Source organism: Scyliorhinus canicula, chromosome 9 (assembly GCF_902713615.1).
Source record: "Scyliorhinus canicula chromosome 9, sScyCan1.1, whole genome shotgun sequence".
Classification (NCBI taxonomy): domain Eukaryota; kingdom Metazoa; phylum Chordata; class Chondrichthyes; order Carcharhiniformes; family Scyliorhinidae; genus Scyliorhinus; species Scyliorhinus canicula.
Window position 1 is genome coordinate 157250928 of NC_052154.1, and position 72089 is coordinate 157323016.

General features: G+C 53.4%; 1 long non-coding RNA gene across 1 annotated transcript; it reads right to left on the reverse strand.

The window, feature by feature from the left end:
• Window positions 1–20498: 20498 nt before the first annotated feature.
• LOC119971015 lies at window positions 20499–34946 on the reverse strand. The gene is made up of 3 exons (XR_005461720.1): window positions 34609–34946; window positions 23759–23939; window positions 20499–20750 (listed from the first exon to the last, which is right to left on the reverse strand). It is a non-coding gene; the product is annotated as an uncharacterized LOC119971015 (long non-coding RNA).
• Between the last annotated feature and the right edge of the window lie 37143 nt (window positions 34947–72089).

The following is a 72089-nucleotide window of genomic DNA, read 5'->3' on the forward strand; positions in this document are numbered from 1 at the left end:
ACTGTCTGGAACTCCTGTCTCTCTCAGACTGTCTGGAACTCCTGTCTCTCTCAGACTGTCTGGAACTCCTGTCTCTCTCAGACTGTCTGGAACTCCTGTCTCTCCCAGACTGTCTGGAACTCCTGTCTCCCAGACTGTCTAGAACTCCTGTCTCCCAGACTGTCTAGAACTCCTGTCTCCCAGACTGTCTGGAACTCCTGTCTCTCTCAGACTGTCTGGAACTCCTGTCTCTCCCAGACTCCAAAATCTATCAATGTCAGGTTTAACATTGTCAGTTAATTATTCATCATTTGCTGCTTGTGGAAGAGAGGCCCAAACCTCCTTCATCCTTTGTGTGTTGACGTCTTTCTTAATCTCCCTCCTGATTGGTTTGCTTCTAACCTTTATGACCTGTTCCCTAGTCCCAGACTCCTCAACAATAAGAAATAGTTTCTCACTTGTCTAGCTTGAAAACTTTGACAAATTCATCCCTAAATCTTTGAAATCAGGGAAGTTTTTGTAATGTTCCCTTCTACTCCAGTTCACTCCAGCCTTGGACTCCAGTAACATGCTGATAAATCTATGTGGCATCTCTTCCAAGGCCAATATACCCTTCCTAAGGTGTGGTTGTCCGAGCTGCTCAAAGTTCTGCAGATGTGCCCCAATCAAGGCTTTGTATTCCTGAAGCAGGATCCCTTCCCACCTCCAATCCAGGCTTTTGGATATAAAGGGCGGCATTTCATTAGTGTTTTTGATTATCTTCTGTACGTGTTCATTACAATGCAAATATCTACATGTGCCTGGATCCCCAAGTGTCTTGGAACCTCTACTGTGGTCAGCAGCTTAATTCCAGCCTCGAGTGTCTGTCTGTGTGGAGTTTGCAGCTTCTCCCCGTGCCTGCGTGGGATCCCTCTGGGAGCTCTGGTTTCCTCCCACACATGTGCACAGTAGGTGGATTGGCCATGCTAAATTGCCCCTGAGTGCCCAAAGATGTGCAGATTGGGCAGGGTTATGGGGATAGAGGGGGGGAGTGGGCTGAATTAGGGTGCTCTTTCGGAGGGCCGGTGCAGATTCAATGGACCAAATGACCTCACTCTAGGGATTCCACATATCCAGCTTTTCACCATTTAAAAAAGCATTCTGTTTTATCCTTTTTAGGTCCTAAGGGGATGACTCATATTTGCCAACATTGAAATCAAATTGCTACAATTTTGCACATTCACATAATATTATCAGTTTGATGCAGAACGGAGGAAAGGTTTCTTCACTTAGAAGCTTGTGAATCTTTGGCATTCCCTATCCAGAGAGCTATGGATTCTCGGTCATTCAGTATATTCACGACAGAGGTCGATACATTTTGGGGCACTAAAGGAATGACGGAACATAGCGATGAGGCACTAAAGATGGATCGAGGTAGAAGATCAACCATGATCTTATTGAATGGCACAGCCACCTTGAAAGGGTGTGGAGCCTCCACGTCCTCCTGTTGCCTATGTTCTTAAATGCTACTGCACTCTCCAAACGTCAATGCATCCGACAAATCCAATATTGAGGAGGAGGCGTGCTTTCTGTCTGCTGTTGTAAGGATCCTTCTGTTCATGCCTTGCTTTGCCTGTGTATTCCCTTTATTTTCTGTTATTTTGGCTTTTATAAGTTTAGTACCTGGACAAAAATTCACCTATGCCTTTAAGATGGCCTTTCCCTTTAATTAAAAAAAAAGGAATCTGATGACATCGGTGATGACTTATCTTGGTGGACTTGTCTGTCGGCCGATGAGCTGTTTACTTTGCCGGATCTCAGCTAATTATCTATGCTGATAGGACACATGATCGGTGCAGGCTTTGAGGGCCGAAGGGCTTGTTCCTGAGCTGTATTCTAGAATATAGAACAGTACCGTACAGTACAGGCCCTTCGGCCCACGATTTTATGCCAACCATTTATCCTAATCTAAGATCAACCTAACCTACACCCCCTCAATTACTGCTATCGATGTGCCTGTCCAAGAGTCGCTTAAATGTCCCTAATGACTCTGACTCCAGCACCTCTGCTGGCAGTACATTCCACGCACCCACCACTCTCTGTGTAAAGAACCAACCTCTGACATCTATCTTATACCGTCCTCCAATCACCTTAAAATTATGTCCCCTCATGACAGCCATTTACTCCCTGGGGAAAAGTCTGTGGCTATCCACTCTGTCCATGCCTCTCATCACCTTGTACACCTCTCTTCCTTCTTCACTCCAGTGAGAAAAGCCTTAGCTCCCTCAACCTTTCTTCATGAGACATGCCCTCCAGTCCTGGCAGCATCCTGGTAAATCTCCTCGATACCCTCTCCACACACACACACAGGGGTAAGGGGATATGGAGCTGGTTTAGCTCACTCGGCTAAATCCAGTCCAGGCAGCATCCTGGTAAACCTCCTCGATACCCTCTCCACACACACACACACACACACAGGGGTAAGGGGATAAGCGGCTGGTTTAGCTCACTCGGCTAAATCGCTGGCTTTTAAAGCAGGCCAGCAGCACGGTTCCATTACCGTACCAGCCTCCCCGGACAGGCGCCGGAATGTGGCGACCAGGGGCTTTTCACAGTAACTTCATTGAAGCCTACTCGTGACAATAAGCGATTTTCATTTTTCATTTCATTTCCAAAGCATCCACATCCTTCCTATAATGAGGCGACCAGAACTGGACACAATATTTCAAATGTGGTCTCACCAGGGTTTATAAAGCTGCAGAAAAATCTTGCGGCGCTTAAACTCAATCCCTCTGTTCATGAAAGCCAACACACCAAATGCCATCTTAACAACCCTATCAACCTGGGTGGCAACTTTGACGGATTTATGTACATGGACATCAAAATCCCTCCGTTCCTCCATACTTCCAAGAATCCTGCTTTAACCCTGTATTCAGCATTGAAATTCGACATTCCAAAATGAATCACTTCACATTTATCTAGGTTGAACTCCATCTGCCACTTCTCAGCCCAGCTCTGCATCCTGTCTACACTATCTACAACACCACCAACCTTCGTATCATCGGCAAACTTACTAACCCATCCTTCCACTTCCTCATCCAAGTCATTTATAAAAACCACAAAGAGCAGAGGTCTTTATTGTTCTTTGTTCTTTAATTGGTAGTGACTGTTCTGGAACACTCCCTTTTCTCTGTGAGACTGGTTCCAAGTTAGTTTTGGTTTGACCAAAAGCTGGGGGCGAAAAGCCCTGATCTCTCTCTGGTCTGATGGACACAGTCTAAAGGTTCAAAGTAAAGACCTTTCTCTCTCTTAAGTCAAATTGACCTGCAAGGAAGTTCAGTCCAGCAGCAGCTCCAGGCAGGGCCAATGGTTTAAAAAAACCCTCTTTAAAATCTCATGAGGGGAACTCTGTTTTCCTCTGTAAGGCTACAGGACATTCTGGTGGAATAAGAATTACACAGGCCTAAGGCTGAGGTTAATAAAAGTGAAAGTGATTCCCCAGTGTGGAACCCAAAGCCTGAGAGTTCTGCCTGAATGTTCCAGCCAGATAACCTCATCAGTAATCCACTGGTGCTTCCAACACTCTTGGGAAGATAGCCGACTACAAATTCAATATCAGTAATAAGGACACTCATCTCACTTTCTTCCATTTAATCCCAATTATTTTACTCCTTCCCCTTACCCCATGTGTGTGTCTGTCTTGTGTGTGTTTGGGTAGAATCATAGAATTTCAAAGGGCACCGGCCCTTGGAAAGAGCAGCCCACCCAAGCCTATGCCTCCACCCCATCCCCTTAACCCAGCAACCCCACCTAACATTTTTGGTGACTAAAAGCAATTTAGCATGGCCAATCCACCTAACCTGCACATCTTTAGACTGTGGGAGGGAAACGGAGCACCCAGAGGAAACACTCAATATCACTGACCCACAGTTGAAGAAAGAAGACGGACCTCCTGAAAATCAAGATGGATCACTGGAGAACTTTGAGACTGGAAGATGGGCTTCCAGAGAAAAAAAGTTAGCTCTCCGAGGATCATTCTGAGGCTGGAAGATGGACTCCCTCCAGAACACCGAATCAGGAAGCTCCACCTGCAGATGCTTCCTGAGCGACTGCTGCGGAGTTCCAGGGGCTGGGTTTGCCATTTACCTCCATCCTGAATTCAGGAGGACACCCCAGGAATTGTTCAGGTGATTCGCGACATCTAAACGCCACATTTCTGCAAACGTGTTTCGCGTGGGCGTGTTTTCCCGCCTGTGTCGTGGAAAATCGGGCATGGGTGGGAGTTTCCAGTGGTTAGCACTGCTACCTCATGGCGCCGAGGACCTGTGTTTGATCCCTGCCCTGGGTCACTGTCCATGTGGAGTTTGCACATTCTCCCCGTGACTGTGTGGGTCTCACCCCCACAACCCAAGGGTGTGCAGCTTAGGTGGATTGGCCACGCTAAATTGCCCCTTGATTGGAAAAAAAATTCTATGCCCTCAATTTTTAAGAAAATGGGTGGGCAATTGCAGGTGAGCCTCCATCTGCATTCTATTAACAGGTTGCAAATTAATTTCACACTGGCCGCCGGCAGGATTGCCAGCCAACTATGGCGGGCACTGGTGACAGATCCTGGTGTGAAACCAATTTCTGGGTCTCCAGCCTTACACTTCCCCCAGGCCTGCCATTAAACCTGCTAATGGGGGCTTGGGAGAATTCTGCCTCGTAACTCTGATATTCCTTCACATCATCGATACACACCACCTTTAGGAGAGTCTGCCAGTGCAGGTGGAGCAAAACCCCAGAGGGGGTCAGTGGTTTCAAATGGTATAGGCAGCCCTTTGGGTGCAAACCCAGAATTCACTGGCCAGCATAGTCTGGAGGCCCAGTCTACCTGGACAGTCTGGAGCCCCATTCGCTATTGGTTGACTTGAGGCCGCATATCCCCAAGACTGTCTGGAAATCCTGTCTCCCTGAAACTGTCTGGAAATCCTGTCTCTCTCAGACTGTCTGGAACTCCTGTCTCTCCCAGACTGTCTGGAACTCCTGTCTCTCTCAGACTGTCTGGAACTCCTGTCTCTCTCAGACTGTCTGGAACTCCTGTCTCTCTCAGACTGTCTGGAACTCCTGTCTCTCTCAGACTGTATGGAACTCCTGTCTCTCCCAGACTGTCTGGAACTCCTGTCTCTCCCAGACTGTCTGGACCCCTGTCTCCCAGACTGTCTGGAACTCCTGTCTCTCCGAGACTGTCTGGAACTCCTGTCTCTCCCAGACTGTCTGGAACTCCTGTCTCTCCCAGACTGTCTGGAACTCCTGTCTCTCTCAGACTGTCTGGACTCTTGTCTCCCAGACTGTCTGGAACTCCTGTCTCTCCGAGACTGTCTGGAACTCCTGTCTCTCTCAGACTGTCTGGAACTCCTGTCTCTCTCAGACTGTCTGGAACTCCTGTCTCTCTCAGACTGTCTGGAACTCCTGTCTCTCCCAGACTGTCTGGAACTCCTGTCTCCCAGACTGTCTAGAACTCCTGTCTCCCAGACTGTCTAGAACTCCTGTCTCCCAGACTGTCTGGAACTCCTGTCTCTCTCAGACTGTCTGGAACTCCTGTCTCTCCCAGACTCCAAAATCTATCAATGTCAGGTTTAACATTGTCAGTTAATTATTCATCATTTGCTGCTTGTGGAAGAGAGGCCCAAACCTCCTTCATCCTTTGTGTGTTGACGTCTTTCTTAATCTCCCTCCTGATTGGTTTGCTTCTAACCTTTATGACCTGTTCCCTAGTCCCAGACTCCTCAACAATAAGAAATAGTTTCTCACTTGTCTAGCTTGAAAACTTTGACAAATTCATCCCTAAATCTTTGAAATCAGGGAAGTTTTTGTAATGTTCCCTTCTACTCCAGTTCACTCCAGCCTTGGACTCCAGTAACATGCTGATAAATCTATGTGGCATCTCTTCCAAGGCCAATATACCCTTCCTAAGGTGTGGTTGTCCGAGCTGCTCAAAGTTCTGCAGATGTGCCCCAATCAAGGCTTTGTATTCCTGAAGCAGGATCCCTTCCCACCTCCAATCCAGGCTTTTGGATATAAAGGGCGGCATTTCATTAGTGTTTTTGATTATCTTCTGTACGTGTTCATTACAATGCAAATATCTACATGTGCCTGGATCCCCAAGTGTCTTGGAACCTCTACTGTGGTCAGCAGCTTAATTCCAGCCTCGAGTGTCTGTCTGTGTGGAGTTTGCAGCTTCTCCCCGTGCCTGCGTGGGATCCCTCTGGGAGCTCTGGTTTCCTCCCACACATGTGCACAGTAGGTGGATTGGCCATGCTAAATTGCCCCTGAGTGCCCAAAGATGTGCAGATTGGGCAGGGTTATGGGGATAGAGGGGGGGAGTGGGCTGAATTAGGGTGCTCTTTCGGAGGGCCGGTGCAGATTCAATGGACCAAATGACCTCACTCTAGGGATTCCACATATCCAGCTTTTCACCATTTAAAAAAGCATTCTGTTTTATCCTTTTTAGGTCCTAAGGGGATGACTCATATTTGCCAACATTGAAATCAAATTGCTACAATTTTGCACATTCACATAATATTATCAGTTTGATGCAGAACGGAGGAAAGGTTTCTTCACTTAGAAGCTTGTGAATCTTTGGCATTCCCTATCCAGAGAGCTATGGATTCTCGGTCATTCAGTATATTCACGACAGAGGTCGATACATTTTGGGGCACTAAAGGAATGACGGAACATAGCGATGAGGCACTAAAGATGGATCGAGGTAGAAGATCAACCATGATCTTATTGAATGGCACAGCCACCTTGAAAGGGTGTGGAGCCTCCACGTCCTCCTGTTGCCTATGTTCTTAAATGCTACTGCACTCTCCAAACGTCAATGCATCCGACAAATCCAATATTGAGGAGGAGGCGTGCTTTCTGTCTGCTGTTGTAAGGATCCTTCTGTTCATGCCTTGCTTTGCCTGTGTATTCCCTTTATTTTCTGTTATTTTGGCTTTTATAAGTTTAGTACCTGGACAAAAATTCACCTATGCCTTTAAGATGGCCTTTCCCTTTAATTAAAAAAAAAGGAATCTGATGACATCGGTGATGACTTATCTTGGTGGACTTGTCTGTCGGCCGATGAGCTGTTTACTTTGCCGGATCTCAGCTAATTATCTATGCTGATAGGACACATGATCGGTGCAGGCTTTGAGGGCCGAAGGGCTTGTTCCTGAGCTGTATTCTAGAATATAGAACAGTACCGTACAGTACAGGCCCTTCGGCCCACGATTTTATGCCAACCATTTATCCTAATCTAAGATCAACCTAACCTACACCCCCTCAATTACTGCTATCGATGTGCCTGTCCAAGAGTCGCTTAAATGTCCCTAATGACTCTGACTCCAGCACCTCTGCTGGCAGTACATTCCACGCACCCACCACTCTCTGTGTAAAGAACCAACCTCTGACATCTATCTTATACCGTCCTCCAATCACCTTAAAATTATGTCCCCTCATGACAGCCATTTACTCCCTGGGGAAAAGTCTGTGGCTATCCACTCTGTCCATGCCTCTCATCACCTTGTACACCTCTCTTCCTTCTTCACTCCAGTGAGAAAAGCCTTAGCTCCCTCAACCTTTCTTCATGAGACATGCCCTCCAGTCCTGGCAGCATCCTGGTAAATCTCCTCGATACCCTCTCCACACACACACACACAGGGGTAAGGGGATATGGAGCTGGTTTAGCTCACTCGGCTAAATCCAGTCCAGGCAGCATCCTGGTAAACCTCCTCGATACCCTCTCCACACACACACACACACACACAGGGGTAAGGGGATAAGCGGCTGGTTTAGCTCACTCGGCTAAATCGCTGGCTTTTAAAGCAGGCCAGCAGCACGGTTCCATTACCGTACCAGCCTCCCCGGACAGGCGCCGGAATGTGGCGACCAGGGGCTTTTCACAGTAACTTCATTGAAGCCTACTCGTGACAATAAGCGATTTTCATTTTTCATTTCATTTCCAAAGCATCCACATCCTTCCTATAATGAGGCGACCAGAACTGGACACAATATTTCAAATGTGGTCTCACCAGGGTTTATAAAGCTGCAGAAAAATCTTGCGGCGCTTAAACTCAATCCCTCTGTTCATGAAAGCCAACACACCAAATGCCATCTTAACAACCCTATCAACCTGGGTGGCAACTTTGACGGATTTATGTACATGGACATCAAAATCCCTCCGTTCCTCCATACTTCCAAGAATCCTGCTTTAACCCTGTATTCAGCATTGAAATTCGACATTCCAAAATGAATCACTTCACATTTATCTAGGTTGAACTCCATCTGCCACTTCTCAGCCCAGCTCTGCATCCTGTCTACACTATCTACAACACCACCAACCTTCGTATCATCGGCAAACTTACTAACCCATCCTTCCACTTCCTCATCCAAGTCATTTATAAAAACCACAAAGAGCAGAGGTCTTTATTGTTCTTTGTTCTTTAATTGGTAGTGACTGTTCTGGAACACTCCCTTTTCTCTGTGAGACTGGTTCCAAGTTAGTTTTGGTTTGACCAAAAGCTGGGGGCGAAAAGCCCTGATCTCTCTCTGGTCTGATGGACACAGTCTAAAGGTTCAAAGTAAAGACCTTTCTCTCTCTTAAGTCAAATTGACCTGCAAGGAAGTTCAGTCCAGCAGCAGCTCCAGGCAGGGCCAATGGTTTAAAAAAACCCTCTTTAAAATCTCATGAGGGGAACTCTGTTTTCCTCTGTAAGGCTACAGGACATTCTGGTGGAATAAGAATTACACAGGCCTAAGGCTGAGGTTAATAAAAGTGAAAGTGATTCCCCAGTGTGGAACCCAAAGCCTGAGAGTTCTGCCTGAATGTTCCAGCCAGATAACCTCATCAGTAATCCACTGGTGCTTCCAACACTCTTGGGAAGATAGCCGACTACAAATTCAATATCAGTAATAAGGACACTCATCTCACTTTCTTCCATTTAATCCCAATTATTTTACTCCTTCCCCTTACCCCATGTGTGTGTCTGTCTTGTGTGTGTTTGGGTAGAATCATAGAATTTCAAAGGGCACCGGCCCTTGGAAAGAGCAGCCCACCCAAGCCTATGCCTCCACCCCATCCCCTTAACCCAGCAACCCCACCTAACATTTTTGGTGACTAAAAGCAATTTAGCATGGCCAATCCACCTAACCTGCACATCTTTAGACTGTGGGAGGGAAACGGAGCACCCAGAGGAAACACTCAATATCACTGACCCACAGTTGAAGAAAGAAGACGGACCTCCTGAAAATCAAGATGGATCACTGGAGAACTTTGAGACTGGAAGATGGGCTTCCAGAGAAAAAAAGTTAGCTCTCCGAGGATCATTCTGAGGCTGGAAGATGGACTCCCTCCAGAACACCGAATCAGGAAGCTCCACCTGCAGATGCTTCCTGAGCGACTGCTGCGGAGTTCCAGGGGCTGGGTTTGCCATTTACCTCCATCCTGAATTCAGGAGGACACCCCAGGAATTGTTCAGGTGATTCGCGACATCTAAACGCCACATTTCTGCAAACGTGTTTCGCGTGGGCGTGTTTTCCCGCCTGTGTCGTGGAAAATCGGGCATGGGTGGGAGTTTCCAGTGGTTAGCACTGCTACCTCATGGCGCCGAGGACCTGTGTTTGATCCCTGCCCTGGGTCACTGTCCATGTGGAGTTTGCACATTCTCCCCGTGACTGTGTGGGTCTCACCCCCACAACCCAAGGGTGTGCAGCTTAGGTGGATTGGCCACGCTAAATTGCCCCTTGATTGGAAAAAAAATTCTATGCCCTCAATTTTTAAGAAAATGGGTGGGCAATTGCAGGTGAGCCGCCATCTGCATTCTATTAACAGGTTGCAAATTAATTTCACACTGGCCGCCGGCAGGATTGCCAGCCAACTATGGCGGGCACTGGTGACAGATCCTGGTGTGAAACCAATTTCTGGGTCTCCAGCCTTACACTTCCCCCAGGCCTGCCATTAAACCTGCTAATGGGGGCTTGGGAGAATTCTGCCTCGTAACTCTGATATTCCTTCACATCATCGATACACACCACCTTTAGGAGAGTCTGCCAGTGCAGGTGGAGCAAAACCCCAGAGGGGGTCAGTGGTTTCAAATGGTATAGGCAGCCCTTTGGGTGCAAACCCAGAATTCACTGGCCAGCATAGTCTGGAGGCCCAGTCTACCTGGACAGTCTGGAGCCCCATTCGCTATTGGTTGACTTGAGGCCGCATATCCCCAAGACTGTCTGGAAATCCTGTCTCCCTGAAACTGTCTGGAAATCCTGTCTCTCTCAGACTGTCTGGAACTCCTGTCTCCCTGAAACTGTCTGGTACTCCTGTCTCCCTGAAACTGTCTGGTACTCCTGTCTCTCTCAGACTGTCTGGAACTCCTGTCTCTCTCAGACTGTCTGGATCTCCTGTCTCTCTCAGACTGTCTGGAACTCCTGTCTCTCTCAGACTGTCTGGAACTCCTGTCTCTCTCAGACTGTCTGGAACTCCTGTCTCTCTCAGACTGTCTGGAACTCCTGTCCCTCCGAGACTGTCTGGAACTCCTGTCTCTCCCTCAGACTGTCTGGAACTCCTGTCTCTCCCAGACTGTCTGGAATTCCTGTCTCTCCCAGACTGTCTGGAACTCCTGTCTCTCTCAGACTGTCTGGAACTCCTGTCTCTCCCAGACTGTCTGGAACTCCTGTCTCTCCGAGACTGTCTGGAACTCCTGTCTCTCCCAGACTGTCTGGAACTCCTGTCTCTCTCAGACAGTCTGGAACTCCTGTCTCTCTCAGACTGTCTGGAACTCCTGTCTCTCCCAGACTGTCTGGAACTCCTGTCTCTCCGAGACTGTCTGGAACTCCTGTCTCTCCCAGACTGTCTGGAACTCCTGTCTCTCTCAGACTGTCTGGAACTCCTGTCTCTCTCAGACTGTCTGGAACTCCTGTCTCTCTCAGACTGTCTGGAACTCCTGTCTCTCTCAGACTGTATGGAACTCCTGTCTCTCCCAGACTGTCTGGAACTCCTGTCTCTCCCAGACTGTCTGGAACTCCTGTCTCTCTCAGACTGTCTGGACTCTTGTCTCCCAGACTGTCTGGAACTCCTGTCTCTCCGAGACTGTCTGGAACTCCTGTCTCTCTCAGACTGTCTGGAACTCCTGTCTCTCTCAGACTGTCTGGAACTCCTGTCTCTCTCAGACTGTCTGGAACTCCTGTCTCTCCCAGACTGTCTGGAACTCCTGTCTCCCAGACTGTCTAGAACTCCTGTCTCCCAGACTGTCTAGAACTCCTGTCTCCCAGACTGTCTGGAACTCCTGTCTCTCTCAGACTGTCTGGAACTCCTGTCTCTCCCAGACTGTCTGGAACTCCTGTCTCCCAGACTGTCTAGAACTCCTGTCTCCCAGACTGTCTGGAACTCCTGTCTCTCTCAGACTGTCTGGAACTCCTGTCTCTCTCAGACTGTCTGGAACTCCTGTCTCTCTCAAACTGTCTGGAACTCCTGTTTCTCTCTCAGACTGTCTGGAACTCCTGTCTCATTCAGACTGTCTGGAACTCCTGTCTCATTCAGACTGTCTGGAATTTCCGTCTCTCTCAGACTGTCCAGAACTCATGTCTCTCTCAGACTGTCTGGAACTCCCGTCTCTCTCAGACTGTCTGGAACTCCAGCCTGGCACTCCGGTCTCCATGAGACTGTCTGGAACTCCTTCCTCTCTCAGACTGTCTGGTCCCCTGGTTCTCTGTGACTGTGTGGAGTTTTTGTCTGTTAGGGTTGTCTGGATTGGGGTTCAAGCTCTGCATCGTCTTATTCAGCGGCAAGAATGGTTCCGACAAAACAAATGGCTTTTCACTGTCAGATAATTACCTCATAATCAATTCATTTTGTGAGCCGCAAAGTGTCTCCGACTACAGCAACGTCTGTTACATTAGCTGGATTCGATATTTGAACAGGATTCTCAGTTATGTTTATAGTACTGACTATAAGGTCCACTCGATTATTCTCATCCACGCGTACATGTTTTTCTGGAACACAACAAGCTAAAGAAAGAGAGAAATAACCGTTTTAGTACAAATAACTTACAAACGAAACAGTTGGTCGCACGTTATGTGAAAAGTGCATCTTACCTCCACCGTAGCAGCATACCTCTGCAGCACTATTCAGTTGAAGGGCTGCCAACAAAATGACCAGCACGTTGTGAGGAACAGACAACATGAGGCTTGAATCCATTGTTTCACCAGCGCCAAAACGTCTATCCTCAACTCCGTAAGTAAAGAGTCAACAGTCCCAGTCACTGAACCCAAACCCACCCTGCCTCAACTGCTTGTTATTGTTCATGCCTTGGAAACAAATGTTCGGAGGGAAGCGGGTATTGGTGCTAATCGCCTTGTTGTCCCAACCTTTGCTTCATGTACTTATCACTTTATTACTCTCAACCTCTTATCCAGTCACAGTCAAATCCCCACCTTGGAAAGTCATAAAAGCTGATTACGTGTTCTGCATTCCTGTTTAACACAACACTGTCTGCCGGTTAAAGTGTAATCAGATTCAGCCTCGCTTCCAGAGTGAAACACTTCTCGAACAGTTGCCTAATCTGAAAGCCACGTTTCCTGATATATTCCCGACATATTCCTCTGGTCAAAGTAACGAATATCTCACCAAAAGTGGGATCTTCTCCCTTGATTGACCTCAAACTTGTGCAGTGTATACTGTTTCCATGAGGAGAATTTTTACCCCAACCCTTCCCTGGGAGAGGGTTGGCAGGCAACCCATAGTTAGCCACTTAGGGACCAACTCCCACTGCCTGTGATATTTACCAAGAGCAAGGATGCCTTTGCCACATGTTTTGGGAACAGCAGTCGCCTTTTTGCAGGCTGGAGGATTTGCAGAGCCTCACAAAAGGGCACCTTTCCACTTTCGCCTGCCCAAGAACTCCATCTGGAGGGCTGGTGCAGCCTCATGGAGGGTACTGGACATGCCATGATGAATCACAATGACTTGTTCTGGCATTCGCCTCTAGTTCAGCCAACGCTGTGAATGTTAGAGGGTAGTATAGAGTTAGAGTGGAACGTAGAGAGTCACTCGGCAGCAGCAGGCTGTCGCCAGGCCTACAGGAAACAATGGGTCATATGTAACTTCATCAGAGGTTGAGAGCAGAGCAAATCCTGCTGCAAGGGGGTCTTAGATGAAGACTTGCATGAGGAGTTGTAAAGGAAAAGGCACGCACCCCGGGATGCTGGGTATACTGGCAGGCCTGTCACGGAGCCAGTTGTCACTGTTAAAGAGCATAGAAGACAGCATCTTCCTCACCCTTAGCCGCTCCCATTTTGACTTGAAAATGTCACTGTCATTGTCACTGAATGTATCCTGGAATTCTTCCTGAAGAGCACAGTGAGTCTGCCTATACCACACAGGCTACAGCGCTTCGAGTAATCGGCTCATCATCACCTTCTTGAGAGCAAAATGCTGACCTTGCCAGGATGTCCTGATCCCATGAATTAATTTCTAAAAACTGACCCCAATCTGGCACAGGTCTTCTTTGTTCCTTCTCCACTTCTTCCAAATCGGGTAGGTAGAAATAAACTATTTCTGCTGATTGAGGAGTCCAGGACTAGGGTTCTTGTCTAAAAATTAGCGCCAGATGTTTCAGGTATGAACTTAGACACCAAGTTTGGAACTGTGCTTGAAGCCTATCCTTTCCAACAAGGAAGTGCCATCAACTCCATTACAGCACTTGAGGACCCAACCATGAAGTAGTCTTTATGGTCACTGCCTTGGCTTCCACTGCAGAACAAGTGGAAGTCGCCTGGTGTCACAGTTACGAGAGTCATGCTTGTTTTGATGCAAGCTAAACTTGTTGCTATGCAGGCTCAGACTGCTGCCATTGTGGCTGGGGATACCTATGTTTAAAGGGGCTTTCAAAGCCTGAAAACAGCCCAGCAATGTGTCTTTCAATCGATTGCTCGGATTGTTGAGGTGTCACCTCTTCCAAATTGGTTAGATAAAGAGAAACTATTTCTGCTGTCTAGGTACCCAGGACTAGGCTTCTGGTCTAAGAATTAGAAGCAGACCTATCAGGAGTGAAATTAGAAATGTTGTTTTATTCATTCAAGGGATGTGGGCTTTACTGACTGGGCCAGCATTTATTACCAATCCCGAATACCCAGGAAGGCGTGGTGAGCTGTCTTTGTCCTTCTAGATGGTAGTGGTCATGGGGTTGGAGGGTGCTGCCTAAAGAGTCTTGGTGAGGTCCTGTGGTGCCTCTTGTAGATGATGCACACGGCTGCCACTGTGCGTCGGTGGTGGAGGAAATGAATGTTTGTGGTAGGGGTGCTAATAAAGAAGGCTACTTTGTCCTAGATGGTGTTGAGCTTCTTGAGTGTTGGAGCTGCACTCGTCCAGGCAAGTGGAGAGTATTCCATTTCATTCCTGACTTGTGCCTTGTGGAGGTTGGACAGGCTTTGGGGAGTCAGGAGGTGAGTTGCTCACTGCAGGATTCCCAGCCTCTGACCTGCTCTTGTAGCCACAGTATTTATATGACTGGTCCAGTTCAGTTTCTGGTCATTGGTAACCTCCAGGATGTTGGTAGTGCGGATTCATTGGTGCCACTGGACACCAAAGGCGAGATTCTCTGCTGCCTCCTTGCAGCATCTTTCTTGTTGGTGGCGTCTTTTGGTGGGATTTTCCACTAATTCCACCCCATGCTGCCGGGAATTCTTAGTTTGATTGATTTTTGTTCTTCAAAGGTATGTAGTGACGTAGGCCAAAGGCTAGGATATGGAGATGTGTTGTAGATCAGCCATGATCTCACTGAATGGTGCAATAGGCTCAGTGGGCTAAATGACCTTCTTGTCCTCGTTCAGTCTTCCACAGTTCTCCAACCTCTTCTTCTCCTTTCTGCCTGTGCTGCATCTGCAAGTCAGTCTGTAACACAAAGAGGACTAAAACCTTTTACTAAAGGAAGATTTCTCCTGACAAGCTCCCTAACTCTTCTGATCTACATATCAAAAGGCACCACGCGCTTGAAATCTCAAAATGTGGATTTTGCCCAGTCCATGGGCTCCGTATTCTGCCTAACGTTTGCTGACACAACATATCCCACAGGCAGCAGGAAGCTCTTTTCACGCACGTGTTGGATCAGATAAACTACCATCGAAGTACGCAGGTAATGGGAACCCTCATTCCCGCAGGATCTAGAAGCGGAATTCTCCCATTCTGAGATGAAGTGCACCGGCGGGCGGCTCCAGTGAAGTTTTTCCCGCTGGCCAGAAATACGGGATCCTTTGCGGGATTCTCCGACCCACCACCGGGCTAGAGATTTGCCGGGGAGTGGTGTAAATCCCGCCCCGACGCCGGCTGCCGGGGGCAGGAATTGCGCCGCGCTGACCGGGGGCTGTTGGCAGTGGGTCCCGGAGATTCTCCGCTCCGCGATGGGCCAAGTGGGGGGGGTAATCTGACCCGCGAGGGAGGGGGGGGCTCCCACGGTGCCCTGGCCCACAATCAGGGTCCATCGATCTGTGGGCGGGCCTGTGCCATGGGGGCTCTCTTTCCCTCCGCGCCGGCTGCTGTAACGGTCCGCCATGGCCGGTGCGGAGAAGAACCACCCTGCGCATGTGCTGGGATCACGTCAGAACACGCTGGCGCTCTCGCGCATGCGCAAACTCGTGCCAACCGCCGGAAACCCTTCGGTGCCGGTTGAAGCGGCGCCAACCCCACCGGCGCCGGCCAAGCCCCTGAAGGTGCGGAGGATTCTGCACCTTCCAGGCGCCCGACGCCGGAGTGGTTCACGCCACACTTTGCCGCCGGTACGGCCCGCCCGCCGGATTCCGGAGAATCCCGCCCCCTTCTCCAGACTCTGCACTTGGAACCTTGTTAATTATTTACTGGTGACTTCCCCTCCGACTCTCCTGCTGATTCGTCCGCCTGGCTTCAGCTGACAGGTTCAAAGCGCCCGGCCCCATATTTAAATACCAGTCCAGCACACTCTTCTCACTCTCTGCTGTCTTTATTAGACTGTGCAGGACGTCAGCAACCCAGAGGGAAAGGATAGCAGCCTCAAGAAGAAGCCTGTTGCCCCAACTCCATCATCTGCAAGGTGCCCATGCCCCACGTGGACACCTAGCTACTACATCTGGAGGCCTCATCCATCTCCTTTCAGTCCATTTGACACTTTTGTGAGTTTTTCATGCAGCCTTGTCAGGGTCCAGCTCCCCTCGCCTTCATTCCGCCTTACATTGTTTATCTCCTTCATCCGCCTCCTTGCCCCTCTACCTGACAGCATGAGCCCCCATTCTTCCCCCACCCCTGCTTTTACAGTTTTTACGAAACCCTCCTTCCACTTTAACCCCACCGTCCCCCTTTTCATTGTCAGGCCACCTCCCCGCATCCCCCTTCCCATTTCTTGACCAGCGCTGTTACATTTGTTCAGTTCAAATCCATTAAGGATTCCCCAATCCAGTGAATTTTGGAAAGTTACAACCATTGCATCTCTCTGCAGCCAACTCTATTAGAAGCCAAGGATGCAAGCCATTAAATCCTTGGGTGGGATTTTCCGGCCCTTCCCATCTGCAGCACCCTCCAGTCCCGCCTGGAGGCAATCCCCCCCCCCCCCCAATCTCATCTCACAGTTCACCCCCGATTAAACGTCAGCAGCGGAATTCTCCGTTGGCGGATCCTCCAGCATGCCGGCAGTGCACCCACGCCCGTGGGTTTCCCAACGGTGTGAGGTGGCTATAATGGGAAATCCCATTGGCCGGCTGCGGGAACGGGGAACCCCTCTGTCGTCAGGGGTGCGCATCGCTGGAAAACCTGACCGGCAGATCAAAGAATCCCGCCCCAGGCCTTTGTTACTGCATGAACCCTGCAGCGCAGCCCTATCCAGATTGAAACTGGTGTATGGCACCTGGGGGAAGATCCCGGTACTCCGGAACCTTAGGCACAATACTGAACGAAGACACATGAGTGTTCATGGGTCCGGCAGCACGGTGCTGTCCATGAAGATCAGCTCGACATGGAAATGTGGAGCAGGAAGCAATCTGCCCCGGCCGGGTGGTCTACATCACATCAGGAGTAATGCAGCACCATGGCCGCGAGCTTTATTACCCTGAACCCAAAGGGCCCGATTCTCCCAAAATATTTCTCAGTTAATTCATGGCGGGTTTTTCAGGGAGCTTCCCACTGGCCGAGCCAGCGAGCTCCCCTCCGCTAGTCAATGACACTTATGTTATTTGTTTGGGCCCTGGAGAGTTTTTCACCGGTTTAGCCTACACTGGGGAGCTGAACGCAGAGATCGGACCACCATGTTCAAAAGGGTTCCATGATCTCTAAGTTGAGTTTCACCCCCCCCCCCCCCCCCCCCCCCCCCCCACCTATGGCAATGTCACCCCCCACACACGTGGACACTACCCCCAAGTGCCCTTCCTGCACCCTCTTCCTTCTAGGACCTCCACCCATCACCCACCCAACCTCCCAGAGGCCGCTATCCCCTGCGCTGCCCTCCCCCATCCTTCAAAACCCCTCGTCCTCCCTCATTTCATGGGCATGGCCCCCCTTGCGCTCTGACCCTTGGCAGTGCCACCCTGGCACTCAGACACCTTTGCACTGCCACCTTGGCACCCAGGCAGTGCTCCTGCTGACTTGGCAGTGCCATCCAGTCACCTTGGTAGTGTCAAGGTACTAGTGTCAAGGTGCCAGTGCCAAGGTGCCCACATTCCAAGGGGAGGGCCAGGGAGCCCAAGTGTTTACCCTGACCACCCTGGGGTCTCCGGTGGCCCGGGGGACCCCATGGATGCCGTTCCGCCTGGTCTGATATGTTATCTGAGTTGGTCTAACATCGACTGCAACTGGATGCAGTGAGACTCGAATCAGGCTTCCGACACAGGAGATGGTCCAACACTGTTCTATTCAACTTGCTTGTTGCTGTACATAATCTGCTGTGGGTTGACACTCTTAACCTAACTGATAACCTAAGACTGGCTTGACCAGACTAGCTCTCTGTCACATGGAGAAGGTGCTCATGGCCTTGTGCACTCTAACTATCTCTGTAGCTGTATCCGATGAGAAGCGGCAGAGTCTAATGCCTCGTGTGTTTTATAGTGGTAGTGTCCTGTCTGGTGATTGGTTGTTCTGTGACATGTGTGTTCATTGGTTATGCTGTGTGTCAATCACTGTCTGTCTGCATCTCATTATATCCATGAGTGGATATTATGACATGGTCCATGTTTGTGTGGACCAGCACTGATCGGCGCTCGACTGCAGCCTCACAGGGGAGGCCGCAGAATCATGAGAGGACGCTGGGACCCGCCATCGTCCATACAGTGGGACAAAACAGTGCCAATGTCGTATGGCGAGGTGTCACATGTAACTATGAGGTAGGGTCGTAACGCTTGAGCAATCCTGATGGAATGAATGGCTTTTTGACTTTAGCAAACGCTGCTTCCACGCTCATTCTGGTTTTTTTCGTAAGAGGTGTCGGGGGAGCCAACATAATTGCAGGACTGGGGATGACCTTCCCATAGTAGTTCACTAACCCCAGGAAGGAATGCAGTTCAGTATTGTTCTGTGGTGTGGGAGCTTGTTGGATAACCCTCACTTTCTCTGCTACAAGGTGCCGTACCTCCCGGCCGACACGGTAGCCGAGGTAAACTACCTCCTTTGCGTAGAATACACATTTTTCCCTTTTTAGAATGCCCATCTCAAAGAAGCGGCGGAGAACCTTGTCCAAATTGCTTAATTGTTCTTGTTCTGATGCCCCAGTGACCAAGACATTGTCGAGATAAACTGCCACACATGGCAATCCTCTCAATATATTCTCCACGACCCTCTGGAAAATTGCACAAGCTGACGATACTCCAAAGAGCAGCTGGGTATATTCATCAGGGCCCTTCTGGGTATTGATAGTGACATATTGCCGCTATGCAGGGTTCAGAGAATCGCTTAATAAAGAGACTCCCCGACAGAGACCCCACTGAAACTTCTAAATTAAGAGACCTGCTAAATAAGGAGACCCCCTCACAGACCCATCCTGCTGTAGGTGCAAATCAGGCACAATTCAGCTGCGGTGACAGAACACAGGGCAGGATTCCCTTATTTTGAGGCTATGTTCTGAGGAAGTGTCTAGATTTACATTGAAAAAGTCAGTGGCGCCCCCGCACCAGTGCTCCGCCCAGTGGAGTGCCAGCAGCTGCGCCACATAAAACCCTTGCGTTCCCGACATAATGCGCCACATAAAACCCTTGCGTTCCCGACATAAACGGCTGAAGAATTGCCGGGTCCGTGGCTGCGCATGCGCACGGTGACGACCTGCAGCGGTCGCGCCGTACAACATGGCACCGGCCACGCGCGGACCCAGCCTGCCAGCTAGTACCCCCCTGTTCCCCCCCGTCGCCACCCTCGGACCACCTCCCACTAGTACCTCAGCCTCCACCGAAGCCCCGGAATGGCTTCCTCCCCCGACTGTGGTGGTGCTGGACAGTCTGCAGACACCATTTGTGAGATTGCTAAAAACTCTGAGCATGCGCGTCCTGCACCATCAGAAACCCGGCCCATGGGGGACGGAGCATCGGGGAAGGGCCTTCAGGGGATGTCCTGAGGTCGCCCCAATGGTGTGCGGCTTACTCCCCAATGACGCCATTTTGGAGGGGGCGGAGCATCCGAAAACAGGTGCTGCCCCCGATTTCGGCACCAAAAGGGATTCTCCGCCCGATTGCCGATTATGATATCGGCGTCGGACAACAGAGAATCCCGCCAATAATCTCCCAAACGGAGAATCCCAGCCATTACATTTGAGCTTAAGCAAGTAAATCATGGGATTTGAGTGAAATGGGGATGATGTAATTAATGGGAGGAGCCAGGGCTGTAGCTAGCAGTCAGTTTTGGTTGTGAACTGAACAGCAGCTTCTGCTGAAGGCTGTCAGATTCAGCGTTAATCTGACAGGATCTCTCTCTCTCTTTAAGCAATCTCTCAACAGATCTCTTCATCCAGAGGCTAGCAAGTAATCCTGTATTTTCTAACTTTATTTAAAAGTGGATTTTGACCTGTGATGGGTTTTGCTTGATTAGAAATACACAAGATATCAGTTAGAAGTTTAAATATTAAGCATTGCGGTTTCTGATTGCAATACATCTGACTAATTTGAAGCTTATTTTATATTTTCCCTTTATAAATTCTTCAACAATCAGTGATAGGGAGATGTAATTACAGTGTTACATACTGGGCAGTAGTCATTACAATTGTGGGCATTAGAACATGTACTGGGAAAGTTAATTGGGAATGTTCAGAGGCATCAGGAATAATAATTGGTGTGTGTTTGGTTAAGTGGAAAACAGGCGCAGATTGCTGGGTGTGTGCATGTTCTAGGCGACCAGAAAGGTCCTCAATGATTTGAGGAATCTCTGTTGATGTTAAATCAAGTGGAATCTGAAAATAAGTGTTCCTTCTGCAAAATATATGAAAAATACTCCCAGACATGAACCTCGACTAGTTACCATCCCATGGTCACTATTATAATGTTCTAAATTCGGTGCTTGCTGCAAATCAGAAACAGAATAAATATTGCGAGGAATAGTTCCATTTTTATTTTGTTGCTTGAATTCAGTAAGAAGAAAAAAATTCCTGGTGTACAGAAGTTTCCATCTAAATCGAAGAGAATTAGCAATCCTGAACAAGATTTCCGGAGTGATTGGCGATTGATAGATTGGGAGGTAGTGGGACAGCATTCGGTTTCATATCTTCAATCATCATGTGCAAAAGTGGTCGAGAAATGCACCAGTCAGACAATCAATTTCTCTCAGTTGCATCTCTGATCTGTGTAGAAATGAAGAAAATGTTTTTCGAGTTATCCCCTCAGTGACAGCAATGAATATAGAAGCAGACGTAGCCCAGCGATATCAGTGTTCATTCACGCAGACATGGGGAGAACATGCAGATTCCGCACGGACAGTGACCCAGCAGGGAATTGAACCTGGGACCCTGGAGCTGTGAATCCACAGTGCTATCCACTTGTGCTACCGTGCTGCCCTGTGAGGCCTCGGGGAGCGGAGAATCCAGCCCAATATTTTTGATACATATAAGGTTCTTAGGGGGTTAGACAGGGTAAATGTTAGGAGGATGTTTCCACTCATGGGAGAGTGTAGGATTAGTGGGCATAGTTGCAGAATTAGGAGGTGCTCATTTCGGACAGGTTTGAGGGAGAATCTCTTTTCTCAAAAAGTGGTGAATCTTTGAAATTCTTCACCGCAAGAACTGAGGAGGACGAATTCTTGAACATTTTCAAGGCTGAGATCAACAGATTTTCAATCAGTAGGGGAATTATGGGTACGGAGATAAGGCAGGAAAGTGAACTTAGTGAGTGTTTTATCAGTCATGATCTTATTCAATGGCGGAGCAGGACTGAAGGGCTGAATGGCCCACTCCTGGTATTATTTGTTATGATCTTATGGGAGGTAATTTCTGGGTTTGAGACCTCTGGGAATGGCGCATGAGGAGAGTGTAAGTTGGAAGAGGGTTGGAAGATGTGGGAATAGCAGTGGTGATTGAGTGTTGGAACCAGTGGGAGGTGAATGGTGGGTTTTAGCAGTGGCTGGATTAGGGAGCATTGCACAAGAGACTGTGTGCATGTCTTGACTGTCAAAAGGGGACAATGATACATGGGGCAATTGGTACATATATCTGAGATTACGGAACTGAGGGCACAACATTTTACAATTTATTTAAATGTGTTGGATAAAGGGACTCAAGGTACGGTGGCTAAATCTGCTGATGACATAAAGATGGGAGGGCAACTGAATGGTGAAGAGGATATAAAGGAGGCTACAAAGGGATGTAAATAGGTTACGTGAGTGGGCAAAGATCTGGCAAATGAAGAATAATGTGGAAAAATACAGAATTTTCCATTTTGGAAGGAAGAATAAAAAAAAGCAGCATATTATCTAAATGATAAGAGATTGCAGAGTTCAGAGGTGCTGAGGGACCTGGATCTCCAAGTACATGAGCTGCAAAGGTTAGTTTGCAGGTCCTGCAAGTAATTTGGAAATCTAATAGAATGATATTGCTTATTGCAAAGGGAGTTGAACACAAAAGGTTTGAATACGAAATCTTCAGTTATACACGACATTAGTGAGACCACATCTGGACTACCACGTACTTCATAACCATGGGCGAATGTAAACGAGATGGAGACAGTTTCCCAGACTAATACCTTGAATGGGAGGACTGTTGTATGAGGAAACGTTAACAGGTTAGATTTGTAGAGGCTGGATTTTAGAGGAGTAAGAAGCAACTGGATTGAAACATATAGACCGGGATTCTCTGGCCCCGCGCCCGGTCGGGGAATCCCCGGGGGATGCAGAAAGCGTAACCCGTCGCCCCGACGCCAGCTTCCCGATTCTCCCCTGCCGATTCTCGGGCGCCCCCGGGATTCCCGCCGCGCTGGTCGAGGGCTGTTCAAAGCAGCCCCCCCACCCCCCCCCCCCCCCCAGCGATTCTCCGGGCCCCCAATGGGCCGGGTGGCCAATGTGTTGGGCCTAGTCCCGCCGACGTGGGTTACTCAGGTCGCATACGGCGGAACCTGGAAGGTGAGTACACGGGGGCCATCCTGTGAGGGGGGGGGGGGGAGAAACGACCCCAGGCGGGGACCTCACGGTGGCCTGGCCCATGATCGAGACCTACCGATTGGCGGGCGGGCTGATTCTGTGGGGGCCTACTTCGCGCCAGGCCCCTGTAGGGCGCCGCGATATTGCCCAGGGACCAGCACGGAAAATGGAACCCCCACGCATTTGCGGAAATATGCTAGCTGTTCCGCGCACGCGCGCAGGCCACTCCTCGCTGGCTAGAGGTGCAGGGACCGCTCCGGCGCCAATCTAGCCCCCTAGGAAGGGGAACATTCCCCATTAACGGGGATCATTGACGCCAGAGTGGTTGGCACCGCTTTTCACGCTGGCGTGGGGACATAGCCCCATTATTAGAGAATCCAGCCCATAATATCCTGAGGGTGGATGTGGAGAGGATGTTTCCTCTAAATTCCCCAAAAACTGAGAGTCACAGGGTGCGATTTAACCAAACTGAATTGAAGAGCTTGTCGTATGTGGAACGGTTGAGGACTCTGGGCCTATACTCGTTGGAGTTTAGAAGGATGAGGGGGGGATCTTATTGAAACTTACAGGATACTGCGAGGCCTGGATAGAGTGGATGTGAAGAGGATGTTTCCACTTGCAGGAAAAACTAGAAGCAGAAGACACAATCTCAGACAAAAGGGACGATCCTTTAAAACAGAGATGAGGAGGAATTTCTTCAGCCAGAGGGTGGTTAATCGGTGGAACACATTGCCGCAGAAGGCTGTGGAGGCCAGATCACTGAGTGTCTTTAAGACCGAGATGGATGGGTTCTTGATCAATAAGGGGATCAGGGGTTATGGGGAGAAGGCAGGAGAATGGGGATGAAAAAATATCAGCCATGATTGAATGGCGGAACAGACTCGATAGGTCGAGTGGCCTAATTCTGCTCCTATGTCTTATGGTCTTATATGCTTATCTAGTTTCCCCTTAAATAATTCCAAACTATTAGCTTTCATCACTCCCTGTGGTGGTGAGTTCCACATGTGATTGCTATTTGCACAAGAAGAAAGTATACAGTGGGGTTCCCCAGGAGATAATGTTCGGGCCCTCGATATATATAAATGACTTTGGTGTGCAGGATACAATTTCAAAATTTGCAGAAGACACAAAACTTGTAACTGTGAACTCAGTGGAGGATAGTGAGAGGGACGACCTGTGATGGAAGGAACTGCTTCTTTCAGTACTTTCCACTTCACTTACCCGCAGTGTGAAACCTGCATCCAAATGGGCTCAAGTCCCCGCATTGGGTGCAGAACTGGTAGGTCCCCTCGATCGACTTTCGATCTGGTCAATGCGGTCATTTATAACCGCCCTGGCAGCTGCTATCCGTCGTAGCTTGCTCAGTTCACTGGTGATGAGTGAATCGCTATGTTTCTTGTCCCTGCCAGGAAAAGAAAAGTTAGTTCAGTAACCAGCGCCACAATCCGTTTATTGCATTTCCGCCTGTCGTCGATGGAACAGATGACGAGGTGATAAATAATTGGGTGGGATTTTCAGGCCATTGGCTGGGGGTGGCATCTTGCGTTCCCACCAATGCGACCCTCCCCCATCTGCCACCCCCCCCCCCCCCCCCCCCCCCACCACCACCGCTGCAGGTTTCCCGGTGGCGCATGATGGATTCAATGGGAAATCCCATTAACAGCGGAGGGACCAGGTGTGGAATTCTCGTCGCATTCTTGTCGAGAGGGCTAGACTACAAGACCAGGAATGTACTTCTGAGGCTGTATAAGGCTCTGGTCAGACCCCATTTGGAGTATCGTGAGCAGTTTTGGGCCCCGTATCTGAGGAGGGATGTGCTGGCCTTGGAAAGTGTCCAGAGAAGGTTCACAAGAATGATCCCTGGAAGGAAGAGCTTGTCGTATGAGGAACGGTTGATGACTGTACTCGGAGTTTAGAAGAATGAGGGGTATTTTATAAAAACTTACAGGACACTGCATGGCCTGGATAGAGTGGATGTGGAAATCCACTCTATCCAGAAATGGCAGATGGAGTTCAATCCAGGAAAATGCGAGGTGATGTATTTTGGAAGATCAAATTCAAGAGCGGACTATATGGTCAATGGAACGGTCTTGGGGATAATTGATGTGCAGAGAGATCTGGGAGTTCAGGTCCATTGTACCCTGAAAGTGGCAACGCAGGTTGATAGAGTGGTCAAGAAGGCATACAGCATGCTTGCCTTCATCGGACGGGGTATTGAGTACAAGAGTTGGCAGGTCATGTTACAGTTGTATAGGACTTTGGTTCGGCCACATTTGGAATACTGCGTGCAGTTCTGGTCGCCACATTACCAGAAGGATGTGGATGCTTTGGAGAGGGTGCAGAGGAGGTTCACCGGGATGTTGCCTGGTATGGAGGGTGCTAGCTGTGAAGAAAGGTTGAGTAGATTAGGATTGTTTCGTTGGAAAGACGGAGGTTGAGGGGGGACCTGATTGAGGTCTACAAAATTATGTGAGGTATGGACAGAGTGGATAGCAACAAGCTTTTCCCATGAGTGGGGGTGTCAGTTACAAGGGGTCACGATTTCAAGGTGAGAGGGGGAAAGTTTAAGGGAGATGTGCGTGGAAAGTTTTTATGCAGAGGGTGTTGGGTGCCTGGAACGCTTTACCAGCGGAGGTGGTAGAGGCGGGCACGATAGCTTCATTTAAGAGGCATCTAGACAGGTATATGAACGGGCGGGAACAGAGGGAAGTAGACCGTGGAAAATAGGAGACAGGTTTAGATAAAGGATCTGGATCGGCGCAGGCTGGGAGGGCCGAAGGGTCTGTTCCTGTGCTGTAATTTTCTTTGTTCTTGATATTTCCACTTGTTGGAAAAACTATCTCAGACTTGTAGGAGGACACAATCTCAGATTAAAGGGTCAAATATTTAAAACAGAGATGAGGAGGAATTTCTTCAGAGGGAGGTGAATCTGTGGAACACTTTGCCGCTGAAGGCCGTGGAGGTCAATTCACGGAGTGTCTTCAAGACAGAGATAGATGGGTTCTTGATCAATAAGGGGGTTGGGGGTTATGGGGAGAAGGCAGGAGAATTGGGATGAGAAACATGATTGAATGGCGGGGCAGACACAATGGCCGAATGGCCAATTTCTGTCTTTATGTCATACGAGGGGAGACTAAGTCGGTTCGGATTATATTAATTGGAGTTCAGAAGAGTGAGAGGGGATCTCATAGACACTTGCAAAATTCTAACAGGATAGATTCAGAAAGAGTGTTCCCGATGGTGGGGGAATCCAGGACTAGGGGTCATAGTTTGAGGACTGAAGCCTCTTAGGACTGAGGTGGGGAAAACTTTCTTCACCCAGAGAGTGGTGAATCTGTGGAATTCACTACCACAGAAAGTACTTCAGGCCAAAACATTGTGTAATTCCAAGAAGGAATTAGATATAGCTCTTGGGACTAAAGGGATCAAGGGATATGGGGGAAGGTGGGATTAGGGTATTGAACTTGATAATCAGCCATGATCATAATGAATGGTGGAGCAGGTTCGAAGGGCCGAATGGCCCCCTCCTGCTTCTATTTTCTATGTTTCCATAGTCTTATGGTCTAAATCCTCTGGTCCCGGCCATCATGGATACTATGATTAAACAATTAGAAAAGACAAAGTTAGAAGTTGCTGAATCAATAGGTTTTTATGCAATTCAGGAAGAGCGTGGAAACAATCACCCAGACCAGGAGTTTCACAAACATCCGCTGTTGTCAAAAACATTATTGCCAATGAGCACTGATGGAGGTTTAGAGTGACTCATGTGAGATTGATGGTTACCATAGAAACATATCCTCACCCTTTAATCTTTGCTTCCAGTAAAACAATAAAGCAAACAAAGAGATTTTATGCAGGAGTTATGACAATGGGGAGTATAACAGGTGGAAACAAAGTTAGAGTGTCCGGTGCAGACACAGCAAAATTAATTCTGACAAATCTTGTGCCCCCCAATAGAGGGAGCTGGAGCTTCACACAAACACATGATCCAGCTCACTCTCCCAGCCAGGCATTGCCAATCTTCAAAGATTAACCTCTCGATTGATGGTGGGAAATAAAAGAAAGGCTTGGAATTATATGGAGCCTCTCACAGCCTCAGTGCACTTTACAGACAGCTTATCATTGGTGGGGCGGGATTATCCGACCCCCCGCTGGGTCGGAGAATCGCCGTCGGGTGGCGTAAATCCCGCCCCGCCGCTGCCCGCGATATTCTCCGCCCCCCCCCCCCAAAAAAAGTCCCCTCGACGTGAATCGTGCCGCGCGCCTCGCAGAATGGCAAGGACCGACGCAATGGGCCCCGGGGCCGCCCCAATACTCCGGGCCGGATGGGCCGACGTCCCACCGACGTGACCACGGGTCACGACGGCGTAAATCAAACCACCTATTTAACGCCGTCAACGAGTCGTGCTGGTTGACGCTGGCCGGCGCAGAGGTGGGGTCGGTGTGGGGCGTCCGCCGGAGAGGGGACGGGGTGGGGGGGGGGTGGGGGGCGCTGGGCAGGGGGGGTCTGGGGACGGGGAAGAGCTGAGGAGGGCAGAGGGGTTGGGGAACGGTTGGGGAGGTTGCTTGCCGGGGAGGAGAGGGGAGGGGGGGAGGCTGTGGCCGGGGAGGAGAGGGGAGGGGAGGAGAGGGGAGGGGGGGAGGCTGAGGGGAGGGGGGGGAAGGCTGCGGCCGGGGAGGAGAGGGGAGGGGAGGGGAGGGAGGCTGCGTGCCGGGGAGGGGAGGGGGAGGCTGCGTGCCGGGGAGGAGGGGGGGGGGTGTTGGGGAGGAGAGGGGAGGGGAGGGGGAGGCTGAGGGGAGGGGGAGGCTCCGTGCTGGGGAGGAGAGGGGAGGGAGGCTGCGTGCCGGGGAGGGGAGGGGGAGGCTGCGTGCCGGGGAGGAGGGGGGGGGGGTGTAGGGGAGGGGAGGGGGAGGCTGCGTGCCGGGGAGGGGAGGGGGAGGCTCCGTGCTGGGGAGGAGAGGGGAGGGAGGCTGCGTGCCGGGGAGGAGAGGGGAGGGGAGGGGAGGGGGAGGCTGCGTGCCGGGGAGGAGGGGAGGGGGGTTGGGGAGGAGAGGGGAGGGTGATGGGGAGGTCGTGTGTCGGAGAGGGGTGTTGGTTTGGGGACGGTGCTTGCCGGGGAGGGGGGGTGTTCACCTGGCCAGGTGCCAGCTGGCAACAGCCACGACCATGCAGCCCATGGCACCTGGCCACGGGAGGGGGAGGGGGGGGGGGGGTGGGGGAGGCTATGGGCAATGATGACATGTCATATATCCCCCCTCACCCCCACCCCTGTAGGCCGTTATGTTTGGTCATCACCCAGCAAGCCGCACTTCTACATGTTGCCCTGGGGGAGCTGGGGCAGGATGCCGCAGGGAGGCAGGTGGCAGCCGCCCAGGCTGAAGGGCCGCCCCTCACAACAGGACGAGGAGGAGAAGGAGGTGTGGTGGTGCCACGGCAACGGAGACGTGTGTACTGGCCCCGCTCGTCCTACCAGGACATCACGGACCGGGCTTGCGGGAGGAGACTCTGAATGAGCCAGGAAACTGTCGCCCATATTTGCCATCTCATGGCACATCTGGCACCGCGTGGCACTGGGAGAGGACACCCAGCCAGTGCGGAGGTGGGGGTCGACGTGGGGCGTCCGTTGGAGAGGGGACGGATGGGCCACAGTTTGGTGGGGGGCGGGGGGAGGGTCGCAGGAGCCATTGGAGTGTGCGTCAAGGTTATGGTGGCCCTGAACTTTTATGCCACGGGGTCATTCCAGTCGCCAAGTGGGGACCTGTCCAGCATCTCACAGGCGTCAGTGCGATGGTGCATCCAGGCAATGACTGACTCCCTGTGTGCCATTGTGGACCGCAATATTCAGTTCCCTCTGGACCGTGCCCACCAGGATGCCCGGGCAGCGGGATTCGTTGCCGTGACCAGGATGCCCATGGTCCAGGGGGCGATCGATGGGATGTACGTCACCGTGTGGCCACCTGCAGACAACAGGGCAATGTTCACCAATAGGAAGGGGACGTATTCCATGAACGTGCAGGTGGTCTGTGACCACCGCATGAGGATCCTGCACGTCTGCACCCGATACCCGGGCAGTGTACATCACTCATTCATATTGGCACAATCTTTCATCCCCACCATGTTCGAGGAACCCCCCCCCCCCCCCGGCGACCGGGGTTACCCATTGCGGTTGTGGCTGATGACGCCTATACGGAGGCCACAGACTGACGTGGAGAACCGCTACAACAATGCCCATTCAGCGACCAGGGGTGTGTCAGACAGGCGCTTGGGCTGCTGAAGATGCACGTCAGGTGCCTGGCCTGCTCTGGATGGGGACTCCAGTACCCGTCAGATAGGGTCGGCCGCATTGTTGTGGTCTGCTAGGTCCTGCACAACATAGTCCAGCAGAGGGGCGATGTGCTGCAGGGAGTGGAGGGGGAAGTGGAAGGGCACAGTTCACACATGTGCCCTAGCCCCTATAACTAATCTGTGCCCTGCATCCGTGACAACTTACTCAGTGTCTAACTTTCTGACCTTACGGGCCCGATGACTACATCTAGGTGGTTCCCCAGACGGTACAGCAGAACTGGAGGAGGACTCCTGTGATTCCTGCCCTGTGACTAGGGACCCCTTTGGCGCCGTTTCCTGGGGCAGCCCGGTCTAGATGGGCCAGGCTGCAGCTCGGGTGACTGGGATGGCAAGCTGCCAGCCTGACCTGCCCGTTACCTACCAGATGTACCTGGGACAGAAGGGGAGGAGTCCGAGGTGTTGCGGTGTTCCTGGACCGCCCCTGCAGGGGGACCTCCTCCTCCCTTGGGGTGCCCAACGGCCCCTGAGCCTCTATGTGGGTCAGGGAATCAAACGGACTGAGCATCCGATGCCCCCCCCCCCCCCCCCAAGGCCTGCCCTGGTATCAACAAGGGTCTGAGCTCAGGGAGTTGACCATCCCTGTCTGTGTCTGGGCGACGCTGGCCAGCACCTGGGCAATGGCGCCAATACCCTCAGCGATGGTCTGCTGGGACTGGGCGATGGCCTGCTGGGACTGGGCCATTGCCTGCTGGGACTGGGCCATGGCCTGCTGAGACTGGGCCATGGCCTGCTGGGACTGGGCCATGGCCTCCTGAGACTGGGCCATTGCCTGCTGGGACTGGGCCATTGCCTGCTGGGACTGGGCCTTGGCCTGCTGAGACTAGGCCATTGCCTGCTGAGACTGCGCCATGGCCTGCTGAGACTGGGCCATGGCCTGCTGAGACTGCGCCATGGCCTGCTGAGACTGGGCCATGGCCTGCTGAGACTGGGCCATTGCCTGCTGAAACTGGGCCATTGCCTGCTGAGACTGCGCCATGGCCTGCTGAGACTGGGCCATTGCCTGCTGGGACTGGGCCATGGCTTGCTGGGACTGGGCCACGGCCTGCTGAGACTGGGCCACGGCATTGAACGCCTCTGCGATCTGCTGCTGGCTCTGGCTCATGGCTTCCTGTGAGAGGGCAGCCATGACCTGGGCCATGGACACCGCCTGTACGGAAAGCCCCAGGCATTGCATACTGCGACCCATGTCTGACGCCGTCGCACCCATTGCCTCCACCATGGACACCACCCGTCGGTTTTGGCCTGGGTGGCACGCATGATCGGCACCACTACCTGCTCCTGGACATGAGTGGACTCCTCCACCTGCGCCTGCAGCTGCTGCAAGCCGGCCTTCACCTCCTTCGATCGTCCCTTGGTCCGTGCCTGCATTGGGTCGATGGGTGGGTGTAGTAACTCCAGGAACCCGGGACCCATCTGGGCGGCAGATGATTGCCTGAGCCGGGCTGCCCTCCGACCGCCCGGCCCCTCGGCTGCTCCTGCCTCCACCTGCTGTACCGGGACGGCTGTGTTGTGCGCACCAGTTAGTGTCCCCGCTGCATCATCGCTAAAGGGCCCAACTGTGGTGAGTGTCTCTGCTGAGGGTGGAGGACATACCAGTAGCGTAGTGCCGTGCTCCTCATCCAACCCGAAATCCGGGGACCCCTGGAGTGGTGATTCCTGTCAATCCGTCCCCTGTGCGTGGGTGTCGTGTGCATCAGTGTCCTGGGCGTCTGTGTCCTGGGTGTCAGTGACCTGGGCGTCAGTGTCCTGTGTGTCAGTGTCCTGGGTGTCTGTGTCCTGGGTGTCAGTGACCTGGGCGCCAGTGTCCTGGGCGTCAGTGTCCTGGGCGTCAGTGTCCTGGACGTCAGTGTCCTGGGCGTCCGTGTCCTGGGCGTCCGTGTCCTGGGCGTCCGTGTCCTGGGTGTCAGTGTCCTGGGCGTCAGTGTCCTGGGCGTCAGTGTCCTGGGCGTCAGTGTCCTGGGCGTCAGTGTCCTGGGCGTCAGTGTCCTGGGTGCAGTGTCCTGGGCGTCAGTGTCCTGGGCGTCAGTGTCCTGGGCGTCAGTGTCCTGGGCGTCAGTGTCCTGGGCGTCAGTGTCCTGGGCGTCAGTTTCCTGGGCGTCAGTGTCCTGGGCGTCAGTGTCCTGGGCGTCAGTGTCCTGGGCGTCGGTGTCCTGGGCGTCGGTGTCCTGGGCGTCGGTGTCCTGGGCGTCGGTGTCCTGGGCGTCGGTGTCCTGGGCGTCGGTGTCCTGGGCGTCGGTGTCCTGGGCGTCGGTTTCCTGGGCGTCGGTGTCCTGGGCGTCGGTGTCCTGGGCGTCGGTGTCCTGGGCGTCGGTGTCCTGGGCGTCGGTGTCCTGGGCGTCGGTGTCCTGGGCGTCGGTGTCCTGGGCGTCGGTGTCCTGGGCGTCGGTGTCCTGGGCGTCGGTGTCCTGGGCGTCAGTGTCCTGGATGTCAGTGTCCTGGATGTCAGTGTCCTGGGTGCTTGTGTCACGTGCATCAGTGTCCTGGGCCAACTGTGACGGGGGCCTGTTGCTGTGGCTGCCCTCCACGTCGCTGCGTGTGTCCCGCCGGCGTTGCTGCACTCGCACTAGATGGGGGCGGCATCCGGCTGGTGCTCCAGGTGTGTCCCGGGCTTGTGGGCACCTGGGCACGTCCTGGGGGTGTCATATGCCTGATGGGCCAGGTCTGTACATGTCTTGTGGCCACCCTGGCACGTCCTGGGGGTGGTCCGCATCTGAGGGGATGGGTGGGTCGACGTTTGGTCCTGCAATACACAATACAGCATGCATGGTTAGACATACAGACAGAATAGGGAGAAGGGCGGATATGGGGGAAGGGGGACATGGGAAAGAGGGGGTCTGGAGGAAGGGGTATATGGGGGAAGGGGGGATATGGGGAAAGGGGGAATATGGGGGAAGGGGGGATATCGGGTAAGGGGGAATATGGGGGAAGGGGGAATATGGGGGATGGAGGGATGGGGAAAGGGGGTTATGGGGAAGGGGGAATATGGGGGAAGAGGTATATGGGGGATGGAGGGATGGGGAAAGGGTTATGGGGAAGGGGGGATATGGGGGAAGAGGGGATATGGGAAAGGGGAAATGGGGATATGGGGGAAGGGGGTATATGTGGAAGGGGTATATGGGGAAGGGGATATATGGGGAAGGGGATATGGGGAAAGGGGGATATGTGGGAAGGGGATTGGGGGAAGGGGATTGGGGGAAGGGGATATGGGGAAGGGGGTATATGGGGAAGAGGGTATATGGGGAAGGGGGGCATATGGGGAAGGGGGATATGGGGGAAAGGAGATATGGGGGAAGGGGGTATATGGGGAAGGGGGTATATGGGGGAAGGGGATAAGGGGAAAGGGTGGATATGGGGGAAGGGGGTTATTGGGGAAAGGGGGGCAGGCAGTGGGAGGTTTCACTTGGTGATGCGCCCCCCACCTCTGCATCCACAACCTGCTGGTCCTCGGGTCCGCCTGCAAGTTCCAGAGCCCTCTCCTCATGAATGGTGAGTGGTCGTGGTCCGGGTGGACGCCCGTCCGGTCCTCTCACGCTCCCGGTTGTTGTGAGCGTGCCTCTTCCACGGGGGGCGGGAGGGTGGCAGGGATTAAGGGCAACAGTGTTCGGTAGACAAAAACATGCGGACCAGCGGTTGTATGTATGTGGGCAGAGGTTCACAACCCATCCTGCCAATTCCGCCTGCATTGGTGGGTGCAGCCGTGTCAGTTGCACCTGGGGGTATGCCGCCCTCAGAGGTGGGTGGGGTGGGTACTCACCCTGGCTGCCCTGACTAGGTCATTGACCTTCTTGTGGCACTGAACGCCTGTCCTTGCTGTTACAGCCACAGCGCTGACAGCCTCTGCCACCTCCCTCCACAGGCGCCGGCTGCGGCCGTGTCCTGGGTACAGGGCCTCCCTCCTCTGCTCCACTGCGTCCAGGAGAACCTCCATGTCCCGCTCCTGGAACCTCGCCGCTGCGTGGCAGGCTGCCTTTTTGCCGGGTCTCCGGGGGGGTGGGCGTCTTTTGTGCTGTGATGCCACGCGGCGTCAATGACGGCACGCGCGACAGTGTCGGGTTACACCATCGCAAATGGCGTCACGCCGCTGCTAGCCCATTCCCGGCCGGAGAATTTGCGACGTTCCAGGGGGGCCCGACGCTGGAGGGTTTCGCGCCCTTTTTGGCGTCGGCGTCGGGCCATCGCGCCGATTCCCGGAGAATCCCGTCTGTGGGTATGGGAAGCGTACTCTCCAGAGAGAGAAAATGGGTAAGGCAATTCCTGAAGAGGGGCAATTAAGATTCATGAGGATGACACCAGAACAGGAAGGACTGAACAGATTGGGGGTGTTATTTGTAGAAAAGAACAGAATGAGCTGAAAGGTTTTGAAGATTATGAAAGGGGTTTGTTAGGGTTAAATACCGAAAAGATGTTTCCACTTCTGGAGGAGATCAGAACCTAGAAATATGTGGGGCTGGACTCTTCATCGGCAGAATCCTCTGTTGCGCCGGCACGCATTCGAGCCCGTGGAGTGGGAGTGCCCACAATGGGACAACCCTATTGGGTGGCTGCTGGGACGGAGAATCCCGCTGCCGGCGGGGGGGGGATGGAGAATCCTGCCTATGATAATCACTAATTAATCCCATAGGATGTCCAGGAAAAACTACTCAGCGAGTGATGAAAATGTGGAATTTGCTACCATGGGGAGTGGTGAAGATGAATAGCACAGTTACATTTCAGCAAAAGCTGGATAAGGTTATGGGGAAAAAGTAAGTGAAAGATTATTCTGATAAGGTGAGATGAAAAAGAATGAAAATAGGTTCATGTTGAGAATGAATATCGACACAGTTTCGTTGGACCGAATTCTGTAATTGCAATTCTTCTACAAAGTACAGTGACTGTTGTAATGTTGGAAACGCAGCAGCCAATTTGTGCTCAGCAAACTACAACAAATAGCAATGCAAAACAAGACCATAAATTGATTCTTTTAATTTTCCATGAGTGATAAATGGTACCCAGGAAGCATGTTGTTTGAGGATTAGCACGGGACCTTTTCCATCGCACTCTGAAGGCAGACAATGCATGGGTTCCTCTAAATGATGGTCCCTCTGACAGCACACCCTCCACGCTATATTGTGAGTCCCTGCATTGAGTGGGACTTAACCCTTGCTTTACTGACTCCCGGTGACAAAGTGCTACTGAATGTGCCACACCTTACATAATGTCCAAAGCACAATCAAAGAGTTCAAATGTAGCCAGTGATGAGAAACTGACACACTCGGAATAGCAATCTCTGATTATTAGAACAGAACAGAACATACAGTGCAGAAGGAGGCCATTTGGCCCATCGAGTCTGCACCGACCCACTTAAGCCATCACTTCCACCCTGTCCCTGTAACCCAATAACCCCTCCTCAATTTTTTTGGTCACTCAGGGCAATTTATCATGGCCAATCCACCTAACCTGCACGTCTTTGGACTGTGGGAGGAAACCGGAGCATCCGGAGAAAACCCACGCAGACGGGGTGGCCCAGCAGGGAATGGAACCTGGGACCCTGACGCTGTGAAGCCACAGTGCTAATCACTTGTGCAACCGTGCTGCCTATTAGTTAGTTAGTTTTGCATTACAGTCTTTTCACCTTCTCATGTGTGTGAACTTGATGCCTTATTCAGTCAGTAATATTTAGTATCATCATAAACTGTGGATGCATCACAGGTAAGAATCAAGCCTGTCTCCAAAAGTCCCATATTACCTCTCCAGTGATTGGAAGTCTTCAGCTGATACTAGGGCAATGAGTATTCCAATGCAGAGTACAGCTTGGATAGTAAAGCTGACCATCTTCCTTCATAAAGAACAATAAATAAATAACAACATGTGAGTCTGACAAACATTCCAAATGTAGAGATCAGGCTCTCTCCCTCCCTCTCTCCTGATGGATAATCAAATCACACAGATATTGAACTGCTCACTCTGGGACATCAGGAGGGTCATGGCACGGTTTGTTCATCCCATTTGCTTTTGTAATCTGTGATATATGTGATAGTTCACACTCTCCTGTAATCATTGCACTGATATCTCATACTGTCCTGTAATCACTGACCGGGTATCACACTCTCTCCTGTAATAACTGTCCTGATATCGCACACTCTCCTGTAATCACTGTCCTGATATCGCATACTCTCCTGTAATCACTATCCTGATATCGCACACTCTCCTGTAATCACTGTCCTGATATCGCACACTCTCCTGTAATCACTGTCCTGATATCGCACACTGTCCTGTAATCACTGCCCTGGTATCACACTCTCTCCTGTAATCACTGTCCTGATATCACACTCTCTCCTGTAATCACTGACCTGATATCACACACTCTCCTGCAATCACTGACCTGGTATCACACTCTCCTGCAATCACTGCCCTGATATCACACTCTCTCCTGCAATCAGTGACCTGACATCACACTCTCTCCTCTAATCACTGCCCTGATATCACACACTCTCCTGCAATCACTGACCTGATATTACACTCTTCTCTAATCACTATCCTGATATCACACACTCTCCTGCAATCACTGCCCTGGTATCACACCCTTACCTGTAATTACCAAAGAGAAGGATTTGGTGGATAATGAGTATGATGAAGGGTGTGTAGATAGTTTGGGTCACATTGAGATCAAAAAGGAGGAGGTGTTGGGTGTCTTGGGAAACATTAAGGTAGAAAGGCCCAGTAACTGCTTAGATATACCCCAGTATACTGAGGGTCCTCCCTTAGTATTCTGGGGTATATCTAAGCAGTTACTGGGCCTTTCTACCTTAATGTTTCCCAAGACACCCAACATCTCCTCCTTTTTGATCTCAATGTGACCAGTTGCTGGGCCCTTGGCAGAGATCTTTGTATCCTCACTGGTTACAAGTGAGATCCCAGAGGATTAGACGTTAGCCAATGTTGTTCCTTTGTTTAAGAAGGGTGGGAAGGATAATCCAAAAAAATTAAAGACTGGTGACCCTTACATCAGATGGCAGGGAAATTATTGGAGAGGATTCTTCGAGATAAGATTTACTCCCATTCAGAAGCAAGTGGACATATTAGCGAGAGGCTGCATGGTTTTATGAAGAGGAGGTTGGGTCTCATTAACATGTTTGAGTTTTTTGAGGAAGTGACGAAGGTGTTTGATGAAGGTTGGGCAGTGGATGTTATCTACATGGACTTCAAAAGGCCTTTGAAAAGGTCCCTCATGGCAGACTGGTACAGAAGGTGAAGTCGCACAGGATCAGAGGTGAGCTGGCAGGATAGATACAGAACTGGCTCGGTCATAGAAGACAGAGGGTAGCAGTGGAAGGGTGCTTTTCTGAATGGAAGTCTGTGACTAGTGGTGTTCCGCAGGGATCAATGCTGGGACCTTTGCTGTTTGTAGTATATGTAAATGATGTGGAGGAAAATGTAACTGGTCTGATTAGTAAGTTTGCGGATGACACAAAGTTTGGTGGAATTGCGGATAGCGATGGGGACCGACAGAGGATACAGCAGGATAGAGATTGGTTAGAGACTTGGGCGGAGAGATGGCAGATGGAGTTTAATCCAGACAAATGTGAGGTATGCATTTTTGAAGGTCAAATACGGGTGGGAAATATCGAGTAAATGGCAGAATCCTTAAGATTTTTGACAGGCAAAGGGATCTGGGTGTACAGGCCCACAGGCCAATGAAAGTGGCAAGCAGGTACAGAAGGTAGTCAAGAAGGTACATGGCATACAAAGAACAATGCATCACAGGAACAGGCCCTTCGGCCCTCCAAGCCTGCGCTGACCATGGTACCTGCCTAAAATAAAACCGTATGCATTTACGGAGTCCGTATCCTTCCATTCTCACCCTATTCATATATTTGTCCAGTTGACCCTTAAATGCCGCAATCGTACCTGCTCCCACCATCTCCCCAGGCAGCACATTCCATATATTTACCACCCTCTGTGTAAAAAACTTGCCTCGCACATCTGTTCTAAACTTTTCCCCACACAGTTTAAACCTATGTCCCCTAGTACTTGACTCTCCTACCCTAGGAAAGAGCATCTATCCACACTGTCCATGCCACTCATAATCTTGTAGACCTCTATCATGTCACCTCTCAACCTCCGTTGTTCCAGTGAGAACAGACCGAGTTTATTTAACCTCTCCTCAGAGCTAATGCCCTCCATACCAGGCAACAGCCTAGTAAATCGCTTCTGTACCCTCTTCAAAGCATCCACATCCTTCTGGTAGTGTGGCAGCATGCTTGCCTTCATTGGCCCGGGGTTTGAGTGTGAAAATTGGCAAGTCATGCTGCAGCTGTCCAGAACCTTAGTTAGGCCACATTTGTAATATGGTGTTCGATTCTGGTCGTCACACTACCAGAAGTATATGGAGGCTTTGGAGAGGGTGCAGAAGAGGGTTAACAGGATGTTGCCTGGGAGGGAGGGCATTAACAATGAGGAGAAGTTGGAGAAACTCATTTTTTTCTCACTGGAAACGCGAAGGTTAAGGGTCGACCTGATAAAGGTTTACAATATTATGAGGGGCATGGACAGAGTGGATAGTTAGAGGCTTTTTCCCAGGGTGGAAGAGTCAATTACTAGGGGACGTATAGATGCGAGGGGCAAAGTTTAGAGGAGATGTGCGAGGGAAGTATTTTTACACAGAGGGTAATGGGTACCTGAAACCCACTGCCAGAGGAGGTGGTTGCAGCAGGTAGTATAGTGAAGTTTAAGGGGCATCTTAACAAATACACGAATATGATGGGAATAGAGAGATATGGGCCCCGGAAGTGTAAAAAGTTTTAGGTTAGGCGGGCAGCATGGTCGGCGCAGGTTTGGAGGGATGAAGGGCCTGTACATGTGCTGTACTTTTCTTTGTTCTTGTTCTTAATATTGCTTAATACAGCTTGAAAACTGGCATCCAAGTTAACTGTCCTCAGACTGTGCAAACTGCAAATCACTATCCAATCTGTAAGTTAGTGTCAACTGGGAAGAAGACCCATTTCACCTGTGATGCTATCAAATAACCATGTCTCACTGGGTTTGATTCTGACCTTGGGTGACTGCCGATGTGGAGTATGTGTGGGTTCCTTTGGGTGCTCCGCTTTCCTCCCACAATCCAATGATATGCAACTTAGGTGCATTGGCGATACGAAATTGCCCCAAAGTGTCCAGGTATGTGCGGGTCAGGTTACGGGGATAGGGCAGGGTGAGCGGGGGAGTGAGCATGGGTAGAGTGCTCTTTCAGAGGGTTGGTGCACGCTCGATGGGCCAAATGGCCTCCTTATTCAGTGTTGGGATTCTATGATTCTCCAATTTGATGACCATATGGTCTGACAAGAATGGCCATGAAACTATATGTGATTCTACAATGTCCTCTCTCTGTGGCTTTAGTGCGTTTCCACTGCCCTTCTTGATACTAACTTTAAATTTCCTGACATTAACTCCTTTCCTCAAAGAGCCAACCTTGGCCCCTTTGTACTTGCAAACTACTGTCCTATCATCAAAGAGCCTTGTACGTGTGGTCACTTCCCAAACCTATGCCCATCTTCCCCAGGACTCCATATTTGAAACCTTCTGATCAGGTTTCCATTTCTGTCACAGTACCAAATCAGTTCTTATCAAAGTCACAAATGACATGCTATGTGACAGTGATAAAAGTAAGCTTTCCCTCCTCATCCCTCTAGACCTGCCTGCAGCCTTTAACATAGTTGACCACACCATCGTCCTCCAACGTCTCTGTACTATCATCTAGCTGGTTGGGACTGTACTAACTTTGTTCCATTCTTTCCTATCCAATTATAGCCATAGATTCACTTGCAATGGCTTCCTTTCCTGCTCCCACAGCATTACCTCTGGCGGTCCCCAATGTTCCATCCTTGGTCCCTTCCTACCTTTTAGCCACATGCTACCCCACGGTAACATGCTGCAAAAGCACAGCATTAGTTTTTGCACGTGTACAATGAGACCCAGCTCTCCCTCACCACCACCTCTCTCAACACACCCACTGTTGACAAATTGTCAGTCTTCATCTCAAATCCAGAGCTGCATGAGTAGAAATTCCCTCAAACTAAATACAGGGAGGGATGAAGCCATTGTCTTCATTTTCCACTCCAACCTGGCCATCAACTCCATCACTCACACTGTTAGCTGCCTGAGTTTCAACCAGACCGTTCACAACCCTGTGTTTGATATTTGTCATTTTCGACACTGAGATGAGCTACTGATCACACATCCACACCAACGCTAAGACCACCTACTTCCACTTCTGTGACACTGCTGACTTTATCCCGGCTTCAGTTCATCTGCCGCTAAAGCCCTCACCATGCCTTGATTCCCTCAACTTGATTATTCCTTGAACCTTGGGCCAGCATACCACTTTCTGCCCTCTGTAAACTTGAGGGTCTAAAATCACTGTTTCCCTTGTCCTTACTTCCACCATGAGCCATTCCACAATCCCACACAATCTTTAACTTCCTTGTAATTATGCCCCATTCTAGATTTCCGAGTGGAAAAGCATCCTCACATCACGTACCTTTTCAAACCCTTCAGAATCTCTATGTTTCAATAAGATAACCAACCAATCCCCTTAGCCCAATCACCTGCTCAGTCCATTCATTCCAGGGACTAGCCTAATTAAACTTCCCTAAACTGCACCCAATGCATGTTTGTCCACCTTGAGTAAGAAATCCAACACAATGTTAGACTCTTAAAGAAGCAGTCTCATTTCCCTCTAAAATCTCGACCCCTTACCAAGTATCAATGACACTAAACAATCTTTGGATACAATTTCCACTTTATGTGGGAAAACATTATTAACAGACTCAGCAATAATATATGCTTACAACTCCAGTTGCTTCGTGAGACCCGTGTGCAGGAGCTCGTTCGCAGGTAACCGACAGAGTCACGTTGCTTGATTGTGGTAACAATCTGTGGCTTCTGGTTTTATACCCTTTCGGGTCATGGTTCCTTGACAAATAAGGTAATACCTTGAATCGTGTCATCCAATTGTGTTTCAGTGCCTTGTCAATCCCGAAATATCTATGCAACATTATCTGCATGTGGTCATTTTCTGTTCTCAGCTGGGGATGTCTCTAGGTGTAAACCAGTGATGAATGTAATATCTGCATCTTGATAAGGCAGGAAGGAACCATTTGTTCACATATATCCAGAGAGGCCATTGTCTACGTGATCGGCTGGAGACAAAGTGTCTGGTGGTGGGCCACAGCCCCAGGGACATGTTCTTGGCACGTCTGTCTGTGTGTGTATTCCCGTTCAGTTGAAACTATCTTTAGTTTTAAAAAGGTCAAGATCAGTGTTTTTCAAACCTTTTTCCCAGGACACACTTTGACCAACCAACTGACATTCGGGACCCATGCCTGCCGACCTTCGGGACTCATGACGGCCGACCTTCGGGACACATGCCGGCCAACCTTCGCGACCCACGAAAGCCAACCTTCGCGATCCACGCCAGCCAACCTTCGCAACACACCATTTTTACTTACATTTACTGTGACAAGTGACCCTGCTTGGTCCTCACAATCTCACTCGAATCAAGATCACAGGAGGAGAGGGCAATACGTATATCAGGTGCAAAGTTCAGCCAGTTCCATTGTGCTATCTTCAGCTTTGTGAGGACAGAGATTCCAACCTTGCACTTGTCGGTCGCTGTGAAGAACAAAAGCAACAAAATGCTTGTTTTACTCAGCACTGGATAGTCCTCGAAGATGCTACTCCAGAATGCTGACTGCCTCATAGACTTGTGCCGCGCTTTTAATGTGCTGTCACAGGTGAGGTGTAGCAGTTTTGCCTCATTTGGAGTCAGCTGTAAGTTAATAATTGATTCTGGAGTCTCAAACTCAAAAGGAGTTTTAACCCACCTCTTCTCTCTCAAAATCTCAAGCTTATCTGGAAAGTAGCGACAAAACCTGTCGATCAGCGCAGCCAGATGCGACTGAAAAAGGCTTGCCAGTCTATTGACAGTTCCCTTACTAACATTGTTGTCTTCAATGTGTTGTAGCAGTGTGGGGGGCACATAGTAGTTTTGGCTTTGTACTCACTCTTGTCAAGCTTTCAGTGACTTTTGGAAAGCATCTATTTCTTCACAGTGCAAAAAGCAATCATCGTCCTTCCCTTGCAATTTGAGGTTCAGTTCATTTAGAATTGAAAATATGTCTGCAAGGTAAGGTATAGTTAACCTACAACTCTCATTGGCCATTACGTCCTTGCATATATCACACATGGGCTTTGCATCCTGATTTATGTTGGCAAAATGTTTTAAAAGCCTCAAGAAATCAGCTTTATACTGTTTTGTTGCCGATTTCAGTTTCTTCTTAAAGGATTGTTCACCAGAGGCCCTGGAGCTCTGTATACAACTCACACCAGCACTGCTTTTCATAGAATTTACAGTGCAGAAGGAGGCCATTCGGCCCATCGAGTCTGCACTGGCTGTTGGAACGAGCACCCTACCCAAGGTCAACACCTCCACCCCATCCCCATAACCCAGCAACTCCACCCAACACTAAGGGCAATTTTGGACACTAAGGAAAATTTATCATGGCCAATCCACCTAACCTGCACATCTTTGTGACTGTGGGAGGAAACCGGATCATCCGGAGGAAACCCATGCACACACGGGGAGGATGTGCAGACTGCGCACAGACAGTGACTCTGGTTTCCTCCCACAGGCCAAAGAAGTGCAGGCTAGGCGGATTGGCCATGATAAATTGCCCTAAGTGACCCAAAAGATTAGGAGGGGTCATTCGATTACGGTGATAGGGTGGAAGTGAAAGTTTAAGTGGGTCGGTGCAGACTCGATGCGCTGAATGGCCTCCTTCTGCACTGTATGTTCTATGTTCCTTCCAGTTCAAAATTAACAAGTCATGTCATCTCTTTTTATTCTGTGGCCTGAGAAGTACACAAGATTCTTATTTCCACAGCATTTTAAGAGTCCGTATTAATAATCAAGTGTTAATAATATGTTCATAATTATAAAAGTTATGAACATTTGTGTTTCAAATTACGTTTCCAGCCTTTCTAAAATATCTATTAATGAATTGCTTATTCTTTAATTGTCTCACTTAACTAATCTGGCTGATTTTCAATGATACTGGTTTAGTTATTATCAATTAAGGCAGAATATGCTTAAGAACATATTAATTCAATGGTGAGGGAGGATATAATGAGGGGAAAGCATCTCGGGAGACCATATGGATGGAACTGAGGAACACAAAAGGATCTAAAGCTGTAATGGGTGTTGTGTGAATTGAACCCCCGGTAGCATTTCTGAAGTGCTAGATTGTACAAAAGCAGAAATTAGGCAAGTATGTAGCAAAGGCAAAGTAGCTTTAATGTGGAATTTCAACGTACGCGTAGATTGGGAGAGTCAGACAAGCCAGAGTCAGAAAGGTAGTGAATTTCTGGAATGTGTCCGGGATAGTTTCCTGCAGCAATGTGTCCTAGATGCACCAAGGGGACAAGCAATATTAGATTTAGTTATGAGTAATAAGCCGACTTAAATTAGTAGCCTAACTGTGCGCAAACACTCATCAAATAGTGATCACAACATGATCTAATTCAGTTTAGCATTTGAAAGCGAAAAGCACGTTTCACATACTAGAATTTTAGACTTGTGTCAGGCTGATCAGTGGGAAATATTTAAAGAAACATTTAACGTGAGACAGAGTGAGTATATACTCCTGAGAGGAAAAGGCTCCACTTCACAGAAAAAAACAGCCATGGACAACGAAAGAGGTTAGGGACAGCATAAAACTAAAAGAAAGGGCTTATAAAAAGGCAAGACACTGCACAGATCCGGACAAATGAGATGGGTACAAGGACCAGCAAAGGGTCACAAAAGAGCCACCAAAAGGATTACGAAAATAAACTTTCAAGGGATATCAAGCTCAATAAAAAGGAATGTTGTAAGCTATATAAGGGAAAAGCGGGTGGTGAAGAGCAATGTAGGCCCAATAAAAGCTGAAAATTGAGATGTTGTCAGTGATAATGGGGAAATGGACGACATGTTGAACAATTACAGTAGAAAAATAGGATAACTTGCTGGAAGCCGCAAAAAAATTAATAGTCGATAGAGGACAGGGACTTAATACAATTAATCGAAGCACAGCACCTATAACTAGGAAATTAATGGAACTAAAGAGTGACAAATCCTCAGGACAGCCAACAGTCTTTCATCCCATTAGTTACATTTGTTTTCTTCGTACTTTTTCTCTCTTGTTGAGTGATTGTTTCAAGTTCCTCCCTCTCTTTTGCCCCTTGTTCTTTTTCTATTATTATCGGGATACATTTTGTGTCCTCTACCAAGGAGACAGAGACAAAATATTTGTTCAAAGCCTCTACCAATTCCTTGTTTCCCATTATTAGTTCCCCAGTCCCATTCATGAAGGGGCTAATACTCACTTTAGCTACTCTCTTTCTTTTTATTGGTTTGTAGAAGTTCTTTGTATCGGTTTTTGTTAGTTTATTATTTTATTTTAATTTCTGTTTATTATTTTCGTCATTTTTTGCTGGCTCCTAATTGCCTTTATTTATGTTTGAGACACTAGTTTCAAAGAAAAGTTTCTTATTATCAAACTGAATGTGAATTTCTATCATAGAATCACTACAGTGCAGAAAGAGGCCATTCGGCTCATCAAGAATACACTGGCCCTACCCAGACCCATGCCCCTCCCTATCCTCATAACTCAGTAACCCCATCTAACCTTTTGGTCACTGAGAGGCAATTTAGCATGCCTAATCCACCTAATCTCAGATCTTCAGACTGCGCAAGGAAACTGGAGCACCCAAAGGAAACCCACGCAGACACAGGAAGAACGTTTCAATTCCAAATCGACAGTGGCCCATTGCTGGAATTGGACCGGGGTCCCTAGCGCTGTGAGGCAGCAGTGCTAACCACTGTGCCACCCTATGAACACTCTTGCCATGAGGATCTTTCACTATGTGATCATTAATTAGCCCCGGTTCATTGCACATTATCAGATTCTACTATAGCTGTTCCCTGCTTGGTTCCAGAATGTATTGTTCCAGGAAACTGTCTTGAATACACTCCATGATCCCATCATCAAGGCTACATTACAACATTTGATTCATGTAATCTGTATGAAAATCAAAATTGCCCAGTTATCGCAGTACCCTTTCATACAAGATCCATTGTTTCTTCATTTATACTTTGTTTAACAATGTAGCTATTCTCATGAGTCCTATAAACTGTTTCCACTAGTCATTTATTTCCCTTGCGATTTATTGTTTCCACTCAAAACTGATTCTCCATCTTGAACTTCATTTCTCACTTTTGTACTGATCTAATTCGTTATTAACAGAGCTAACCCATCTCCTTTTCACTTCCTCCTCTCTTTCCAAAATGTCACATACTCTTGAGTATTCAGTTCCTAGCCTTGGTCTCCTTGCAACCATGAGACTGGAATGGCTATCACATCACATCCGTTTATTTCAGTTTGTGCTAGCAATTCATCCATCTTATTACAAATGTTGCATGCATTCAGGTAAAGAGCCTTTTTTACCATTTTTTCCTTCGCATTTTTATGTTTATATGCTCTGTGTCTTCCTATCATACTCTGATTATCATCCCCTATATCACCATCCTGCACAATTGTCTTGTCCTTCTTTGTTACCTTTCAAATTTTCCTTCTTGTGATTTTACCAGATCATGCTAGGATTTTTTAAATGTACAGTTAAGGCACCCTTCATCACCAGTTGATCATGGGAGGAGATTGTGACTGTGTCCCAGAGCCGAGGGTGGATAGATTGAGCCCCAGGGCGACGGGTAGGGTATGAATGGCAAGGGGACTGAGTGGGTTTATGGAGAGGATGGGTGTGGTGGATCCATGGCACTTTCAGACCCCAGGAGGAAGGGAGTATTCCTTCTTTTCACACATCTATAAGGTGTACTCAAGGATTGATTACTTTGTAGTGAGTCTGGAGATTTCGGTTGGGGTGGAGGGGGCAGACTATACGGGGATAGTTATCTCGGACCATGCACCGCACCGGCTGGAAATTCGGTTTAAATCAGGATGAGAGCAGAGACTGGGGTGGAGGTTTGATTTGGGGATGTTGGGGGACGGAGGTTTTTGTGATAAGCAGCGGGCAGCGAATCAGAATGGGGAGGTGTCGGCGGCCATTTTTTGGGAAGACTGAAGGCAGTGGTCCAGGGGGAATTATTTTGTTTAAGGCTCGTGCAGATAGCGAAAGGAGGGAGGAACATGACCGTCTAGTGAGCGAGATAGTGGAGATGGACAGGGAATATTCGAGGGGTCCCACCGTGGAGGGATTGGCAAGGAAGAAAATGTTGGAGGGGCAGTTTGACTGGTTGACAACAGGGAGGGCGGTAGGGCAACTGTGTAGGGCAAGAGGGGTGCAATATGAGCCGCATGCTGGCACACCAGCTGCGGAGGCAGGCCGTGTCCAGGGCAATTTTGAAGATACGGACTGGGGCTGGGGATGTGGTGTCGGAGCCGGGGAAGATAAACAAGTCATTTAGGAATACTACCTAGGACTGTACGAGGCGGACCTGGGGAGAGGAGGAGGGGGACATGGGGCGGTTTCTGGACAAGCTGGAATTTCCCAAGGTGGAGGAAGCACAGAGGCAGGCGTTGGAGAAGTCTCTGAGGCTGAGGGAGGTGCTGGATAGTATCAGGGGTATGAAGTCGGGGAAGGCCCCTGGGCCGGATGGGTACCCGGCAGAATTTTATAACGAATTTACGGTGGATCTGGCACCACATCTGTTGGGGGCATTTAATGAAGCACTGGAGAAGGGGGTGTTGCCGGAGACGATGACGCAGGCAGTAATCACGCTAATCTCGATAAAGGCGAAGGACCCGGTGGAATGTGGGTCATATAGGGCCATATCACTGTTGAACACGGATGTGAAAGTATTGGCTTTGTTGTTGATGGGGAGGATAGAGGATTGTGTCTCGGGGGTGGTTGCAGAAGATCAAACAGGCTTCGTGAAGGGCAGGCAGCTCGCGAGTAATATAAGACAGCTGTTTGAATGTGGTGATGAATCCATCGGGGGCTCTGATACCGGAGTTGGCGGTGTCCATGGATGCGGAGAAGGCATCTGATCAGGTGGCGTGGCGGTACTTGTTCAGGGTTTTGGGAAGCTTTGGGTTTGCACCAAGATTTATGGCATGAGTTCGGTTGCTGCATGTGGCACCAAGAATCATGGGTTTGAGCCGGGGGGAATGGATAGTTTATACAGGAGGTGGAGGGAAGTGGGGCTGTTCAAGGTGAGGGATCTGTATTTAGTGGAAGTGTTCGCCAGTCTGGAGGAGCTATGGGAGAGGGTAGAGCTGCCAAGGGGTAGTGAGTTTGGGTATCTGCAGGTTAGGGACTTTGCACAAAAGGTCTGGAAGGGGTTCCCTAGGTTGCCGGGATACACCCTGCTGGAGCGACTGCTGCTTGCGGATGTGGAAAGGGAGGAAAGAATTGGGGATATATACAAGTGGCTGGGGGAGCAAGGAGGCGAGCGGGTGGTGAAAGTGAAGGAGAAATCGGAAGCGGAGTTGGGAGGGGAGATCAATTAGGGAATATGGAGTGAGGCACTGCGTAGGGTAAACGGGACCTCCTCCTGTGCAAGGATGAGTCTGATACAGTTTAAGGTGGTGCACAGGGGGCATATGACTCAGGCGATAATGAGTGGGGTCTTTCAGGGGGCAGCAGATGAGTGTGAGAGGTGTGGGTGGGGGCCAGCGAATCACGTGCACATGTTTTGTAGTTGCGAAAAATTAGCAAGATTCTGGGCGGGAGTGTTTGTGGTCTTAGCTAGGGTACAGTAAGAAGTCTTACAACACCAGGTTAAAGTGCAACAGATTTGTTTCAAACACTAGCTTTCGGAGCACTGCTCCTTCCTCAGGTGAATAAAGAGGTAGGTTCCAGAAACATATATATAGACAAAGTCAAAGATGCCAGACAATGCTAAGAATGCCAGCATTTGAAGGTAATTAAATCTTTACAGATCCAGAGATGGGTAACCCCAGGTTAAAGAGGTGTGAATCGTCTCAAGCCAGGACAGTTGGTAGGATTTCGCAAGCCCAGACCAGGTGGTGAGGGGTGAATGTAATGCGACATAAATCCCAGGTCCCGGTTGAGGCCGCACTCATGTGTGCGGAACGTGGCTATATGTTTCTGCTCAGTGATTCTGCATTGTCGCGCGTCCTGAAGGCCGCCTTGGAGAACGCTTAACTGGAGATCAGAGGCTGAATGCCCTTGACTGCTGAAGTTTTCCCCGACTGGAAGGGAACATTCCTGCCTGGTGATTGTCGCGCGATGTCCGTTCATTTGTTGTTGCAGCGTCTGCATGGTCTCGCCAATGTACCACGCTTCGGGACATCCCTCAGAGCTTCCACTGTGTCGAATCCAACAGAAGAAACAGCGGAACGGTAGCATGGTGGTTAGCATAATTGCTTCACAGCTCCAGGGTCCCAGGTTCGATTCCCGGCTAGGGTCACTGTCTGTGCGGAGTCTGCACATCCTCCCCGTGTGTGCGTGGGTTTCCTCCGGGTGCTCCGGTTTCCTCCCACAGTCCAAAGATGTGCAGTCAGGTGGATTGGCCATGATAAATTGCCCTTAATGTCCAAAATTGCCCTTAGTGTTGGGTGGGGTTACTGGGTTATGGGGATAGGGTGGAGGTGTTGACCTTGAGTAGGGTGCTCTTTCCAAGAGCCGGTGCAGACTTGATGGGCCGAATGGCTTCCTTCTGCACTGTAAATTCTATGATTCTTGGAACAGGCAGCTTAAAGCTATCTGTTTTGGAATATGGAGCATCCTGCGCAAATGGGGATGACTTTTTCTCAATTGCTGGGCTGTGCAGACTGGGTAACTCTTCCTGAATTGGGTGTCCGCTGTCAGTCAATACTTTTTCTAAAGGACAGAGAGCGAAAACCTGTCCAATGCTGATTTGGTAGACATCATCTTTCGTTTTCATAGTGCAGAAGGAGGCCATTTGGCCCATCGAGTCTGCTCCCACCCTCCAAAGCAAAAGACACTCCCAAGCATCCCTTTGGCTAATCAACGCAGAATTCGTGGACTTTCACAACAGAAAAATGTCCGCCACACCTGGACCCATTCCACTGCTGCTAGCATTGGTACCGTTTGGAACACAATTGATTCGAATGTGAGACGGTGCCAGATTTGCCGGTTTTGCGATTGACACTCAGGAGGCTGACAAGCTGCAGCCGCAGGTACACACTTCACTCCCCACACACACCATCCCAGCCAACAAAATGGCAGTGAGGAGAGCAGCCACGACGTTTATCGATACCGAGCAGGAGACACTCTTGGACACGATGGAGGAGCGGCGGACGAACTTGTACCCTGGCCCGGGAAGGAAGCTGCCAGCTGCTGACGTTCACTGTGCCTGGGCACAGGTGGCAGCGGCGGTGACCACTGTGGGCAACAGCGTCCGGAGTAACCTGCGTCCCACATACCTGTAAACTAACCCCGCCCTCACCACCAGGAGGACGGTCAAACCCCCACCTGCGCCACATGCCGGTACCCATACCGACCGCCATGGCCGGGTGCCCTGGCCACTGAGGCCACCGGTTACCAACCTTGGGCAGCATGCGTCATACGGTCTAACACTATTGTTTCTTGTCCCCACCCCCACCCGCCCACAGGAGAAGGCCGCAATAACTGCCAAGAGAGGGAGAAGACAGGAGGGGGACCGCCGGACCTGCGGCCCCTCACCGTGGTCAAGCAGAGGAGAAACGGGAGATCGCCGAGGTGGAGCTTGGCCCCGGGCGAGGAAGTGAAACTCTGCTTAGTTATGGTTCTCTATGACACATGTGCCAACTCCACCCCCAACTCTCCACACCACCCTCACTCCCACACCATCATCATGCCACCACCACCCACACGCCCACCCCACCAGGCCGTCTCCACTCCTGCTGTATCATCTGGGGACCCACCTAGACATAGCGTTGGGGCCCGTAAGGCCAGAAAGTTAGACAGTAGCTAAGTTGGCACGGATGTCGGGCACAGATTAGTTATAGGGACTAGGGCACAAATCCGTATATATTCATTCACATTAAACACCTGTTGCCACCGTTACAAACTGCCTCGGTGCTCTGTCTGATGGGTGTGAGGGGTGGGCTGGTTTGGGATGGGGGGGGAAGAGTGGGGAATTGCAGGACCCTGTGGGTGGCCCGGGTTTCCCGGGCTCCCTGCCCCCCCCCCCCCCCCCCCCCCCGCCCTCCACCCCCCTTAGTCAGTGAACCTGGAGGCAATCAGAGCGTCCTGTGCACGTTGGCCCTGGCGCATCCGTCGTGCGGCCTCCCATACCTGCCCACCCTCTCCCGCATCCTCTTCATCGGGCAAGGCCTGGCGATCCTCCTCCTCCTCTAACACATCACCCCTCTGCTGCGCGATGTTGTGGAGGATGCAGCAGGCTGCCACAATGTTAGCGGCCCTCTCAGCACGATACTGGAGCACCCCTCCAGAGTGGTCCAAGCACCTGAAATCCGTCTTCAGTAGGCCGAAGCACCGCTCGATCATGCTATTGGTTGCTGCATGGATGTCGTTGTAGCGGGTCTGTGCGTCGGTCTATGGCCTCTGGATACGTGTCATCAGCCACAACCTCAGTGAATAATCCCTGTCACCCAGGAGCCAACCCCCCAGCTCGGGGTGGGGGGGGGGACGCATATGGAACATGTCAGGAATGGTCGAATATGCCAGGATGAAGGCGTTGTGCACACTGCCTGGGTACCCGGCAGAGAGGTGAATGATGCGCAGCAGATGGTCACATATCAGCTGCATATTCTGATGAACCATCAATCGAACGCGAGACGAGTTGCTGTACAAAAGTTAGGCTTTAATACGCTAGAAGTTAGCCCTGCGGTCGACTACAGTAAATAGCCGACCGCCGGGCGTTCTGACTATACCTCAGTATGGCGGCTTGGTTAACTCAGCCTCTCGACCAGTCGGAGAGCCGTCACATGACTGGTCTCAACCAATCGGTCGAGAGGCACATGACCGACCAGGGCCAATGGTAAGCCGGTGTTTTGCACCAATGGCAGACAGCTATGCAAATCATACCACCACATTCACCCCTTGCGGAGAAAGAAGCCGGGGGGGGGAGGGTATCAACGAGAGCCGGGGGCGGGGGGGTGGGGGGGGGGGGAGAGAGAGAGAGAGAGAACTGGTGGTATGAGTAGCAGCCAGAGAAGGGAGAGAGAAAAAAAATGTTCTCTTCTTTTTTTATTACATTTATTTGGCTTCCCACTGGCCCAGACAATTAACAATAGTACAAAAAGTCCCAACAAGGTCCATGGAGTTGTTGTAATTTAAATCGATTTGATCAGTCTTTTCGTGGCCCATGATGTTCTGGCAGACCGCCGCAGTGGAGTAGGTGACGTCGGTTCAGCCGATGGTGGTGGTTCCGCTGACGTCCTGGAGTCTGGGAGCGATGGTCCTTGAACAGTCTCTGTCACCCGAGCTGGCTGTGGAGACGCCGTGGATGGGGAAGGGGTGGCCAGGGTGGGGTGCTGGGGGAAAAAAAAACAGGGGTGGGGTCTGTGGTGAAGGGGGGGGGGAAGGCCGCATGCCGGCGGGTGCCAGGTCCCGGAGGGAGACCGTGTCCTGCCGACCGTCGGGGTACTCCACATACGCATACTGCGGGTTAGCGTGGAGTAACTGGACTTGTTCCACCAACGGGTCGGACTTGTGCACCCGCACATGCTTCCGGAGCAAGATGGGTCCGGGGGCGACCAGCCATGTCGGGAGAGGGGATCCGGAGGACGACTTCCTGGGGAAAACAAGAAGACGTTCATGAGGTGTCTGATTAGTTGTGGTACAGAGCAGATAGAATGTAGGGCATCGGGGATAACCTCTTGCCATCGGGAAATAGGGAGATCTCTGGACTGGAGGGCCAGTAGTATGGACTTCCAGATGGTACCATTCTCCCGCTCGACTTGCCCATTACCCCGAGGGTTATAGCTGGTCGTCCTGCTAGAGGCAATGCCCCTGCTAAGCAGGAATTGACGAAGGTGCGGGATGCTTTGATCAGATGTGCGCGCTCGGGGCGGTAGAAGTGCGGTTTGCACTCTGCGCAGATGTGGCAGTCACGGGTTACTGTCCTGACTTCCGCGATGGAGAAAGGCAGGTTGCGGGCCTTAATGAAATGGTAGAGACGGGTCACCCCTGGATGGCAGAGGTCCGCGTGGAGGGAGCGGAGGCGGTCTATCTGCGCGCTGGCGCAGGTACCGCGGGACAGGGCATCAGGAAGCTCATTGAGCTTCCCAGGACGATACAAGATCTCATAGTTGTACGTGGACAACTCGATCCGCCACCGTAAGGTCTTGTCATTCTTAATTTTGCCCCTTTGTGCATTATCAAACATGAAGGCTACTGACCGTTGGTCTGTGAGGAGGGTAAACCTCCTGCCGGCCAAATAGTGCCTCCAATGTCGCACGGCTTCGACTATGGCCTGGGCTTCCTTTTCCACAGAGGGGTGGCGGAGTTCGGAAGCCTGGAGAGTTCTGGAGAAGAAGGCCACGGGTCTGCCCGCTTGGTTCAGGGTGGCCGGCAGAGCTACTTCTGATGCGTCGCTCTCGACCTGGAAGGGGAGGGACTCGCCGATAGCGCGCATCGTGGCCTTTGCGATGTCCGCTTTGATGTGGCTAAAGGCCTGTCAGGCCTCTGTCGACGGCGGGAAGGTCGTGGTTTGAATGAGGGGACGGGCCTTGTCAGCGTAATTGGGAACCCATTGGGCGTAGTAAGCAAAGAAACCCAGGCAGCGTTTGAGGGATTTGAGGGTATTGGGGAGAGGGAGTTCCATCAGCATTCGGGGTCGGGGCCTATCACTCCGTTACGCACTACGTAGCCGAGGATGGCTAGACGGTCGATGCTAAACACGCATTTATCCTTATTGTATGTGAGGTTAAGGAGTTTTGCGGTTTGGAGGAATTTCTGGAGGTTGGCGTCATGGTCCTGCTGATCGTGGCCGCAGATGGTGACATTATCAAGATACGGGAAGGTAGCCCGTAATCCGTACTTGTTGACCATTCGTTCCATCTCCCGTTGGAAGACCGAGACCCCATTTGTGACACCAAATGGAACCCTGAGGAAGTGGTAGAGGCGCCCATCTGCCTCAAACGCGGTGTATTTGCGGTCACTCGCGCGGATGGGGAGCTGGTGGTAAGCGGACTTAAGGTCCACAGTGGAGCAGATTTTGTATTTCGCGATATCGTTTACCATGGCGGAAATACGGGGAAGAGGATACGCGTCCAGTTGCGTAAACCGGTTGATGGTCTGGCTGTAGTCGATGACCATCCGGTTTTTCTCCCCAGTCCGGACCACCAGCATTTGGGCTCGCCAGGGACTGTTGCTGCCCTCGATGACCCCTTCCTTCAGCAACCTCTGGACCTCGGACCTGATGAAGGACCGGTTCTGGGCGCTGTACCGTCTGCTCCGTGTCGCGACGGGTTTGCAGTCGGGGGTGAGATTAGCAAACAAGGAGGGGAGGTCCACTTTGAGCGACGCGAGGCTGCAGTCAGTGAGGGGGGGTATAGGGACGCCGAATTGGAAGGTCAAGCTCTGCAGGTTACTCTGAAGTCCAGTCCTATGAGTGCCGGTGCGCAAAGGTCAGGGAGGACAAGGAGTTTGTAATTTTAAAAAACCTTCCCTTGGACCGTGAGGTCCGCGATGCAGCAGCCGGTGATGCGGACGGAGTGCGAACCTGAGGCAAACCCGATTTTGTGTTTTACAGGATGGACAGGGAGCGCGCAGCGTCTTACCGTGGTAGGGTGAACAAAGCTTTCCGTGCTCCTGGAGTCCAGCAAGCAGCCCATCTCGTGGCCGTTGAGGTGGATCAGAGTTGTCGTTTTGGCGAGCGTGCGTGGTCGTGTCTGGTCGAGTTGAATGGCCGCGAGCCGTGGAGAAGAGCCATCGTCGCAGTCGTCGTCAGCCGAGTAGGTGCTGGCAGAACCTTGCGTGCCAGTCCCGGAAGGTGGTGCCTAGGATCCGTACGTGGAGTCGGGATCCCAAGATGGCGGCACCCAGGACCCGCACGTGGAGTCGGGGCCCCAAGATGGCAGCGCCCATGACCCGCACGTGGAGTCGGCGCCCCAAGATGGCGGCGCCTGCAGGGGCCCTCGTGGTTGAGGGGGGCGGAGTTAGCGGTGCCGGCGAGCCGACCGGAGCGGCTGGTAGAGGGGGCAGAGAGGCGCGCAGGCCAGGCGCGCAGGCCAGGCGCAGGGGCCCGGGGGCGGCGAGGAGAGAGTTGCGCGGTGCGCTGGAGGGGCCCGGAAGGGCCCGGAGGAGAGGGGGAGGCGCGCAGGCCGGGCGCAGGGGCCCGGGGGCGGGGGGGCAGAGATTGGCGCGGCGTACTGGAGGGACCAGCAAGGGCCCGGAGTGCGGGATCCCCGGTCGCTGCGCGGTACAGCAGCGACCAATTTGGCCTGGCAGACGGAGGAGAAGTGGCCCTTCTTCCCGCAGCTCTTACAGAGGGCGGAGCGGGCCGGGCAGCGCGGGCGAGGGTGTTTAGCAAACCCACAGAAATAGCAGCGGGGCCCCGTGGACTTGTCGGGGCGTCCCACGGCACAGGCCTGAGGGAGGTGGTGCAGCGCGGCTGGGGACATAGGCGCGGGCGTTTAAATCGGCGACCTCCAGGGAGGTGGAGAGAGTCCGTGCCTCAGTTAAGCTGAGGTTGTCTTTCTCCAGTATCCGCTGGCGGATAGCGGGGGACTGCATCCCAGCCACGTAAGCATCTCTGATCAGCAGTTCCATGTGCTCCGTGGCTGAAACTTGGAGGAGCAATTCCTCCCCAGGACAGCGAGGGCCTGGTAAAATTGGTCTAATGACTCACCGGGGAGCTGTTGTCTGGTAGCCAGCAGATGTCGGGCGAATACTCTGTTGACTGGTTTAAGAAACTGTCCATTCAGCTTAAGCATGGCCGCATCATAATCTTTCTCTTCCCTGATCATCGCGTAGGCTGCCGTGCCCACGCTGGAGTGGAGGATGTGAAGCTTCTGTGCCATGGTGGGGGGGCTGTTTGCAGACGCCAGGTATCCTTCGCGACATGCCATCCAATGTTGAAAAATTTCTGAAGTGTTCTGAGTTTGCGGGCTGATGTGGAGGCATTCAGGCTTGATCCGGAGCTCCATCTTCAAAATTCTAGCTTACTAAATTGATGAACCATCAATCGAACGCGAGACGAGTTGCTGTACAAAAGTTAGGCTTTAGTAAGCTAGAAGTTAGCCCTGCGGTCGACTACAGTAAATGGCCGACCGCCGGGCATTCTGACTATTTATACCTCAGTATGGACGCGTGGTTAACTCAGCCTCTCGACCAATCGGAGAGCCGTCACATGACTGGTCTCAACCAATCGGTCGACAGGCACATGACCGACCAGGGCCATGGCAAGCCTGTGTTCTGCACCAATGGCAGACAGCTATGCAAATCATACCACCACACATTCATGAAGTGGAACTACTTTCGGTTTGTGTAGAGCGGCCTCTTATCCGCAGGTAATAATAATAACACTTATTAGTGTCAGAAGTAGGCTTACTTTAACACTGCAATGAAATTACTGTGAAAATTCCCCAGTCGCCACATTCCGGTGCCTGTTCGAGCAGAGAGCGGGAGAATTCAGAATGCCCAAATTACGTAACAAACAGGTCTTTTGGGACTTGTGGGAGGAAACCGGAGCACCCGGAGGAAACCCACACAGACACGGGGAGAACGTGCAGACTCCACACAGACAGTGATCCGATCCAGGAACCGAACCCGGGACCCTGGAGCTGTGAAACATCTGTGTTACCCACTGTGTTACCGTGCCGCCTGAATACTTGCCAGCTGAGGAGAAGGCGGCAGGTGGGGTTGTGGGACCCTTCCCCAGTAATGAGTGAAGCAGAGTATATCTAAGACAGACCAAAGTAATGGACTTAAACACTCATCCATGTAGATGGGTGGTTGGAAGAAGATAAATCTGCAAGTTGGCACATACTGTGACCCAAGCGGGAATTGAACTTGGGACCCTGTTGCTGTGAAGCAATAGTGCTAACACTGTGCTGCCATGTCACCCAAGGGGGCCCGTGGGGGGGCGGGAATGCTCCCATCAATCACCCCCTGGACCAGGCATCCTATTGGTGGTAGTTAACCCCGCTGCCTGGAAGTCCTGATTGGCATTGAAATGGATGTATTGTGCTGACTGGGCATATAGGGCCACCGTGATGGCATGGATGATCCTGTGCACCGAGGGCTGTGAGATCTCGGACAGGTCCCCACTCGGTGCCTGGAAGGACACTGTCACGTAAAAGTTCAGGGTGATCGTCACCTTGGTGGGTACTGGCGGCGGGTAACCTCGTCCATATCCCCGCAGTGCAGGCGGGGGGGGGGGGGGGGGGGGGGTGGAGCCCATTAAAGACGTTTATTCCTGGTCCATTTTTATTCCTATCCATAACCACGCTAACTAAAAGAATTATGATCACTACCATTAAATTTGTCTCTCATCAATACCCCATTTTTAAATTTATTTATGAGATGTGGGTAAGGCCAGCACCTATTGCTCATCATTAATTGCCCTTGAGAAAATGTTAATGAGTCACTTGCCGATCTGCCGCAGTGCATGTGGAATCGGCACACCGATATTGCTTTTAGGGAGGAAGCTCCAGGGTTTTGATGCAGTGAAAGTGAAGAGTGGCGTGTGACAGAGAATATATAAGTGGTGGTGTTCCCGTGCGTTGGTTCCCTTGTCCTTCTCGAGACCACAGTTTGGGAGGTGATGTCACAGGAGCCTTGGTGAGTTGCTATTGTGCATCTTGCAGACTGTACACAGTGCTGCCACTGTGCACCAGTGAATGTTTAAGTTGGTGGATGGTGTCAGATCAAATGGCTAATTTGTCCTGGATTGTATCGCACTTAGAATAGAACACTACAGCGCCGATGTTGCGCCGACCTGTGAAACCATCTGAAGCCTATCTGACCTACACTATTCCATTTTCATCCATATGTCTATCCAGTGACCACTTAAATGCCCTTAAAGTTGGCGAGTCTACTACTGTTGCAGGCAGGGCGTTCCACACCCCTACTACTCTCTGAGTAAAGAAACTGCCTCTGACATCTGTCCTATATCTACCACCCCTCAATTTAAAGCTATGTCCCCTCGTGGGTCATCACCGTCCGAGGAAAAAGACTCTCACTGTCCACCCTATCTAACCCTCTGACTATCTTATATGTCTCTATTAAGTCACCTCTCAGCCTTCTCCTCTCCAACGAAAACAACCTCAAGTCCCTGAGCCTTTCCTCGTAAGACCTTCCCTCCATACCAGGCAACATCCTAGTAAATTTCCTCTGAACCCTTTCCAAAGCTTCCACATCCTTCCTATAATGTGGTGACCAGAACTGCACGCAGTACTCCAGGTGCGGCCGCACCAGAGTTATGTACAGCTGCAGCATGACCTTGTGGCTCCGAAACTCAATCCCCCTGCTGATAAAGGCTAGCACACCATATACCTTCTTAACAGCCCTATTAACCTGGGTGGGAACTTTCAGGGATTTATGTACCTGGATGCCGAGATCTCTCTGTTCATCTACACTACCAAGAATCTTGCCATTAGCCCAGTACTCTGCATTCCTGTTACTCCTTCCAGAGTAAACCACCTCACACTTTTCCGCATTAAACTCCATCTGCCACCTCTCAGCCCAGCTCTGCAGCTTATCTATGTCCCTCTGTATCCTATAACATCCTTTAGCACTATCCACAACTCCACCGACATTCGTGTCATCTACAAATTTACTAACCCATCCTTCTACACCCTCTTCCAGGTCATTTATAAAAATGACAAACAGCAGTGGCCCCAAAGCAGATTCTTGCGGTACACCACTAGTAACTGAACTCCAGGATGAACATTTGCCATCAACCACCACCCTCTGTCTTCTTTCAGCTAGCCAATTACTGATCCAAACCGCTAAATCACCTTCAATCCCATACTTCCTTATTTTCTGCAATAGCCTACTGTGGGGAACCTTATCAAACGCCTTACTGAAATCCATATACACCACATCAATCGCTTTACCCTGATCCACCTGTTTGGTCACCTTCTCAAAAAACTCAGTAAGGTTTGTGAGGCCTGACCTATCCTTCACAAAACCGTGTTGACTATCGCTAATCAACTTGTTCTTTTCAAGATTATTATAAACCCTATCTCTTATAACCTTTTCTAACATTTTACCCACGACCGAAGTAAGGCTCACAGGTCTATAATTACCAGGGTTGTCTCTACTCCCCTTCTTGAACAAGGGGATAACATTTGCTATCCTCCAGTCTTCCGGCACTATTCCTGTCAACAAAGACAATATAAAGATTAAGGACAAAGGCTCTGCAATCTCCTCCCTGGCTTCCCAGAGAATCCTAGGATAAATTCCATCTGGCCCAGGGGACTTATCTATTTTGACATTTTCCAAAATTGCTAACACCTCCTCCTTTTGAACCTCAATTCCATCTAGCCTGGTCGACTGAACCTGCGTATTCTCCTCAACAACATTGTCTTTCTCCAGTGTAAACACTGACGAAAAATATCCATTTAACGCTTCCCCTATCTCCTCTGATTCCACACACAACTTTCCACTACTATCCTTGATTGGCCCTAATCTTACTCTAGTCATTCTTTTGTTCCTGATATACCTATAGAAAGCCTTATGGTTTTCCTTGATCCTATCCGCCAACGTCTTTTCGTGTCCTCTCCTCGCTCTTCTTAACTCTCCCTTTCGGTCCTTCCTGGCTAACTTATAAATCCCAAGTGCCCTAACTGAGCCTTCATGTCTCATCCTACAATGCAGTAGCTGTTCCTTGAAAAAGCTCCACATTTCGATTGTACCCATCCCCTGCAGTTTCCTTCCCCATCCTATACATCCTAAATCTTGCCGAACAGCATCATAATTGCCTTTCCCCCAGCTATAATTCTTGCCTTGCAGTATATACCTATCCCTGCCCATTGCTAAAGTAAACATAACCGAGTTGTGATCACGATCACCAAAGTGCTCACCTACATCTAAATTTAACACCTGGCCGGGTTCATTACCCAGTACCAAATCCAATGTGGCCTCGCCCCTTGTTGGCCTGTCTCTTCATGCGTGTTGTGAGAGCTACACTCATCCAGACAAGTGGAGAATATTCCACCACATCTACCTGCCCAACTTCAGTTCCTAAAGCTAAGTCCAGAGCTTCCCCTGCTTGTAGCACAGTGGTTAGCACTGTTGCTCCACAGCGTCACGGTCCCGGGTTCGATCCCCGGCTTGGGTCACTGTCTGTGTGAAGTCTGCACATTCTCCCCGTGTCTGTGTGGGTTTCCTCCGGGTATTCCGGTTTCCTCCGGGTGCTGTGGTTTCCTCCCATAAGTCTTGAATGACATACTGTTATGTGAATTGGATGTTCTGAATTCTCCCTCAGTATACCTGAACAGGCGCCAGAATGTAGTGACTCGGGACTTTACACAGTAACTTCATTGTAGTGTCAATATAAGCCTATTTAGTGAACAGAAACTGTCATCCACCAAGCTGCTTGAATTACCAAAGCTTTCTGGTTATGTTCCTCATTGTTAGACCTCCCAGCACTAACCCCAGGAAGGGGGGGAAATTCACCCTCCCCAGCATTGACCCCGGGGGGAGAGGGAAATTCACCCTCCCCAGCACTGACACCAGGGGGAGGGGGGAATTCACCCGTCCCAGCACTGACCCCGGGGGGAGAGGGAAATTCACCCTCCCCAGCACTGACCCCAGGGGGAGAGGGGAATTCACCCGTCCCAGCACTGACCCCGGGGGGAAGAGGGAAATTCACCCTCCCCAGCACTGACCCCAGGGGGAGGGGGGAATTCACCCGTCCCAGCACTGACCCCGGGGGAGGGGGGAAATTTACTCTCCCAGCATTGACCCCGGGGGAGGGGGGAAATACACCCTCCCAGCATTGACCCCGGGGGAGAGGGAAATTCACCCTCCCCAGCATTGACCCCGGGGGAGAGGGAAATTCACCCTCCCAGCAATGACCCCGGGGGAGGGGGGAAATTCACCCTCCCAGCACTGACCCCGGGGGGAGAGGGAAATTCACCCACCCCAGCACTGACCCCGGGGGAGGGGGAAATTCACCCTTCCCAGCACTGACACCGGGGGAGGGGGGTAATTCACCCGTCCCAGCACTGACCCCTTGGGAGGGGGGAAATTCACCCTCCCAGCACTGACCCCGGGGGAGGGGGGAAATTCACCCTCCCAGCACTGACCCCGGGGGGAGAGGGAAATTCACCCACCCCAGCACTGACCCCGGGGGAAAGGGGAAATTCACCCTTCCCAGCATTGACCTCGGGGGAGAGGCAAATTCACCCACCCCAGCACTGACCCCGGGGGATGGGGGAAATTCACCCGTCCCAGCACTGACCCCGGGGGAGGGGGGAAATTCACCCTCCCAGCACTGACCCCGGGGAGGGGGGAAATTCACCCTTCCAGCACTGACCCCGGGGGAGGGGGGAAATTCACCCTCCCAGCACTGACCCCAGAGGAGGGGGGAAATTCACCCTTACCAGCACTGACCCCGGGGGAGGGGGAAATTCACCCTTCCCAGCACTGACACCGGGGGAGGGGGGTAATTCACCCGTCCCAGCACTGACCCCGGGGGAGGGGGGAAATTCACCCTTCCCAGCACTGACCCCGGGGGAGGGGCAAAATTCACCCTCCCAGCACTGACACCGGGGGAGGGGGGGAGGGGCAAAATTCACCCACCCCAGCACTGACCCGAGGGGGAGGGGGAAAATTCACACTCCCGAGCACTGACCCCGGGGGAGGGGGGAAATTCACCCTCCCAGCACTGACCCCGCGGAAGGGGGGAAATTCACCCTTCCCAGCACTGACCCCGCGGGAGGGGGGAAATTCACCCGTCCCAGCACTGACCCCGGGGAGGGGGGAAATTCACCCGTCCCAGCACTGACCCCGGGGGAGGGGGGAAATTCACCCTCCCAACACTGACCCCGGGGGAGAGGGGAAATTCTCCCTCCCCAGCACTGACCCCGGGGGAGAGGGGAAATTCTCCCTCCCAGCACTGACCCCAGGGTGGAGGGGGGGAAATTCAGCACTCCCAGCACTGACCCCAGGGGGAGAAGGAAATTCACCCGTTCCAGCACTGACCCCGCGGGAGGGGGAAATTCACCCGTCCCAGCACTGACCCCGGGTGGAGAGGGAAATTCACCCGTTCCAGCACTGACCCCGGGGGGGAGGGGGGAGGGGGGAAATTCACCACTCCCAGCACTGACCCCAGGGGGAGGGGGGAAATTCACCCTCCACAGCACTGACCCCAGTGGAGGGGCGAAATTCACCCTCCCCAGCACTGACCCCGCGGGACGGGGGAAATTCACCCTCCCAGCACTGAGCCCGCGGGAGGGGGGAAATTCACCCTCCCAGCACTGACCCTGAGGGGAGGGGGGAAATTCACCCTCCCAGCACTGACCCCGGGGGAGGGGGGAAATTCCCCCTCCCAGCACTGACACCGGGGGAGGGGGGAAATTCACCCTCCCAGCACTGACCCCGGGGGAGGGGGGAAATTCACCCTTCCAGCACTGACCCCGGGGGAGGGGGGAAATTCACCCTCCCAGCACTGACCCCAGAGGAGGGGGGAAATTCACCCTTCCAGCACTGACCCCGGGGGAGGGGGGAAATTCACCCTCCCAGCACTGACCCCGGGGGAGGGGGGAAATTCACCCTTCCAGCACTGACCCCAGAGGAGGGGGGAAATTCACCCTTCCCAGCACTGACCCCGGGGGAGGGGGAAATTCACCCTTCCCAGCACTGACACCGGGGGAGGGGGGTAATTCACCCGTCCCAGCACTGACCCCTTGGGAGGGGGGAAATTCACCCTCCCAGCACTGACCCCGGGGGATGGGGGAAATTTACTCTCCCAGCATTGACCCCGGGGGAGGGGGGAAATACACCCTCCCAGCATTGACCCCGGGGGAGAGGGAAATTCACCCTCCCCAGCACTGACCCCGGGGGAGGGGGGAAATTCACCCTCCCAGCACTGACCCCGGGGGGAGAGGGAAATTCACCCACCCCAGCACTGACCCCGGGGGAGGGGGAAATTCACCCTTCCCAGCACTGACACCGGGGGAGGGGGGTAATTCACCCGTCCCAGCACTGACCCCGGGGGAGGGGGGAAATTCACCCTCCCAGCACTGACCCCGGGGGAGGGGGGAAATTCACCCTTCCAGCACTGACCCCGGGGGAGGGGGGAAATTCACCCTCCCAGCACTGACCCCGGGGGAGGGGGGAAATTCACCCTTCCCAGCACTGACCCCGGGGGAGGGGGAAATTCACCCTTCCCAGCACTGACACCGGGGGAGGGGGGTAATTCACCCGTCCCAGCACTGACCCGAGGGGGAGGGGGAAAATTCACACTCCCGAGCACTGACCCCGGGGGAGGGGGGAAATTCACCCTCCCAGCACTGACCCCGCGGGAGGGGGGAAATTCACCCTTCCCAGCACTGACCCCGCGGGAGGGGGGAAATTCACCCGTCCCAGCACTGACCCCGGGGGATGGGGGAAATTCACCCGTCCCAGCACTGACCCCGGGGGGAGGGGGGAAATTCACCCTCACAACACTGACCCCGGGGGAGAGGGGAAATTCTCCCTCCCCAGCACTGACCCCGGGGGAGAGGGGAAATTCTCCCTCCCAGCACTGACCCCGGGGGAGGGGGAAATTCACCCTTCCCAGCACTGACACCGGGGGAGGGGGGTAATTCACCCGTCCCAGCACTGACCCCTTGGGAGGGGGGAAATTCACCCTCCCAGCACTGACCCCGGGGGAGGGGGGAAATTTACTCTCCCAGCATTGACCCCGGGGGAGGGGGGAAATACACCCTCCCAGCATTGACCCCGGGGGAGAGGGAAATTCACCCTCCCCAGCACTGACCCCGGGGGAGGGGGGAAATTCACCCGTCCCAGCACTGACCCCGGGGGAGGGGGGAAATTCACCCTCCCAGCACTGACCCCGGGGGAGGGGGGAAATTCACCCTTCCCAGCACTGACCCCGGGGGAGGGGGAAATTCACCCTTCCCAGCACTGACACCGGGGGAGGGGGGTAATTCACCCGTCCCAGCACTGACCCCGGGGGAGGGGGGAAATTCACCCTTCCCAGCACTGACCCCGGGGGAGGGGCAAAATTCACCCACCCAGCACTGACACCGGGGGAGGGGGGGAGGGGCAAAATTCACCCACCCCAGCACTGACCCGAGGGGGAGGGGGAAAATTCACACTCCCGAGCACTGACCCCGGGGGAGGGGGGAAATTCACCCTCCCAGCACTGACCCCGCGGGAGGGGGGAAATTCACCCTTCCCAGCACTGACCCCGCGGGAGGGGGGAAATTCACCCTCCCAGCACTGACCCCGGGGGAGGGGGGAAATTCACCCTTCCAGCACTGACCCCGGGGGAGGGGGGAAATTCACCCTCCCAGCACTGACCCCGGGGGAGGGGGGAAATTCACCCTTCCAGCACTGACCCCAGAGGAGGGGGGAAATTCACCCTTCCCAGCACTGACCCCGGGGGAGGGGGAAATTCACCCTTCCCAGCACTGACACCGGGGGAGGGGGGTAATTCACCCGTCCCAGCACTGACCCCTTGGGAGGGGGGAAATTCACCCTCCCAGCACTGACCCCGGGGGATGGGGGAAATTTACTCTCCCAGCACTGACCCCGCGGGAGGGGGGAAATACACCCTCCCAGCATTGACCCCGGGGGAGAGGGAAATTCACCCTCCCCAGCACTGACCCCGGGGGAGGGGGGAAATTCACCCTCCCAGCACTGACCCCGGGGGGAGAGGGAAATTCACCCACCCCAGCACTGACCCCGGGGAAAGGGGAAATTCACCCTTCCCAGCATTGACCTCGGGGGAGAGGCAAATTCACCCACCCCAGCACTGACCCCGGGGGATGGGGGAAATTCACCCGTCCCAGCACTGACCCCGGGGGAGGGGGGAAATTCACCCTTCCAGCACTGACCCCGGGGGAGGGGGGAAATTCACCCTTCCCAGCACTGACCCCGGGGGAGGGGGAAATTCACCCTTCCCAGCACTGACACCGGGGGAGGGGGGTAATTCACCCGTCCCAGCACTGACCCGAGGGGGAGGGGGAAAATTCACACTCCCGAGCACTGACCCCGGGGGAGGGGGGAAATTCACCCTTCCCAGCACTGACCCCGCGGGAGGGGGGAAATTCACCCGTCCCAGCACTGACCCCGGGGGATGGGGGAAATTCACCCGTCCCAGCACTGACCCCGGGGGGAGGGGGGAAATTCACCCTCCCAACACTGACCCCGGGGGAGAGGGGAAATTCTCCCTCCCCAGCACTGACCCCGGGGGAGAGGGGAAATTCACCCGTCCCAGCACTGACCCCGGGGGAGGGGGAAATTCACCCTTCCCAGCACTGACACCGGGGGAGGGGGGTAATTCACCCGTCCCAGCACTGACCCCTTGGGAGGGGGGAAATTCACCCTCCCAGCACTGACCCCGGGGGAGGGGGGAAATTCACCCTCCCAGCACTGACCCCGGGGGGAGAGGGAAATTCACCCACCCCAGCACTGACCCCGGGGGAAAGGGGAAATTCACCCTTCCCAGCATTGACCTCGGGGGAGAGGCAAATTCACCCACCCCAGCACTGACCCCGGGGGATGGGGGAAATTCACCCGTCCCAGCACTGACCCCGGGGGAGGGGGGAAATTCACCCTCCCAGCACTGACCCCGGGGGAGGGGGGAAATTCACCCTTCCCAGCACTGACCCCGGGGGAGGGGGAAATTCACCCTTCCCAGCACTGACACCGGGGGAGGGGGGTAATTCACCCGTCCCAGCACTGACCCCGGGGGAGGGGGAAATTCACCCTCCCCAGCACTGACACCGGGGGAGGGGGGTAATTCACCCGTCCCAGCACTGACCCCGGGGGAGGGGGGAAATTCACCCTTCCCAGCACTGACCCCGGGGGAGGGGCAAAATTCACCCACCCAGCACTGACACCGGGGGAGGGGGGGAGGGGCAAAATTCACCCACCCCAGCACTGACCCGAGGGGGAGGGGGAAAATTCACACTCCCGAGCACTGACCCCGGGGGAGGGGGGAAATTCACCCTCCCAGCACTGACCCCGCGGGAGGGGGGAAATTCACCCTTCCCAGCACTGACCCCGCGGGAGGGGGGAAATTCACCCGTCCCAGCACTGACCCCGGGGGATGGGGGAAATTCACCCGTCCCAGCACTGACCCCGGGGGGAGGGGGGAAATTCACCCTCCCAACACTGACCCCGGGGGAGAGGGGAAATTCTCCCTCCCCAGCACTGACCCCGGGGGAGAGGGGAAATTCTCCCTCCCAGCACTGACCCCAGGGGGAGGGGGGGAAATTCAGCACTCCCAGCTCTGACCCCAGGGGGAGAAGGAAATTCACCCGTTCCAGCACTGACCCCGCGGGAGGGGGGAAATTCACCCGTCCCAGCACTGACCCCGGGGGAGAGGGGAAATTCTCCCTCCCCAGCACTGACCCCGGGGGAGAGGGGAAATTCTCCCTCCCAGCACTGACCCCAGGGGGAGGGGGGGAATTTCAGCCGTCCCAGCATTGACCCCGCGGGGAGGGGGGAAATTCACCACTCCCAGCACTGACCCCAGGGGGAGAAGGAAATTCACCCGTTCCAGCACTGACCCCGGGGGGGAGGGGGGAGGGGGGAAATTCACCCCTCCCAGCACTGACCCCAGGGGGAGGGGGGAAATTCACCCTCCCCAGCACTGACCCCAGGGGAGGGCCGAAATTCACCCTCCCCAGCACTGACCCCTTGGGAGGAGGGAAATTCTCCTTTCCCAACATTGACCCCGGGGGAGAGGGAAATTCACCCTCCCCAGCACTGACCCCGCGGGAGGGGGGAAATTCACCCTCCCAGCACTGACCCCGCGGGAGGGGGGAAATTCACCCGTCCCAGCACTGACCCCGGGGGAGGGGGGAAATTCACCCTTCCAGCACTGACCCCGGGGGAGGGGGGAAATTCACCCTCCCAGCACTGACCCCAGAGGAGGGGGGAAATTCACCCTTCCCAGCACTGACCCCGGGGGAGGGGGAAATTCACCCTTCCCAGCACTGACACCGGGGGAGGGGGTAATTCACCCGTCCCAGCACTGACCCCGGGGGAGGGGGGAAATTCACACTTCCCAGCACTGACCCCGGGGGAGGGGGGAGGGGCAAAATTCACCCACCCCAGCACTGACCCCCAGGGGGAGGGGGAAAATTCACACTCCCGAGCACTGACCCCGGGGAAGGGGGGAAATTCACCCTCCCAGCACTGACCCCGCGGGAGGGGGGAAATTCACCCATCCCAGCACTGACCCCAGGGGAGGGGGGAAATTCACCCGTCCCAGCACTGACCCCGGGGGAGGGGGGAAATTCACCCTCCCAACACTGACCCCGGGGGAGAGGGGAAATTCTCCCTCCCCAGCACTGACCCCGGGGGAGAGGGGAAATTCTCCCTCCCAGCACTGACCCAGGGGGAGGGGGGGAATTTCAGCCGTCCCAGCATTGACCCCGCGGGGAGGGGGGAAATTCACCACTCCCAGCACTGACCCCAGGGGAGAAGGAAATTCACCCGTTCCAGCACTGACCCGGGGGGGAGGGGGGAGGGGGGAAATTCACCACTCCCAGCACTGACCCCAGGGGGAGGGGGGAAATTCACCCTCCCCAGCACTGACCCCAGTGGAGGGGCAAAATTCACCCTCCCCAGCACTGACCCCGCGGGAGGGGGGAAATTCACCCTCCCAGCACTGACCCCGCGGGAGGGGGGAAATTCACCCTCCCAGCACTGACCCCAGAGGAGGGGGGAAATTCACCCTTCCCAGCACTGACCCCGGGGGAGGGGGAAATTCACCCTTCCCAGCACTGACACCGGGGGAGGGGGGTAATTCACCCGTCCCAGCACTGACCCCGCGGAAGGGGGGAAATTCACCCATCCCAGCACTGACCCCGGGGGAGGGGGGAAATTCACCCGTCCCAGCACTGACCCCGGGGGAGGGGGGAAATTCACCCTCCCAACACTGACCCCGGGGGAGAGGGGAAATTCTCCCTCCCCAGCACTGACCCCGGGGGAGAGGGGGAATTCTCCCTCCCAGCACTGACCCCAGTGGGAGAAGGAAATTCACCCGTTCCAGCACTGACCCCGCGGGAGGGGGAAATTCACCCGTCCCAGCACTGACCCCGGGTGGTGGGGGGAAATTCACCCTCCCAACACTGATGCCGGGGAAGAGGGGAAATTCTCCCTCCCCAGCACTGACCCCGGGGGAGAGGGGAAATTCTCCCTCCCAGCACTGACCCCAAGGGGAGGGGGGGAATTTCAGCCGTCCCAGCATTGACCCCGCGGGGAGGGGGGAAATTCACCACTCCCAGCACTGACCCCAGGGGGAGAAGGAAATTCACCCGTTCCAGCACTGACCCCGGGGGGGAGGGGGGAGGGGGGAAATTCACCACTCCCAGCACTGACCCCAGGGGGAGGGGGGAAATTCACCCTCCCCAGCACTGACCCCAGTGGAGGGGCGAAATTCACCCTCCCCAGCACTGACCCCGCGGGAGGGGGGAAATTCACCCTCCCAGCACTGACCCCGCGGGAGGGGGGAAATTCACCCTCCCAGCACTGACCCTGAGGGGAGGGGGGAAATTCACCCTCCCAGCACTGACCCCGGGGGAGGGGGGAAATTCCCCTTCCCAGCACTGACCCCGGGAGGGGGGAAATTCACCCTCCGTAGCACTGACTCCGCGGGAGGGGGGGAAATTCACCCGTCCCAGCACTGACCCCGCGAGAGGGGGGAAAATCACCCTTCCCAGCACTGACCCCGCGGGAGGGGGGTAATTCACCCGTCCCATCACTGACCCCTTGGGAGGGGGGAAATTCACCCTCCCAGCACTGACCCCGCGGGAGGGGAGAAATTCACCCTCCCAGCACTGACCCTGAGGGGAGGGGGGAAATTCACCCTCCCAGCACTGACCCTGAAGGGAGGGGGGAAATTCACCCACCCCGGGGGGGAAATTCACCCTCCCCAGCACTGACCCCGGGGGGGAAATTCACCCTCCCCATCACTGACCCCGGGGGGAGAGGGAAATTCACCCGTCCCAGCACTGACCACAGTGGGAGGGGGGAAATTCACCCTTCCCAGCACTGACCCCGGGGGGTAAGGGGGAAATTCAACCGTCCCAGCACTGACCCCAGGTGGAGAAGGAAATTCATCCTCGCAGCATTGACCCCGGGGGAGAGGGGAAATTCACCCGTCCCAGCACTGACCCCGGGGGGAGGGGAGAGGGGGGAAATTCACCACTCCCAGCACTGACCCCAGGGGGAGGGTGGAAATTCAGCCTCCCCAGCACAGACCCCAGGGGAGGAGGGAAATTCTCCATTCCCAACATTGACCCCGGGGGAGAGGGAAATTCACCCTCCCCAGCACTGACCCCGGAGGGAGAGGGAAATTCACCCTCCCAGCACTGACCCCGGGGGAGACGGAAATTCACCCTCCCAGCACTGACCCCGGGGGAGGGGGGAAATTCACCCGTCCCAGCACTGACCCCAGGGGAGGGGGGAAATTCACCCTCCCCAGCACTGACCCCTTCGGAGGGGAGAAATTCACCCTTCCCAGCATTGACCACAGTGGGAGGGGGGAAATTCACCCTTCCCAGCACTGACCCCTTGGGAGGGGAGAAATTCACCCTTCCCAGCACTGACCGCGCGGGAGGGGGGAAATTCACCCTTCCCAGCACTGACCACGGGGGAGGGGAGAAATTCACCCTCCCAGCACTGACCCCAGGGGGAGGGGGGAAATTCACCCTTCCCAGCATTGACCCCGGGGGAGAGGGGAAATTCACCCTCCCCAGCACTGACCCCCGGGGGGAGAGGGAAATTCACCCGTCCCAGCACTGACCCCTTGGGAGGGGGGAAATTCACCCGTCCCAGCACTGACCCCGGGGGAGTGGAAAATTCACCCTCCCAGCACTGACCCCGGGGGAGGGGGAAAATTCACCCTCCCCAGCACTGACCCCTTGGGAGGGGGGAAATTCACCCTCCCAGCACTGACCCCGCGGGAGGGGGGAAATTCACCCTCCCAGCACTGACCCTGAGGGGAGGGGGGAAATTGACCCTCCCAGCACTGACCCTGAGGGGAGGGGGGAAATTCCCCCTCCCAGCACTGACACCGGGGGAGGGGGGAAATTCACCCTTCCCAGCACTGACCCTGAGGGGAGGGGGGAAATTCACCCTCCCAGCACTGACCCTGGGGGAGGGGGGAAATTCACCCTTCCCAGCACTGACCCCGGGGGGGAAATTCACCCTCCCCAGCACTGACCCCGGGTGGTGGGGGGAAATTCACCCTCCCAACACTGACGCCGGGGGAGAGGGGAAATTCTCCCTCCCCAGCACTGACCCCGGGGGAGAGGGGAAATTCTCCCTCCCCAGCACTGACCCCGGGGGAGAGGGGAAATTCTCCCTCCCAGCACTGACCCCAGGGGGAGGGGGGGAATTTCAGCCGTCCCAGCATTGACCCCGCGGGGAGGGGGGAAATTCACCACTCCCAGCACTGACCCCAGGGGGAGAAGGAAATTCACCCGTTCCAGCACTGACCCCGGGGGGGAGGGGGGAGGGGGGAAATTCACCACTCCCAGCACTGACCCCAGGGGGAGGGGGGAAATTCACCCTCCCCAGCACTGACCCCAGTGGAGGGGCGAAATTCACCCTCCCCAGCACTGACCCCGCGGGAGGGGGGAAATTCACCCTCCCAGCACTGACCCCAGAGGAGGGGGGAAATTCACCCTTCCCAGCACTGACCCCGGGGGAGGGGGAAATTCACCCTTCCCAGCACTGACACCGGGGGAGGGGGGTAATTCACCCGTCCCAGCACTGACTCCGGGGGAGGGGGGAAATTCACCCTTCCCAGCACTGACCCCGGGGGAGGGGCGAAATTCACCCTCCCAGCACTGACACCGGGGGAGGGGGGAGGGGCAAAATTCACCCACCCCAGCACTGACCCCAGGGGGAGGGGGAAAATTCACACTCCCGAGCACTGACCCCGGGGGAGGGGGGAGATTCACCCTCCCAGCACTGACCCCGCGGGAGGGGGGAAATTCACCCATCCCAGCACTGACCCCGGGGGAGGGGGGAGATTCACCCTCCCAGCACTGACCCTGCGGGAGGGGGGAAATTCACCCATCCCAACACTGACCCCGGGGGAGAGGGGAAATTCTCCCTCCCCAGCACTGACCCCGGGGGAGAGGGGAAATTCTCCCTCCCAGCACTGACCCCAGTGGGAGGGGGGGAAATTCAGCACTCCCAGCACTGACCCCAGGGGGAGAAGGAAATTCACCCGTTCCAGCACTGACCCCGCGGGAGGGGGAAATTCACCCATCCCAGCACTGACCCCGGGTGGTGGGGGGAAATTCACCCTCCCAACACTGACGCCGGGGAAGAGGGGAAATTCTCCCTCCCCAGCACTGACCCCGGGGGAGAGGGGAAATTCTCCCTCCCAGCACTGACCCCAGGGGGAGGGGGGGGAATTTCAGCCGTCCCAGCATTGACCCCGCGGGGAGGGGGGAAATTCACCACTCCCAGCACTGACCCCAGGGGGAGAAGGAAATTCACCCGTTCCAGCACTGACCCCGGGGAGGAGGGGGGAGGGGGGAAATTCACCACTCCCAGCACTGACCCCAGGGGGAGGGGGGAAATTCACCCTCCCCAGCACTGACCCCAGTGGAGGGGCGAAATTCACCCTCCCCAGCACTGACCCCGCGGGAAGGGGGAAATTCACCTTCCCAGCACTGACCCCGCAGGAGGGGGGAAATTCACCCTCCCAGCACTGACCCTGAGGGGAGGGGGGAAATTCACCCTCCCAGCACTGACCCCGGGGGAGGGGGGAAATTCCCCCTCCCAGCACTGACCCCGGGAGGGGGGAAATTCACCCTCCGTAGCACTGACTCCGCGGGAGGGGGGGAAATTCACCCGTCCCAGCACTGACCCCGCAAGAGGGGGGACAATCACCCTTCCCAGCACTGACCCCGCGGGAGGGGGGTAATTCACCCGTCCCATCACTGACCCCTTGGGAGGGGGGAAATTCACCCTCCCAGCACTGACCCCAGGGGAGTGGGAGATTCACCCTCCCAGCACTGACCCCGCGGGAGGGGGGAAATTCACCCATCCCAACACTGACCCCGGGGGAGAGGGGAAATTCTCCCTCCCCAGCACTGACCCCGGGGGAGAGGGGAAATTCTCCCTCCCAGCACTGACCCCAGTGGGAGGGGGGGAAATTCAGCACTCCCAGCACTGACCCCAGGGGGAGAAGGAAATTCACCCGTTCCAGCACTGACCCCGCGGGAGGGGGAAATTCACCCGTCCCAGCACTGACCCCGGGTGGTGGGGGGAAATTCACCCTCCCAACACTGACGCCGGGGAAGAGGGGAAATTCTCCCTCCCCAGCACTGACCCCGGGGGAGAGGGGAAATTCTCCCTCCCAGCACTGACCCCAGGGGGAGGGGGGGGAATTTCAGCCGTCCCAGCATTGACCCCGCGGGGAGGGGGGAAATTCACCCGTTCCAGCACTGACCCCGCGGGAGGGGGAAATTCACCCGTCCCAGCACTGACCCCAGGGGGGGAGGGGGGAGGGGGGAAATTCACCACTCCCAGCACTGACCCTGAGGGGAGGGGGGAAATTCACCCTCCCAGCACTGACCCCGCGGGAGGGGGGAAATTCACCCTCCCAGCACTGACCCTGAGGGGAGGGGGGAAATTCACCCTCCCAGCACTGACCCTGAAGGGAGGGGGGAAATTCACCCTCCCAGCAGTGACCCCGGGGGGGAAATTCACCCTCCCCAGCACTGACCCCGGGGGGGGGAAATTCACCCTCCCCAGCACTGACCCCGGGGGGAGAGGGAAATTCACCCGTCCCAGCACTGACCACAGTGGGAGGGGGGAAATTCACCCTTCCCAGCACTGACCCCGGGGGGTAAGGGGGAAATTCAACCGTCCCAGCACTGACCCCAGGTGGAGAAGGAAATTCATCCTCGCAGCATTGACCCCGGGGGAGAGGGGAAATTCACCCGTCCCAGCACTGACCCCGTGGGGGAGGGGGGAGGGGGGAAATTCACCACTCCCAGCACTGACCCCAGGGGGAGGGTGGAAATTCAGCCTCCCCAGCACAGACCCCAGGGGAGGAGGGAAATTCTCCATTCCCAACATTGACCCCGGGGGAGAGGGAAATTCACCCTCCCCAGCACTGACCCCGGGGGAGACGGAAATTCACCCTCCCAGCACTGACCCCGGGGGAGACGGAAATTCACCCTCCCAGCACTGACCCCGGGGGAGACGGAAATTCACCCTCCCAGCACTGACCCCAGGGGAGGGGGGAAATTCACCCTCCCCAGCACTGACCCCTTGGGAGGGGAGAAATTCACCCTTCCCAGCACTGACCCCGGGGGAGGGGAGAAATTCACCCTTCCCAGCATTGACCACAGTGGGAGGGGGGAAATTCACCCTTCCCAGCACTGACCCCTTGGGAGGGGAGAAATTCACCCTTCCCAGCACTGACCGCGCGGGAGGGGGGAAATTCACCCTTCCCAGCACTGACCACGGGGGAGGGGGGAAATTCACCCTCCCAGCACTGACCCCAGGGGGAGGGTGGAAATTCACCCTTCTCAGCATTGACCCCGAGGGGAGGGGGAAAATTCACCCTCCCAGCACTGACCACAGTGGGAGGGGGGAAATTCACCCTTCCCAGCACTGACCCCTTGGGAGGGGCGAAATTCACCCTCCCAGCACTGACCCTGAGGGGAGGGGGGAAATTCACCCTCCCAGCACTGACCACAGTGGGAGGGGGGAAATTCACCCTTCCCAGCACTGACCCCTTGGGAGGGGGGAAATTCACCCTCCCAGCACTGACCCTGAGGGGAGGGGGGAAATTCACCCTCCCAGCACTGACCCTGAGGGGAGGGGGGAAATTCACCCTCCCAGCACTGACCCTGGGGGAGGGGGGAAATTCACCCTTCCCAGCACTGACCCCGGGGGGGCTAATTCACCCTTCCCAGCACTGACCCCGGGGGGGAAATTCACCCTCCCCAGCACTGACCCCGGTTGATGGGGGAAATTCACCCGTCCCAGCACTGACCACAGTGCGAGGGGTGAAATTCACCCTCCCAGCACTGACCCTGGGGGAGGGGGGAAATTCACCCTTCCCAGCAC